The sequence below is a fragment of the Chiloscyllium plagiosum genome, unplaced genomic scaffold (genome assembly GCF_037043375.1).
Source record: "Chiloscyllium plagiosum isolate Xiang-an unplaced genomic scaffold, Cpla_swu_hap1 HiC_scaffold_9, whole genome shotgun sequence".
Classification (NCBI taxonomy): Eukaryota; Metazoa; Chordata; class Chondrichthyes; order Orectolobiformes; family Hemiscylliidae; genus Chiloscyllium; species Chiloscyllium plagiosum.
The window spans coordinates 6,392,820-6,456,264 of NW_028270147.1; the positions used below are offsets into that span (position 1 = coordinate 6,392,820).

A 63,445-nucleotide genomic window follows, 5' to 3' on the forward strand; every position below is an offset into this window, starting at 1 on the left:
CGCTACTCTCCAGTCCACTGGTACCACACCCGTTGCCAGTGAAGACGAGAAGATCATTGCCAACGGTACTGCAATTTCCTCTCTTGCTTCCCACATAATCCTAGGATATATCCCGTCAGGCCCGGGGGACTTGTCTATCCTCAAGTTGTTCAAAATGTCCAACACAACTTCCTTCCTAACAGGTATCTCTTCTAGCTTACCAGTCCATTTCACACTCTCCTCTTCTACAATACGGTCCCTCTCGTTCGTAAATACTGAAGAGAAGTACTTGTTCAAGACCTCTCCTATCTCTTCCGACTCAATACACAGTCTCCCACTACTGTCCTTGATCGGACCTACCCTCGTTCTCGTCATTCTCAGGTTTCTCACATACGCATAAAAGGCCTTGGGGTTATCCTTGATCCTATCCGCCAACGATTTTTCATGCCCTCTCTTAGCTCTCCTAATCCCTTTCTTCAGGTCCCTTCTGGCTATCCTGTATCCCTCCACTGCTCTGTCTGAATCCTGTTTCCTCAACCTTATGTAAGCCTCCTTCTTCCTCTTTACCAGACATTCAACCTCTCTCGTCAACCAAGGCTCCCTCACACGACCATTTCTTTCCTGCCTGATAGGTACATACATATCATGGACACGTCGTATCTGCTCTTTGAAAAAGTTCCACATTTCCACCACATCCTTCCCTGACAGCCTATGCTCCCAACGTATGCTCCTCAAATCCTGCCTTACAGCATCGTAATTTCCCTTCCCCCAATTATAAAATCTACCTTGTTGTGCGCACCTATCTCTCTCCATAACCAAGGTGAAAGTCACAGAATTGTGGTCACCATCACCAAAATGTTCACCCACTAACAAGCCCACCACTTGTCCCGGTTCATTACCGAGTACCAAATCCAATATGGCCTCCCCTCTGGTTGGACAATCTACATACTGCGTTAGAAAAGCTTCCTGGACACACTGCACAAACACCGCCCCATTCAATCTACTTGATCTAAAGAGCTTCCAATCAATATTTGGGAAGTTGAAGTCGCCCATGACTACGACCCTGTGGCTTCTGCACCTTTCCAAAATCTGTTTCCCAATCTGTTTCTCCACATCTCTGCTGCTATTGGGGGGCCTATAGTAAACACCCAACAAGGTGACTGCACCTTTCCTATTTCTGACTTCAGCCCATACTACCTCCAGAGGCAGATCCCCCTCAAACTTCCTTTCTGCAGCTGTTATACCATTTCTAATTAGCAATGCCACCCCCCCCTCCTTTTTTCCCACCCTCCCTAATCTTACTGAAACACCTGTAACCAGGAACCTCCAACAGCCATTCCTGTCCCACATCTATCCACGTTTCCGTGATGGCCACAACATCGTAGTCCCAGGTACCGATCCACGCCTTAAGTTCACCCACCTTATTTCTGATACTCCTTGCGTTGAAGTATACGCACTTGAGCCCATCTCTGTGTCCGCAAGTAGTCCCTGTCAGTGCTACCTTCTCCACAGCCTCCCTACAGTCTTGGGCATCCTGACAAACAGCTAACCTACTTGCTGGACTACAAGTCCGGATCCCATCCCCCTGCCAAATTAGTTTAAACCCCCCCGAAGAGTGCTAGCAAACCTACCCCCCAGGATATTGGTGCCCTTCTGGTTCAGGTGCAACCCGTCCTGTTTGTACAGGTCCCACCTTCCCCAGAATGCAGTCCAATTGTCCAAATATCTGAAGCCCTCCCTCCTACGCCATCTTTGCAGCCACGTGTTCAACTGCACTCTCTCCCTATTCTTTGCCTCACTGCTTTCTCAAACATGAACAACAGGAGTGAGGAATATACGATGGTGAATGTTTCCTGAAAGACAGGAGAATGAATGAGGGATATATAAGAATTGATACACCTGCTTTATAAAGACAGGAGGGAATAAGGAGAAAGATAAAAACAAGATGAATGTTGACTGAGGCATGGAATTAAATAGTGGAGTAAAGTCTCAGATAGATTTTGAACAAGTTGAAGAGAAAAAGATGAAATAGATTGAGGTGATTAATAACTGAGACAAGGGTGAGAGTATGCGGCTAAGGGGCAAATGTTTGCAAAGATGTGAAGGAGGGTGGGAGAGAGAGAGATAGAGTCAAAGAGTCACAGAGATGTACAACACAGAAACTTCGGTCCAACTCGTCCATGCCGACCAGATATCCTAAATTAATCTAGTCCCATTTGCCAGCACTTGGCCCATATTCATGCAGGAGAAAGTGAGGTCTGCAGATGCTGGAGATCAGAGCGGAAAATGTGTTGCTGGAAAAGCGCAGCAGGTCAGGCAGCATCCAGAGAACAGGAAAATCGACGTTTCGGGCATAAGCCCTTCTTCAGGAATGAGGAAAGCGTGTCCAGCAGGCTAAGATAAAAGGTAGGGAGGAGGGGGAGGGGCGTCGGAAATGCGATAGGTGGAAAGAGGTCAAGGTGAGGGTGATAGGTCAGACTGGGGTGGGGGCGGAGAGGTCAAGAAGAAGATTGCAGGTTAGGAAGGCGGTGCTGAGTTCGATGAATTTGACTGAGACAAGGTGGGGGGAGGGGAAATGAGGAAACTGGTGAAATCCGAGTTCATCCCTTGTGGTTGGAGGGTTCCTAGGCGGAAGATGAGGCGCTCTTCCTCCAACCGTCGTGTTGTTGTGGTCTGGCGATGGAGGAGTCCAAAGACCTGCATATCCTTGGTGGAGTGGGAGGGGAAGTTGAAGTATTGAGCCACAGGGTAGTTGGGTTGGTTGGTCCGGGTGTCCCAGAGGTGTTCTCTGAAACGCTCCGCAAGTAGGCGGCCTGTCTCCCCAATATAGAGGAGGCCACATCGGGTGCAGCGGATGCAATAGATGATGTGTGTGGAGGTGCAGGTGAATTTGTGGCGGATATGGAAGTTTCCTTTGGGGCCTTGGAGGGGAGGTGTGGGCGCAAGTCTTGCACCTCCTGCGGTTGCAGGGGAAGGTGCCGGGAGTGGAGGTTGGGTTGGTGGGGGGTGTGGATCTGACGAGGGAGTCACGGAGGGAGTGGTCTTTACGGAATGCTGATAGGGGAGGGGAGGGAAATATATCCTTGGTGGTGGGGTCCGTTTGGAGGTGGCGGAAATGACGGCGGATGATGCGCTGTACATGGAGGTTAGTGAGGTGGTAGGTGAGGACCAGTGGGGTTCTGTCCTGGTGGCGGTTGGAGGGGGCACCCGCATGGGCCCCAGCTATGCCTGCCTCTTCGTCGGATATGTGGAACAGTCCATCTTCCGCAACTACACTGGCCCCATCCCCCACCTTTTCCTCCGCTGCATCGATGACTGTATCGGCGCCGCCTCGTGCTCCCACGAGGAGGTTGAACAGTTCATCCACTTCACCAACACCTTCCACCCCATCCTCAAATTCACCTGGACAGTCTCAGATTCCTCCCTCCCCTTCCTCGACCTTTCTATTTCTATCTCAGGCGACCGAATCAACACGGACATCTACTACAAACCGACCGACTCCCACAGCTACCTGGACTACACCTCCTCCCATCCTGCCCCCTGTAAAAACGCCATCCCATTCTCCCAATTCCTTCGTCTCCGCCGCATCTGCTCCCAGGAGGACCAGTTCCAAAAACGTACAACCCAGATGGCCTCCTTCTTCAAGGACTGCAATTTCCCCCCCAACATAGTCGAAGATGCCCTCCACCGCATCTCCTCCACTTCCCGATCCTCCGCCCTTGAGCCCCACCCATCCAACCGCCACCAGGACAGAACCCCACTGGTCCTCACCTACCACCCCACCAACCTCCATGTACAGCGCATCATCCGCCGTCATTTCCGCCACCTCCAAACGGACCCCACCACCAAGGATATAATTCCCTCCCCTCCCCTATCAGCATTCCGTAAAGACCACTCCCTCCGTGACTCCCTCATCAGATCCACACCCCCACCAACCCAACCTCCACTCCCGGCACCTTTCCCTGCAACCGCAGGAGGTGCAAGACTTGCGCCCACACCTCCCCTCCACCTCCCTCCAAGGCCCCAAAGGAAACTTCCATATCCGCCACAAATTCACCTGCAACTCCACACATATCATCTATTGCATCCTCTGCACCCGATGTGGCCTCCTCTATATTGGGGAGACAGGCAGCCCACTTGCGGAGCATTTCAGAGAACACCTCTGCGACACCCGAACCAACCAACCCAACTACCCTGTGGCTCAACACTTCAACTCCCCCTCCCACTCCACCAAGGATATGCAGGTCTTTGGACTTCTCCATTGCCAGACCACAACAACACGACGGTTGGAGGAAGAGCGCCTTATCTTCCGCCTAGGAACCCTCCAACCACAAGGGATGAACTCGGATTTCACCAGTTTCCTCATTTCCCCTCCCCCCACCTTGTCTCAGTCAAATCCATCGAACTCAGCACCGCCTTCCTAACCTGCAATCTTCTTCCTGACCTCTCCGCCCCCACCCCAGTCTGACCTATCACCTTCACCTTGACGTCTTTCCACCTATCGCATTTCCGACGCCCCTCCCCCAAGTCCCTCCTCCCTACCTTTTATCTTAGCCTGCTGGACACACTTTCCTCATTCCTGAAGTAGGGCTTATGCCCGAAACGTCGATTCTCCTGTTCCCTGGATGCTGCCTGACCTGCTGCGCTTTTCCAGCAACACATTTTCAGCCATATTCATGCACCCATCCAGATGTCTTTTAAATGTTGTAATTGTACCAACCTCCACCACTTCTTCTGGCAGCTCATTCCACATGCACCACCCTCTGCATGGAAAAGTTGCCCCTTAGTTTAGATTACTTACATTGTGGAAACAGGCCCTTCGGCCCAACAAGTCCACACCAACCCTCCGAAGATCAACCCACCCGGACACATTCCCCTACATTTACCCCTTCACCTGACACTACGGGCAATTTAGCATGGCCAATTCACCTAACCTGCACATCTTTGGACTGTGGGAGGAAACCGGAGCACCTGGAGGAAACCCACACAGACACGGGGAGAATGTGCAAACTCCACACAGACAGTTGCCTGAGGTGCGAATTGAACCCAGGTTCTGGCGCTGTGAGGCAGTAGTGCTAACCACTGTGCCACTGGGCCACCCAAGGGCCTTAGGTCCCTTTTAAATCACTCACCCTAAACTCATGCCCTTTATTTCTGAACACCCCTACCCCAGAAAAAAAAACGCGTCTACTTACCCTACCCATGCCCCTCATGATTCTATAAACCTCTATAAGGTCACCCCTCAGCCTCCGATGCTCTAGGGAAAACAGCCCCAGCCAATTCAGCCTCACCCTCTAGCTCAAACCCTCCAACCCTGGCAACATCCTTGTAAATCCTTTCAAGATTGAGCAATGAATTTCTGCTGAATGGAAGCAGTGCAAACCATATTGAAAGTTAACATGGACCAGAATTTTGAAGGAATATGTCCAAGATTTGACATGAAGTGTTGGGGGAGAGGGTTTTTAGAATTAGGTTTAGGGATGAATGGTCACTAAGACATGGAAAAGGGATGATGGAGACAGGAGCATCGAGAAAGGAAAGTGAGAGAAGAGGAGGACTGTTAGTCAAGGAGGAGAGGTTGGTGGAGCGAAGTTTTGGGAATATTATTGGTCAGGACAAAGGCATGAGCCAAAAAAACTGCAGATGCTAGAATCCAAGATGGACAAGCAGGAGGCTGGAAGAACACAGCAAGGCAGACAAAGGCATGGCCATCCATGACCATGTAGTCAGAGATGACTATGATTCAGTGTTGAATGTTGTCCACGAGGGAATGAAGGGAGGAAGCAAAGTTCTTTACAAAGTTACATTTGCCAGGATGGCGTTTGCGTCAACATTTTTCTGTTATCACACAAACCGAGATAGAGATAGAGAGAGCCAGGAGGCGGCATCATCACTCACATGACACTCGGTATAAATGAAGCAGCTCACTGTGTCTGATGGATCTTCATCTCCGGCCGAGAGGATGCGCTGGAGTTTGGTTTTGGTGCAGTTTCTGGCGGTGCTGGCGCTGGGGATCCGCCCAAGCTCCGGGGCTGGTTCCTTGACCAGGTGTCCGTGTCCATCCCTGAATCTGTGCCAGCCTCTGCCCGCCGACCATCAGTACCAAGTCGAGGTGGGTATTTGCAAACCATTCAATTCTCTGGTTGCCTGGAAGTTGTCTTTTGAAGGCCATTGAGCAGCAACACTTGGAATGGAGTATTGGGATGGGAGCTCCTGTCTCTCCCCGTGTGCTGCTGCTCCTCTCCCCAGCCCCCGCTCTGTTGTGTGAGTTGGGAGAGATTCTCCTCTGGAGGATGTTCTTTCCCTCCCCGGGGCTGGCCTGGCTTCGGCTGGGGAACAGAGTATCCCTCCCAGTCAGGCTCCAGCTCCACTCTGGGCCCTGGGGGATCCAGACGGAGAAGGCTCCTTGACACAAACCAAGGGTCAGGTCCAGGCTGAGGGGCTGAGTCCTGCTCAGGGACAGGGGGAGCTGGACCCTTGTTGGGATGCAGAGAGGATCAAATTCTCTCCAATCCTGATGGGAAAGTGTGCAACTTGCTCTAGTTCCAGCCTGTGTGAAACAGGAGCCTCGGGAGAACTGAGCAGTGCAAAGATATTTTAACAAGGGCAGCAGCAGCAGGAAAAGATTTCTGTTAAACGGTGTCCCTGATGTACAGCCTCTGGAATGAAGTGTGATCCATTCTGGCAGTTTAATCCCATGGATCAGGATTACCGTTTGCTCAGAATATTGACCCTGAGAGAAAACACCAGGGCAAAGTCCTGGGGTCATATTGAAGTACATTGTGATTTGAGCTCAATCTCTGTAAAACTGAGGTTCTGGTTCAGATTAAGGTGAATACAATGTACCAGATCCTGGAAACAATCCTTGGTGTAAAATGACAATGTAACTGTTCAGTAGCTGCTCTGGTTTGTATTCATCTCAGTGTTGCTAAATGGACAGTGTGGTCACAGGAGATTCAGCAAATAACCAGTAGACTTAATGTGTTCATGATCCCATTCCTGATCTCATAGCCTGAGAACAGCTCTATTAATTGGAAATGCAGATATTTTAATGTCAATTGTTTCTCGTCAATTACAGCAGCTTGATTTACTCCCTCCTTCCTCTGACCCCTCTATATCCCAGCTCTCCCTGTTTGCTGTATAAATCAATAATAACCAAAATAACCAGTTAAACCGCTCTCTTTCTTTACCAGGCTGTTGTCTTTGATAATGGAGGATCTGCATGGATGTATTATGACTGGTCAAAGGTCACCACAATTGTGACGACACAACCTGTCAACCCATCACTTCTGTGTCAAGCTCATGAGCACAGTGTTCGGCTTGTCTTGAAAGGTCGGTAATGAGCTTTCTCGTTGAAAGATATGTCTTTCTGCCCCCTGATTCAAGAGATGTTATTCATGTGTTGGGATATGGGGAAAAGGCAGGAGATTGGCATTAGGGAATAGAACTGGTGCAAAAAGCTGAATAGCCTTCTTCTGATCAGTGCAGGATCTGGGGAGTCAGGAGGTGAGTTACTTGCTGCAAAATTCTAAGACTCTGACCTGCTCTTTAGATTAGAATTCCAACAGTATGGAAACAGGCCTTTCAGCCCAACAAGTCCACACCGACCATTTGAAGAGTAACCCACTCTGACCAATTCCCCTATATTTTACCCTGACTAATGCATCGAACACTATGGGCAATTTAGCATGGCCAGTTCACCTGACCTGCACATCTTTGGATTGTGGGAGGAAACCAGAGCACCCGGAGGAAACCCACACAGACAGTCACTCAAGGCCGGAATCAAACCCAGGTCCCTGGCACTGTGAGGCAGCAGTGCTAACCACCGAGCCATTGTACTGCCCCAAAGTCAATGATGAACCGAAAGGACCCTATACCAACAACCAGCAAACGAATATCATTGACAAAATACCATGCAAGGACTGTAGCAAACACTACATCAGACAGAAATCTAGCCACCAGGATACACAAACACCAACTCTTGTATCCACTGGATTTATATGGCAAGCCCAATTGAGTTCTGGTCAGGGTAACCTCCAGAATGATGATAATGGGGGACTCAGTGATGGCAACACCAATGAATATCAAGGGGTGGTGGTTAAATTGTCTCTTATTGGTGATGATCATAGCTTGGCACTTGTGTGGCATGAATGTTACTTGCCACTTGTCAGCCCAAGCCTGGATATTGTCTAGATCTTGTGTCATTTGAACATGGACTGCTTCAGTATCTGGGGAGTTGTGAATGGTGTAGAATATCGTGCAATAATTGGTGAACATCCCCACTTCTGACCTTATAATGGAGGGCAGGTCATTGACAAAGCAGCTGAAGATGAATATAGGCAACAAAATATTTGTAAAGGAAATTGAGCTGGTGTGTTCAAATGGGTGCTTCGTGTATTTGCCCCATCAGTGTCCTTAACTCCAGCGGACATGGGTTTCACCATCAAACTGGCACTGAGCGTGGCCTGTCTGGTCACTGTCCCAGCAAGTTTTCACTTGTCCAGAGAGCTGTCTGTACCAGGCTCCACCTGGTGGGCAGGTATATACAAACAGAGTAAATCAGAGCAGGAGTAGGCCATTCAGTCCTTCATGCGTGCACCATCATTCAATATGATCATCCAACTCAGTCCCTTGTTCCCTTTTATTTCCCCCAGACACATTGATCCCTTTAGTCCTAAGAACTATATCTAACTCTTTCTTGAAAACATTCAATGTTTTGGCCTCAACCACTTCCTGTGGCAGCAAGTGCCACAGGCTCCCCACGTTCTGGGTGAAGACATTTCTCCATATCTCAGGTTTAACTGGCCGACCCCGGATCCTTAGGTTGTGAGCTACCTGGTTGTGGACTTCTGGGAACACCCTTCCTGTGTTTACCTTGTCTAGTCCGATCAGAATTTCATTGGTTCCTGTGAAATCCTCACCCGCCCCACCACCATTCTTCTCAGCCCCAGTGAATATCGTGCTGACCTATCCAGTCTCACCTCATACCTGCCATTTCCAGGAATTGGCCTGGAAAATCCTTGCTGCATTCCCTCCGTAGCCATAAAATCCTCAGATAAGGAGACCCCAATTTCCCAGTATCTCCCCAGAACATGCCTGTCTCTTTACCTTGCCTGACAGTCCATTCCCATCCATCTGCATAATGTGAGACCCACCACATTGAACCACGCCTCCAACTGTCCTCCTCAGCCCCAGTATTGCCTTGTAATAATACCCAGTCTGCTTGCTCATTTTTTCTACCCCACCCCCCCTCACCCTGGGAAGCCATGGTGGAGGTCACTGCCAATGACCCCCTTGCCAATAGCCTTACACCCCCATATATCTTGAGCCTCCAGCTGCGTCTGACTTTTATTCCCATCTCTGCAAATGTCTCTGGTCCCTCCATCCCTTCCCTAAGCCATGACTCTCCCACTTCTTTTGGTATTGATCATGCACCCCCCACCCCCCCAAACAACTTTAACATTCAATAGATGCACCCCTAAGACCAGATTCATCTGAGACCTCAGACCTCCTTTGAGAAGCAGCCCCTGGACATGAGGGTCTGGACCACTGACCGCTCTCTCTGCAGCTCCCCAACTCATGGGACACGGTTCCTTCAACTGCTGGGCACCAGCTCTATGGGACTCAGTATTGCCCACTAACCTGGCTGCTGTCTGACATAGCCCCTGACAGTGAGTGTCCCAGGCTGATTATTGAGAATGACCAAACCCCTGGGCTATATCCTGTTGGCACCCCTGACACCACAACTTCCTGACTGTCAGCTGCCTCCTCTTTGATGGGATTGAGGACCAGACCGCCACCTCCTGGCCATTTGGTTGAATGGCTGTGGAGTATGTTGGCTGCGCAGGTAGCTGGCATGTGCTGCAGGTGTTAAATTGGCATCTCAGTGTACCCTACAGGCAAGGAGTCTACCCCTTCACCAACCCCATCCTGGACACATCCCTAATTGGAAAGCAGACTGTCAGTGCGTCCACATGAAAGGGCACCTCAAAGCACCAGTACTGAAGGCTGAATTGTCAATGCACCAACTGGTGTGGCACAGCAAGGACGGTGCAAGAATGTGCGCATCAGTGAGTGAGTGCTGAGAGAGCAAGCGAGCGGTCCTAAGAAAAAGCTGGATCTAACTGTGAGCTGGGGGTCTGCCCCTCCAGTATCCCTTCAATGCTGGTTATCACTCTGTCCTGTACAGGCTTGTGCTTGACCAGCAACCTGAAGTAGAGGAGAGAAGTGCCACAACAGTCACAGAGGACTGACATTTCCCAGATGCCAGTTCCGGCTGGTGCCTGTGGATAATGCCCTGAGATGCTGCTTGGTCCTAAGTGTCATGGACCAGGCCAGACCCCTCAAAACATTTCAAGAAAGTAGATCAGACCCTAACTTTGCAGTGGATATTCCAGGAATGATGCAGCTGGCCCAACCACTTAGTTTGAAACAAAACAGAATTTATTTACAAGTTTATTGAATTAAGCACAAACATCAGAGAACAGGATAACATAACCTATCCGAAAACCCAAAGATTATCTCCACTTAATGATGCGGTTCCAATACTTGCAACAATCCCCTTAAACACCTCTTGGCACAAAATGTAAAATCAACCCCAGGGTCTTACAGGAGACAAGTCAGAAAGAGAGAGGACCAGCCCGGACCTGCTTTTGTGGGTCCAGCAGTTTCACAACAATACTGTTAAAAACCAAACTAGAGAAAGGCTGACCTGGGAGAACTGACCACTGCCCTTTCATTGGACAAGTGTTTTATTTTCGCAAACCTGAAAGCCTGGTGTCTGAGGCAGTATCTCTTAGCTACAATCAAACTGGCCCTAAAACCCTTCAATTTAGACTTCTGGGCCACCCAGACGAACCAACCCAACCACCCTGTAGCACAGCATTTCAACTCCCCCTCCCACTCCACCGAGGATATGCAGGTCATTGGACTCATCCACCGCCAAACCACAACAACGCGACGGTCGGAGGAGGAGCGTCTTATCTTCCGACTGGGAACCCTCCAACCACAGGGGATGAACTTGGACTTCACCAGTTTCTTCATCCCCCCTCCCCCCATCTTGTCTCAGCCGAATCCCTCCAGCCCGGCACCGCCTTCCTGACCTGCAGTCTTCTTCTTGACCTATCCGCCTCCATCCTACTCCGACCTATCACCCTCACCTTGACCTCTTTCCACCTATCACATTTCCAACGCCCCTCCTCCAAGTCCCTCCTCCCTACCTTTTATCTTCTCCTGCTGAACACTCTCTGCTCATTCCTGAAGAAGGGCCTGTGCCCGAAACGTCGAATCTCCTGTTCCCTGGATGCTGCCTGACCTGCTGTGCTGTTCCAGCAATAAAGTTTCAACTACCTTTTCAATAGTCTTCCAAATGTGGGATCGGATATGCATCAGTCTTTATAATTGCATTGACTTTGTGTTAGTCCACACATAACCGTTGGTTACCATCTGGTTTTGGCACCATCGGTGAGCTCCAGTCACTGTAACTCACTTTGATTATGTCAGCTTGGAACACGTGTTCAATCTCATTTTGAACCTATGCCAACTTCACAGGGTTATGTATATAAGGATGTTGCTTAATCAGTACAGCATCTCCTATATCTACATCATGCATAATTAGGTTAGTACTCCACAGCTTATTCCCCCATATTTCCCCATATGATAGTGATAACTCTTTCAGGCCATTTTAATTTTCCTTGGGAAGGTAACTCCATAATTTATTCCAATGTTTGACAATTTCCTCATTGTCCAATTTAATTTGAGGAATGTCCAATTCAGAAACCTCTGAATGTGGTTCTTCTCTCTGGGTTGTAATCAATAACACAGTCTCCTTTGGCTTTCCTTCCTTGTCAAAATACCTCTATAAGGTCACCCCGCAGCCTCTGACGCTTCAGGGTAAACAGGCCCAACCTATTCAACCTCTTCCTATAGCTCAAACCCTCCAACCCTGGGAACATCCTTGTAAACCTTTTCTGAACCCTGTCATTAGTCCTTCAGAAGTGCATATCTCCTCATCTTTCAACATCACAGGTTGAGAAGATCCTGTATCTTTTAGTATTGTAACCTCTTTACCTGTTGCTCCTGGCCTGTGTGAGTAAACTTTACCTTTGCAGGTTATGTTTTAAGAAGATCTGGCACCTCCTCCTTAACCAACCTCTGACCAGCTTATACATTCCGGTGCAGCTTTCTAACTTCCACTGTGCTTTCCTTTACTTCTCCAACAAAATTCACTGGCTTATTCTGTTTTTCCTACATCTGGCTCCCCAGTGCTTTTCCTAACCCCCCAACACTGTGATTTCAGATGGCCTACTCTATTGAAAACACTAGAGATTTTTTACTTCTCTGTCCCCCTCAAGGCTTTCCTCTTTACCTTGTGGTAAGTTATCCTTATGACCTTTACCGAGATCTACCTTTCCTTTTCCACGCGAGGATTTCTCTTTTCCCCAATTTCTATCCCTCATGGATTGAAATTGATTTTGGAAGCCACACTTTGATTTATGGAACAATTCATAGTCACCGGCCATTTCAGCTGCCATCCTTGCTGTTTTAACTCTCTGCTGTTCCACATGAGTTCTCATTACTTCGAAAAGTGAATTTTGGAACTCCTCTATAAGTGCCACTTTCTGAAATTCAAGCTCCCTCTCTTTCTTTCCTGTCTCTCCTTTTCTCTCTCTTCTCTCTTTTTCTCGTTCCTGTGCTTTTAATTGCAATTCCTTGTCTTTTGCCTCTAACTCAAGCTGCTTCATCTTTAATTGAATTTTAGCCATCTCTAAAGATTCTGATGGTGGTTCCAGTAAGTTTAGATGCTGACCTACTGCTGTAATTATCTCTCCTTTCCTCATGGAAGGAGGTAGCACCAACCCCAGCTTGTCTGCTCATTCGAGCAGCTTGGCCTTAATCACCTTTTGTAAAACCCCCAAGGTCATTTCTTCCACCTCCAGAAAACCTTTGGTGACTGAAAGAGCCATTGCTATCCCAAGCACTGTTTAAACTAACTGTCATCAACACCCAGAACAAAAGACACTAACACCTACCACTCGCTACCTTTGAGTCCAACAACCCTCATCCCAAATCAGAACTATAGAACAAATTCTGCAGAGACCCCTTCCAACCTGTTATGGACCAGGCCAGACCCCCTCAAAGCATTTCGAGTAAGTAACCCAGACCCTGAACCTTGCTAGTTGTTTGAAGCAGGTGTATGGTGGATATTCCAGGAGTGATGCAGTTGGTCAAACCATTGAATTTTAACCAAAACAGATTTTATTTACAAGATTACCGATTGAAACGCAAATAAAAGCGAACAGAATACAGAATAATGTAGCCTATCCGAAAACCCAAAGGTTATCTCCACTTATTGATGTGTTTCCAAATACTTGCAAAACTCCCCTTAAACACCCCTTGGCACAAAACGTAAAATCAAACCCAGGGTTTTACAGGAGAGAGAGGACCAGCCCGGAACTGCTTCTAGCAGCTTCACAACTCTGCTTGCTAACCAAAGTTGCAATCTCTGTTTGTATTTGGATGAATAATAAGGTGTTTAACAAACTGATTGACAGCTCACTGCTCCCTTGTGTGAAATCCCCTTCACCACTTGGTAAGAGTTGCTCCTGGGCCTCACTGAATCTCTGGCATGATTAGCTGCAAATCTCAGACTAGTCCCCACATCGCTCAGATCCCTATAACATTCCACCCCATAGAATTTTACAGCATGGAATGCAGCCCTTTGGACGATCGTGTCCGTGCTGGTTGTCAAGTACCTCTAGCCCTGTAATCTGACTTTCTAGCACATTTTCTAGTATGCTATGGCATTTCCAGTGCTCACCTGAATTATACAATTTATACAATACAATACAATACAATTCAATACAGCACAGGAACAAGTCCTTCAGCCCACCAGCCAATTCCTACCTCTTATTTAGACCCACTATCTATTGTCCATGCACGATTTCTATTTCTCTGTTCACCTCTTGTTCATGCGTCTATTGACATACCTCTTAAATAATGCTAATGTGCCCGCTATCACCACTTCCACTGGCAGTGTGTTCCAGGCAACCACCACCCTCCAGGTGCAAGAATTTCCCTGCACTTCTCCCCAAAATTTTCCCCATCTCATCTTGAACCTGTGCCCTTTTGTAGTTGACCTTTCCGCCCTGGAAAAAAACTTCTGACTCCACACCCTATCTATGCCTCTCATAATTTCCTAGACCTCTATCTGATTGCTCCTCAGCCTCCCTCTTTCCAGTGCAAACAATCCACGTTTATCTAACCGCTCCTCAAAATTAAAACCCTCTAGACCAGGCAACATCCTGGTAAACCTTCTCTCCAAAGCATCCACTTCCTTCTGATAATGTGGTGACCAGAACTGTACACAATATTCTAAATGTTGCCTCACTAATGTTTTGTGCATTGGCAGTAACATAACTTGTCAACTTTTGTATTTAAGATCTTTACAAATGCTTTGGGGGCTTCTGTCGATATCACCCTTTTAGTCAGTAAATTCCAATTGCCCACCACCACCTAAGTTAAAATAAGATTCCTCAAAACACCTCCAAGCCTCATGCCCCATACTTTAATTCTGTGCCCCCTGGTTTTGGATCCCTTTACTAAGGGGAAAGGCTTCTTTCTACCGAGGAGGAGAAAGTGAGGGCTGCAGATGCTGGAGATCAGAGCTGAAAATGTGTTGCTGGAAAAGCGCAGCTGGTCAGGCAGCATCCAAGGAATAGGAGAATAGACGTTTCGGGCATAAGCCCTTCTTCTTCCTACCTACCCTCCCTCTACCCCTCATAACTTTGCACACTTCAATGGTATCCCCTTCAGCCTTCTCTACTCTAACGAAAGTAACCGAGCCGAATCACTTCATCTTCGGCAACATCCTGGTAATCTGCTGTGCACTCCCTCCAATGCGATCACACCCTTCCTATAGTGTGGTACAGAACTGCACATAATACTCCAGCAGGTGTTGTGCACATCTCCATCATAATCTTCCTGCTTTTGTATCCCATTACTTGACTAATAAAGGCAACTATTCCATCTGCCTCTTAACCACCTTATCTACTTATCCTTCAATGATCTATGGGCATTTACAACTGGATCCCACTGATCTGCTGTATTCCCTTGGGCCGTACTGTTCAATGGGTACTCCCTGGTCTTGTTAGTCCTCCCAAAGTCCATCAACTCACATTTTTCAGTATTAAAACCATTTGCCACAGTGCTGCCCATCTGAGCATGATTCTGAGGAGACAATCAACAACGATTGACCTGCCTGTACAGATGGGTATAGAAGCTCCCCCCTCCCCCTCCAAGAGAACAACTTAAAGAAGAACACAGAGTTCTCATAATGCATCAGGCAGTGTTAAACTCACAACTAGTACCATCAGGATAGCAAATTGGTCAAGTATCTCATGCATCATTGAGGGATCTTGATGGAGACCTACTCGCCATTACATTAACTTAGAAGAATACAGTGATCATTCTTTGAAAAATAATTCATTGGATATGAAGAACATAAGAGGAAATGAAAGCTATCCAAATGCAAATTCCAATTAACTGTCCCTTTTCCTCTTGTTGAAGTTGGCAGATTTGTTTGGTAATGTGCCATGAGATTGTCTGTTCGATGATTGAAGCTACAACAATGTTAGTTTGCATTTCTTCACATTTCACCAGAGAAAATACGTCAGACGCACTTGATGAATAAAAAGGACCAGGACATTTGGATCAGAGATATGGCATATTTCGTAAGCACTCAATTCATGGATGGAATCTACCTGGAGCTGTCACACCTTGTTACAAATTTTAAAGCATTACCCAAGCTGCTTATGGCGATAAAAGAAATCTTCCATCACAAACTACCTGGATCTCAGGTGAAAGAGTCACTTTTTACAAATGGAGCCAAACCATTTGTTGAACTAAATAGGAGTTGGGAGATCATGTTGCTGCTGTACAGGACATTGGTTAGGCCACTGTTGGAATATTGCGTGCAATTCTGGTCTCCTTCCTATCGGAAAGATGTGAAACTTGAAAGGGTTCAGAAAAGATTTACAAGGATGTTGCCAGGCTTGGAGGATTTAAGATATAGGGAGAGGTTAAATAGGTTAGGGCTGTTTTCCCTGGACCGTCAGAGGTTGAGGAGTGACCTTATAGAGGTTTACAAAATCATGAGGAGCATGGATAGGATAAATAGACAAAGTCTTTTCCCTGGGATGGGGGAGTCCAGAACTAGAGGGCATAGGATTAGGGTGAGAGGGGGAAGATATAAAAGAGACCTAAGGGGCAACTTTTTCACACAGAGGGTGATATGTGTATGGAATGAGCTGCCAGAAGAAGTGATGGAGGATAGTACAATTGCATCATTTAAAAGGCATTTGGATGTGGGTATATGAATAGGAAGGTTTTGGGGGGATATGGGCCGGGTGCTGGCAGGTGGAACTAGATTGGTTTGCGATATCTGGTTGGCATGGACGGGTTGGACCGAAGGGTTTGTTTCCATGCTGTACATCTCTATGACTCTATAACTGCAGATGCTGGAAATCAAAGACAAAAACAGAAACTTCTAGAAAAGCTCAGCTGGTCTAGCAGCATCTGTGCAGAGAGAAAGCAGAGTTAACATTTCAGGTCACGTGACCCTTCCTCAAAACAGCTCTGCTGAAACCTGCTGAGCTTTTCCAGCAATTTCTATTTGTCATTTAACTAATTACATATTTATAAATAAACATGTATCCTATTTTCATGGAGACGTGATTTCCAGTTGCTGTTTTTCAGTTCATCGTCTTGTTACAAAGTGGTTACAGGATATTTTATGTTGAATCAATTTCAGCTGAAGATGCAGCTGACCCTGATAATGCAGCAACTGGAGCCTTGAAGGAGATCGCTGGATAGAGGCACAGCTTCCACCAATGGCAAGATTTGAGCTGTAACTTTCACATGTGTTTAAGAATGATACTGCACATAAGGAGGCCATTTGACCCAACAGCCCTGTGCCTGCTCTTCAAAAGAGGCACCAAGTGACTCCCATTTCCCTGCTCTCTCCCTGTAGCTCTCATGTGTTTAGCCAGTTCTCTTTTGGATGTTACTGTTGAATCAACTTCCATGCTGCATTTCAACTCCATGCGCAAAATATTCTTCTCACCTGGTGTCTGGCTCTTGGGGCAATTCTCTGAAATCTGTGAAGCCTGTTTATTGACTCTCCTGCCACATTGACTTGTTCTATTTACTCCATGACGACTGGTAAAGGAGAGGAAATTGTCTATTTCTGTGTTCCCCACATGATCCTTCCAAAATTTCATACAACCATAAGACAAGTTCAGCTGGGACAGGCCAAACAGAGACATAGGCGGGAACTCCTATAGGCCTGGCATTTAAACCAGAACTCCATTAATAAACATATAGATCTGGAGTCAAGGTTAGACTGGTGCTGGAAAAGCACAGCAGGTCAGGCAGCATCCGAGGAGCAGGAAAATCAACGTTTCGGCTAAAGCCCTTTATCAGGAAGCTGTACTTTTCCAACACCACTCTAATCTAGACTCTCATCTCCAGCATCTGCAGTCCTCACTTTCTTCATATAGATCTGGACCCCAATTACCAACCTCTCAGAACTGGAAGCGATATCACCTACCACGACAAACCAAGACACATAAATAGCAAGCGGGATAGAACCCCAGCACTACACCTGAGGCTCACTGGTGATGTTACCTAGTACGATGATGAAACAAACCTACCAGCTCAGCAACCAAACTTGCAACTGATTCTCAACCAGAACTACACATCTCCAAAATCTCAAACCAGAAGGCCATAAGAAACAGAAGTAGGCCATTCAGCCCATTGAGTCTGCTCTGCTATTGAATAAAATCATAGCTGATTTGATAACCCTCGTCTCTTTAGAGAGAAAGGGAGACTCTAGGACACCTTATAGAGAACATTTAACAAAATAGTTCCAAGGTGCAGAGTTTAAGCCATAAGGTTTGTTTGGAGCTACCATCACTGTTCTTGTTGGACCAAGGGAGATTGAAGAGAGATTTTGGCAGGTTTAGATGAAAGTAAATAAGTATAAAGTGTAAAGCTTTCCTCATTAGTTAATGGTACAAGGACTAAGGGAAAAAGAGGCATGGGGTGACATGGGAAAGAACTGTGAGATTGTTGACCTGAAAGTTGCTGCTTACCAAGACAATAGAAGTGAAGATGATCAAAAGAAATTTGAATAGACACAAAAAAACAATAAACTGCTTCGCTCCAAAGGTATAGCAGGAGACTGGGACTGGCTGGGTTGCTTCACAGAGCACTGGTTGAGATATGATGGACCAAGTGACCTCCTCCTGTGCTGTAATGTCAATAGCAGTTGTGTACTTTGACCCTGTTAATTTCACAGGTCCCCATCAGCCATCCACAATGGGAGTGCTTCAAAGGATCATGCAATGTTAGTTTTACATGATATAAGTTGTGAGATAAGATTAACTTTCTCCTGCTTGTTCCTTAGGTCTCAATTAGTGTCCCTTGGTCTCCAGACTGTCCAGATGGCAAGTGCTATGATTACACATCAATGGCACAGTCCTGTGACTTTTTATATGTGAAGGCCTATGACATGCAGCTTGAAATGTGGGATGAGTGCTTTGCAAAAGCAAATGCTCCCTATGACCAGACATTCTCAGGTATGAACAGTATGATCTACTGGTGGAGGGTGTGGATGCTCCATATCAATGCTAACGTAAGACCATTATATTTCTGCTCATATAGGTCTGTCTCATTATATCCAGCTGGGTGTCAATCCCAAGAAACTCATACTAGGACTGCCATGGTATGGTAATGATTTTCCTTGTCAGCATTTCTATGAGGTAAGGAGAAATGGTTAGTTGGCATTACACAAGAAAAGATATTATATTTTGATGAAACAAAAATTGGCAGGCCTTAAACAATTAAAAGTCGGGCCCTGGGTAGTATTATAGAACAGAGAGTCCTATGGGTTCAAGTACATATTTCTTTGAAGTTTGAGTCACACCTGGAGAGGGTGGTTAAGAAGGCATTTAGCACACTTGCCTTCATTGCTCAGACTTTTGAGTGTAGGAATTGGGATGTTATGTTGAGATAGAGTCAGAGTCATAGAGATGTACAGCACGGAAACAGACCCTTTGATCCAACTCGTCCATGCCGACCAGATATCCTAACCCAATCTAGTCCCACCTGCCAGCACCTGGCCCATATCCTTCCAAACCCTTCCTATTCATATACCCATCCAAATGCCTTTTAAATGTTGCTATTGTACTAACCTCCACCACTTCCTCTCGCAGCTCTTTCCATACACGTACCACCCTCTGCGTGAAAACATTGCCCCTTAGGTCTCTATTACACCTTTCCCCTCTCACCCTAAACCTATGCCCTCTAGTTCTGGACTCCCCCACCCCAGGATAAAAGACTTTGTCTATTTACTCTATACATACCCCTCATGATTTTATAAACCTCTAAAAGTCACCCCTCAGCCTTCAACACTCCAGGGAAAACAGCCCCAGCCTATTCAACTTCTCCCCATAGCTCAAATCTTCCAACCCTGGCAACATCCTTGTAAATCTTTTCTGAACCCTTTCAAGTTTTACAACATCTTTCCGATAGGAAGGAGACCAGAATTGCACGCAATATTCCAACAGTGGCCTAACCAATGTCCTGTACAGCCGCAACATGACCTCCCAACTCCTGTACTCAATACTCTGACCAATAAAGAAAAGCATACCAAACGCCTTCTTCACTATCCTATCTACCTGCGACTCCACTTTCAAGGAGCTATAAACCTGTACTCCAAGGTTTCTTTGTTCAGCAACACTTCCTAGGACTTTACCATTAAGTGTATTAGTCCTGCTAAGATTTGCTTTCCCAAAATGCAGCACCTCGCATTTATCTAAACTCCATCTGCCACTTCTCAGCCCAATGGCCCATCTGATCAAGATGAAGCTTCTTCTAGGGCATTGTGTCCAGTTCTGGTCTCCCTGATATAGGAAAGATATTATTAAGCTGGAGAAGATTCAGAAGAGAATTACCAGGTTTAGAGGGGGGTGGAGAGTTTGAGTTAAAAGATAAGGTTGGATTGCCTGGGACTTTTTTCACTGGAGTGTAGGAATGACTCTGTAGAAATTTATAAAATCATGACAGCCATGAATAAGGTAAATGGCCAATGTCTTTTCCCAAGAGATTTCAAGACAAGGGAGCCTATTCTTTAAGGTGAGAAGGGAATGATTTAAAAAAGACATGAGGGGCAATTATTTTACACAGAGAGTGATTCAAACGCGGAATGAACTTCCAGAGGATATGATGGATGCAGATATAATTACAATGTTTAATAAACATTTCAGTAAGTCCATGTTCCTCCAAAAAAGTGTTTGGAGGAACATAGGACAAATGTAGGCATGTGGAATTAGTTTAGTTTGGCATTATGATCGGCACGGAGTGGTTGGGCCAAAGGCCTGTATCTGTACTGTATGATTCTGTGACTGCAAGAAACAGGAGTAAAGTCAGTTTGTTGGAAACTAATTCCTCTGGCATACTCATTGCTCCATCAGAGCATCTAATTGTAATTTGGGAGAATGTGTTATTTGGAAATTAGCTTCCTTCGAAAATTTTTCAAAAACTTTATAAGTTCATGTTGATATTTTTGATATTTGCCCTCCACTCACTTCTGTCTAATTTACATTTGCATCCATTGACATGCTGTCTGTCTCCACCTGACTCGTGCTATTTAATCATCGGGATACTCTAAGAACTGTTCCTGTAGATTCCAAATTATAAATTTATATTAATTGTACAATAGATTATACATTGCACAGAATCAAAGAAACATTCAGAACCAGGAGCAGGAGTAGGCCATCTGGCCTATTGTATTTGCTCTGCCATTCAACAAAATCATGGCTGTTTTTTTGTGGACTCAGTTCCACTTACCCGCCCGCTCACCATAACCCTTAATTCCCTTACTGTTCAAAAACCTATCTATCTTTCCCTTAAAAACATTCAACAAAGTAGCCTTTACTGCGCAAGGAATTCCACAGATTCACGATCCTTTAGGTGAAGAAGTTCTTCCTCAGCTCAGTCCTAAATTAGCTTCCCCTTATTTTGAGGCCACATCCCCTAGTTCCAGTTTCACCTGCCAGTGGAAACAACCTCCCTGCTTCCATCTTATCTATTCCCTTCATAATTTTATATGTTTCTTCAAGATCCTCCCTCATCCCAATGAGTGTAGTCCAGTCTACTTAACATCGGAAATGTAGCAGAGGATCCAATCCTTTGAACCTCTCAATCATTCTGTTCAATATGTACTAATCTGTACTTAGACTTCCAAACTTTTATAAAGGTTTATATAACATTATTTATGGTTGAGAATGGATTTTAGATATCTGTTCTGTGAAAATCTGACCTATTTCTTTTAAAGGTCAGAAAGCGATTTTAAACAGAGAATTTAAAATGGTATTTGCAAGAAATTGTGGGGTTTCTGCGAAATAACCCCAAACCTAACACAATGCTATCCCTAATCTTAACTTAACTTTGTCACAGATAATTACTAAAGTCTTTTCTGACTTCAGTTTTAATGAGCTGCAGAGATGGTACCAGGAACAGGTTCGTGGAGAGAGAGAAGAGGGTAATAACAGCCGAGGTGCTGTTAATAGCACTCTCTAAGCAGTCAGGACAAGGAAAAGTTCTGGGTTACTTAGAATTCTGTAAGACTAAAGTTCCAGATGCAAAAGGCTATGGAGGTGTCAGAGAGGAAAACATCCTGCAAGACTGTTGAAGATACGAGTTTAGAAAATGCATTCTAAGTAATGCATGAGCTAAGTTTGCAGTTTACTGTTTAGTGATCTGGGAAAAAGACATTAATTCAAGAAAATAGGTATTACATACTCTGAATACTTAAGCACAGACAGCAAGTCAAAAGATACCAATGTAAATTTGTAAAAGGTAAAAATAGAGGAGAAATGCCAAAAATATTATATTAGATATGCAAAGATTTTGAAAACAAGGCAAGGAGAAAAGAAGACTAAAATTATGAGCTGTTCCAAATTGCAATTACAATCTAAGTTATCTCAATTGAACAGGCAATGTACTAGAGGGATTTGAATGAGGAGAATTTGGCCTGAAGGAATCTAATTAAAGCTGTGGCAACTAAACAGAGTACTTTAGCAAAGATAAAGGTAACTCTTCACTGAGCTTTAAGTATCTGTAAGTGTATTGCTGAGATAAAAGTAGTGATTTTTTTTCTGATAATTGTCATGGGATTGTTACGATAGTTCGCATATAAGAGAATAGCATTCATGATTTTGTTGTTTAATGAATCATCATGTTCTCTTGTGAAAACGACATTGACAGGATGTTGACAGGGAGAGGATGCTTCCTCATGTGGGGGGAATCCATTATAAAAGCTCATAATTTTAGGATAAGGGATGGCACATTTAGTACATAGAACATTACAGCTCAATACAGGTCCTTTGTCCCTTGATGGTGCACTGACCTGTGAAACAATCTGAAACCCATCTCTTCTACACTATTCCATTCTCATCCAAATCCCTATCCAATGACCATTTAAATGTCGTTAAAGTTGGCGAGTCTACTAATGTTGCAGGCAGGGCGTCCCACGCCCCTACTACTCTCTGAGTAAAGATTTAAAATGGAGATAAGAAGAAATTATTTCTCTCAAATGGTATGATATCTGTGGAATTAAGAATCCCAGAGGTGGTGAATGCTGGGACATTGAATAAATTTAAGGAGGAGATGGACAGATTTTTACTTAGTATGGGCTACCATGGCCCTTTGTTGCAATTTATCTCTCTTAGCCTGTAAACTTAGAGATCAAGTGGTTAATTTCTATATTTTTGATGTTAACAATCTACAACTGCATCCAGAACAAAGAACAAAGAACATTACAGCACAGGAACAGGCCCTTTGGCTCTCCAAGCCTGCGCTGATCCAGAATCCTCTATCTAAAGCTGTCACCTATTTTCTAAGGATCTGTACTCTTTGCTCCCTGCCCATTCTTGTATCTCTCTAGATACATCTTAAAAGATGCTATTGTGCCTGGCTCTACTACCTCCACTGGCAATGCATTCCAGGCACCTACCACCCTCTGTTTAAAGAACTGTCCATGCATATCCCCCTTAAACTTTTCCCCTCTCACTTTCAACTTGTGACCCCTAGTAATTGAGTCCTCCACTCTGGGAAAACGTTTCTTGCTATCCACCCTGTCTATGTCTCCCATGATTTTGTAGATCTCAATTAGGTCACCCCCTCAACCTCCTTATTTCTAATGAAAATAATCCTAATCTACTCAACCTCTCCTCATAGCTAGCGCCCTCCATACCAGGCAACATCCAGGTGAACCTCCTCTGCACTCTCTCCAAAGCATCCACATCCGCTTGGTAATGTGGCGACCAGAACCTTACGCAGTATTCCAAATGTGGCCAAACCAAAGTCTTATAAAACTGTACATGACCTGCCAACTCTTGTACTCAATACCCTGTCCGATGAAGGAAAGCATGCTGTATGCCCTCTTGACCACTCTACTGATCTGCGTCGCCACCTTCAGGGAACAATGGACCTGAACACCCAGATCTCTCTGTACATCAATTTTCCCCAGGACTTTTCCATTTATTGCATAGTTCACTCTTGAATTGCATCTTCCAAAATGCATTATTTCGTATTTGTCTGGATTGAACTCCATCTGCCATTTCCCTGCCCAACTCTCCAATCTATCTATATTCTGCTGTATTCTGCTACTCCAACAACCTTAGTGACATCTGCAAACTTGCTAATGAGGCAATCTATACCTTCCTCCAAATCATTTATATATATCACAAACAACAGTGGTCCCAGCATATATCCCTGTGGGACACCACTGGTCACAGGTCTCCATTTTGAGAAACACCCTTCCACTACTACTCTCTGTCTCCTGTTGCCCTGCCAGTTCTCTATCCATCTAGCTAGAACAACCTGGGACCCCACTGCGATTTCACCCACTTCGTCAGCCTACCATGGGGAACCTTATCAAAAGCCTTACTAAAGTCCATGTACATGACAGCTACATCACTCCCCTCAATCAACCTTGTCACCTCTTCAAAGAATTCTATTAGGTTTGTAAGACATGTCCTTCCCTGCACAAAACCATGCTGCCTATCACTGATAAGCCCATTTTCTTCCAATTTGGTATATATCCTATCCCTAAATATCTTCTCCAGTAGCTTCCCTACCACCAACGTCAGGCTCACCGATCTATAATTACCTAAATTATCCCAGCTAACCTTCTTAAACAAGGGGACAACATTAGCAATTCTCCAGTCCTCCGGGACCTCCTGCATGTTTAAGGATGCTGCAAAGATATCCTGTTAAAGCCCCAGCTATTTCCTCTCTCACTTCCCTCACGAACCTGGGAGAGATCCCATTTTCTGGATTAGTGGTGCTGGAAGAGCACAGCAGTTCAGGCAGCAGCCGAGGAGCAGTAAAATCAACATTTTGGACAAAAGCCCTTCATCAGGAATAAAGGCAGAGAGCCTGAAGTGTGGAGAGATAAGCGAGAGGAGGGTGGGGGTGGGGAGAAAGTAGCATAGAGTACAATAGATGAGTGGGGGAGGGGATGAAGGTGATAGGTCAGGGAGGAGGGTGGAGTGGATAGGTGGAAAAGAAGATAGGCAGGTAGGACAAGTCCGGACAAGTCATGGGGACAGTGCTGAGCTGGAAGTTTGGAACTAGGGTGAGGTGGGGGAAGGGGAAATGAGGAAACTGGTGAAGTCCACATTGATGCCCTGGGGTTGAAGTGTTCCGAGGCGAAAGATGAGGCGTTCTTCCTCCAGGCGTCTGGTAGTGAGGGAGCGGTGGTGAAGGAGGCCCAGGACCTCCATGTCCTCGGCAGAGTGGGAGGAGGAGTTGAAATGTTGGGTCACAGGGCGGTGGGGTTGATTGGTGCGGGTGTCCCGGAGATGTTCCCTAAAGCGTTCTGCTCGAAGGCTCTGCTCAGAGTCTCCAATCTGGAGGAGACTGCATCGGGAGCAACGGATACAATAAATGATATTAGTGGATGTGCAGGTAAAACTTTGATGGATGTGGAAGGCTCCTTTAGGGCCTTGGATGGAGGTGAGGGAGGAGGTGTGGGCGCAGGTTTTGCAGTTCCTGTGGTGGCAGGGGAAGGTGCCAGGATGGGAGGGTGGGTTGTAGGGGGGCATGGACCTGACCAGGTAGTCACGGAGGGAATGGTCTTTGCGGAAGGCGGAAAGGGGTGGGGAGGGAAATATATCCCTGGTGGTGGGGTCTGTTTGGAGGTGGCGGAAATGTCGGCGGATGATTTGGTTTCTGCAAAGGTTGGTAGGGTGGAAGGTGAGCACCAGGGGCGTTCTGTCCTTGTTATGGTTGGAGGGGTGGGGTCTGAGGGCGGAGGTGCAGGATGTGGATGAGATGCGTTGGAGGACATCTTTAACCATGTGGGAAGGGAAATTGCGGTCTCTAAAGAAGGAGGCCATCTGGTGTGTTCTGTGGTGGAACTGGTCCTCCTGGGAGCAGATACGGCGGAGGCGGAGGAATTGGGAATACGGTATGGCATTTTTGCAAGAGGTAGGGTGGGAAGAGGTGTAATCCAGGTAGCTGTGGGAGTCGGTGGGTTTGTAAAAAATGTCAGTGTCAAGTCGGCTGTCATTAATGGAGATGGAGAGGTCCAGGAAGGGTAGGGAGGTGTCAGAGATGGTCCAGGTAAATTTAAGGTCAGGGTGGAATGTGTTGGTGAAGTTGATGAATTGCTCAACCTCCTCGCGGGAGCACGAGGTGGCGCCAATGCAGTCATCAATGTAGCGGAGAAAGAGGTGGGGAGTGGTGCCGGTGTAATTATGGAAGATGGACTGTTCTATGTAGCCAACAAAGAGACAGGCATAGCTGGGGCCCATACGGGTGCCCATGGCTACCCCTTTGGTCTGGAGGAAGTGGGAGGATTCGAAGGAGAAATTGTTAAGAGTGAGGACCAGTTCGGCCAAATTAATGAGAGTGTCGGTGGAAGGGTACTGTTGGGGACGTCGGGAGAGGAAAAAAACGGAGGGCTTGGAGGCCGTGGTCATGGTGGATGGACCTTCATCCCCTCCCCCACTCACCTATTGTACTCTATGCTACTTTCTCCCCACCCCCACCCTCCTCTAACTTATCTCTCCACGCTTCAGGCTCTCTGCCTTTATTCTTGACGAAGGGCTTTTGTCCGAAACGTCGATTTTACTGCTCCTCGGATGCTGCCTGAACTGCTGTGCTCTTCCAGCACCACTAATCCAGAATCTGGTTTCCAGCATCTGCAGTCATTGTTTTTATCTGGGATAGATCCCAGCCAGACCTGGGGATTTGTCCACCTTAATGCCTTTTAGAATACACAATACTTCTTCTCTCCTTATGCCAACCTGACCTAGAGTAATCAAAGATCTATCTCTCACCTTAACATCCACCATGTCCTTCTCCTCGGTGAATATCGAAACTAAGTACTCATTAAGAATCCCACCCATTTTCTCTGACTTCACACATATCTTTCCACCTTTGTCCTTGAGTGGGCCAACCCTTTCCCTAGTTACCCTCTTGCTCCTTATATATGAATAAAAGGCTTTGGGATTGTCCTTAACTCTGCTTGCTAAAGATACTTCATGACCCCCTTTAGCCCTCCTTATTGAAATAAGGAAATAATTCCTTATTTCAGATTGGTCCTACATTCCTGATATTCTTCCAAAGCTTTGTCTATTTTCAGTTACCTAGACCTTATGTACGCATCCTTTTTCCTCTGAGCTAGTCTCACAATTGCGCCTGTCATCAATGATTCCCTAACCTTGCCATTTCTATCCCTCATTTTCACAGGAACATAACTCTCCTGAGCTCTAAATCAACCTCTATTTACAAGCCTCTTTAAAATCCATCTCATTCCTTTTGTATTTTACAGCCTGGAAGATGCAAATTGTCAAAGTATGTTTTTAATGGTGCTCCATGCAGTTCCCAAATTGCAAAGAGGATTGCCTATAAAGATATCATGCAGTTGATACCCAGGTCATTCACTGGAAGATATTGGGATGATAACTACAAATCTCCATATTTTGTGTACATGGTAAGACTATTAGACAAAACACAGTGGAGATTAATTTATTGATTGATTTATTGTCATGTGTACCTGAGTACAGTGAAGAGCTTTGCTTACAGCAGTACAGGCAGATCGTAATAAACAAGGACATACTGAGCATAGGGTGAATGAAAATCTTGGCCAGAGGCATACACATTACGTTGCTCAGGGTGTCCCCTCGATGAGATTAGGGTTAGCAAGATCAGCATTATTGTAGCTTAGGAATCCATTCATCAATCTCATAACATCCAGGAAGAAGCTGTTCCTGAACATGCTGGTGCATGTGTTCAATCTTCTGTATCTTCTGTGTGATGGAAGAAGTTGTAAGAGAGCATTATCAGGGTGGGAGGGGACTTTGATGATGTTAGCAGCCTTTCCGTGGCAATGAGCCATGTAAATGGAGACCGTGAATTGAAGGTTGGCTCCCATGTTGATCTGGGCTGTGCACACCACCTTCTATAATATCTTACAGTCCTGGGCAGAGCACTCGCCATGCCAGGCTGTTATGCACCCAGACGCTATGCTTTCTATGGTGCATCTGTAAACGCTGGTGAGGGTCCTGATGGACATACAAATTTTCCTGAGCTGCCCAGGGAAGAAGTAGGCATTGTGCCTTCTTGACCGTCACATCTACATGGGAAGTCCAGGACAGGTTGTCAGTTAGTGTCAATCCTGGGAACTTGACGCTCTCCACCCTCTGTGCACTACAACATGCCTTGTCAAGTGAGAACATTGCAGTGTTTCATGATTCAGTATTTGTTGTGTACAGAGTTTAGCAAAATTCAGAAGATCCAGTTTGTGCAACAAAAAAAATGTCAATATGGAGAATTGACAAGGAAGTGGGAGCAAGCTGCAGAAGCAGGGCATTGGCCAAATATTTGTTGTGTGACCAGTTGCAGACTCAGCCAGATGTACTGTTTTGCAGAAAGGTTAAAATGAGATTCTACTTGCCTTTGTGGGTGAACATGAAACATCCCTCAGCATTACTCTGCAGAGCAGCCAGTCTCTTTCCCCTGATATCCTGAGCCATACTTACTTCTCAAAAAGCATCTCTGAAAGATTGTCTGATCGTTGTTACAAGCAATTTGGTATCTTGTTTTCTACATTTTAACAGCAAGGTATGGTGCTTTGCAATGTGCTCCAGGTTGCTATATAAATGCAAGGTTTTAAAGAGGATGTAATTATGCCAACTTGCCAATCAGGGTAAGCAGTCACTGCCTATAGGGTGGAATGTTCATGGGTTTTGTTGAGTCAGATTGATGGTGCCCAGTCCACCAGGGCTCAGAGTGACCTTTCCCATGTGACATTCAGTTCAACACTTCATTAGTTATGCAGGCACATTCTTTGGCATCTTTCGTGGGGATTTGCTAGGCAAGAGAGTTGAAGGTGCTTCGCACAACTAATGCCAAACTAGTTTAAAGCCCAGCTACATGTCAATGAGATGCTGTGAACCAGGGACTGCTGTCCATGCAGGTGGCACTGTGAGAATGTGACCCAGAGAGGCAGTAGATGTCTGCCCCCCCTTGTCGACAGGGACCTGGAGGTCTTGCTGGATGAGCTGGTGGGGAGAAGGGCTACCCATTCTCTTGCACACTATAATGGAGACTGAAATAATTCCACAGAGGCCGGTATCCTGTCACCAAGTCACCCTTTATTTACACATGGAGAATCATTGGCACTGATTCTGCTCCCTCAGAGCCAGCTCTCGGAGTGAACAGAACCTCTGACACTCCTGGTGCTTTTTTTAAAAATGTATTAAATAATACAAAATATAGTTGACATAAACAGAAAGCAGCTGATCACAAAAAACCCACTATATACAAGGCAAAGAGCAGCAAAGCCAAACCCCAAACCCCACCGTTCAACCAGTTTCCAGGGAGATGAGGACAAACGTCAGGTCCCACTTTCAGTCAAAGATAACAATAACCAGCACAGGCAAGACAGTACAATCAAATCGGAAACAGTGCATAGAGCACAGACCCAATATAGCTATAAAAGACTGCTGACTCCCATCCGCACCACATATTGATCAGACCGTCCTTGGCTAGCCTTCCTGTAGGACAGTCATTGGCCTTCCGGTCTCTCCCACCCTGCGTACTGACTGACCCTCCCCAGGCCCATTTTCCACCAGGCTCCCAGTCGCCCCAAGGACTGACCGGACTACCCCAGGCCACTTTCCTACGAGCTGGTTGTTGGCCTTCTGGTCTCCAGCTGTCCTGCGTACTGACTGACCCTGCCCATGCCTGCTTTCCTCCGGGACGGACATCAGCCACTGGCTCCCGGTCACACCGCATTCTAACCAAACCAGCCCTGACCTGCTTTCCTACAGTCGGCCTACCAGCCATCCAGTACCTGGCCTCCTCGTGTACTGACTGACCCGTTCTCCTGGCCAGTGTTCCTATGGACCGGCCATCGTCTGTCCGGCTCCCAGCATCCCCAGTACTGACTGGTCCTCCCCCGGTCAGCCTTCCTACGGGCTGCCGTCAGCTGCCTGACCCAGCCTCCCCGTATACTGACCAGCCTGCCCTACACTGCCTTTCCTGTGAGGACGCTATCAGTTGCCTGGCCCCACCCATCCCGCATACTGACAGGCTCCTCCCAGCCCACTTTCCTCCAGGCCAGTCGATAACCCTCTGGACCCCAGCCACAGAGGCTGGTATCCTGTCACCAAGTCCCCCTTTACTTACACGTGGAGAGTCCTTGGCACTGATCCAGCTCCCTCAGAGCCAGCTCTCAGAGTGAACAGAACCTCATAGAGTCATGAAGATGTATAGCATGGAAACAGACCCTTCGGTCCAACCCATCCATGCCGACCAGATATCCCAACCCAACCTAGTCCCACCTCCCAGCACCAAGCCCATATTCCTCCAAACCCTTCCTATTCATATACCCATCCAAATGCCTCTTAAATGTTGCAATTGTACCAGCCTCCACCACTTCCTCTGGCAGCTCATTCCATACATGTACCACCCTCTGTGTGAAAAAGTTGCCCCTTAGGTCTCTTTTATATCTTAAATGTTGCAATTGTATCAGCCTCCACCACTTCCTCTGGCAGCTCATTCCATACACGTACCACCCTCTGTGTGAAAAAGTTGCCCCTTAGGTCTCTTTTATATCTTTCAAGTTTCACAACATCTTTCCCATAGGAAGGAGACCAGAATTGCATGCAATATTCCAACAGTCGCCTAACCAATGTCTTGTACAGCTGCAATATGACCTCCCAACCCCTGTACTCAATACTCTGTTGGTATTTTGTTGGCATTCAGGGCACTGCCACCTCCCCCCCACCCCCAATGCGGCTATGTCTGCACCCAATCCTGGCCACCAGACATAACTTCTCAACAACATCTTCATTTTAGAAACCCTGGAACTCTGGGAGAGTTCAGACAGTATCTGGGTGTGACATTTGCTCGGGACAATCACTCTTGCTCCCCACAGTAATATCCCGTCCTCCACGGTGATCTGGTCTCTCCGGGTCCAAAATACATTCTGGTTGTGACAGCCCTTTGGTTTCTCCCATCACCACCAGCTGCCTCAGGTTTGAAAGGACGGAATCTTTTTGTGTCCAAAGTCTGATATTAGAACATGGAACATTCCAACGCAGTACAGCCCCTTTGGCCCTCGATATTGTGTCAACCTGGGAAACCAATCTGAAGCCCATCTAACCTACACTATTCCATTTTCATCTATATGTTTATCCAATGACCATTTAAATGCCCTAATGTTGCCGAGTCTCCTACTGTTGCAGGCAGGGCGTTCCACGCCCCTACTACTCTCTGAGTAAAGAAACTACCTCTGACATCTGTCGTTTATCTATCACCCCTCATTTTAAGCTCTGTCCCCTCGTGCTAGCCATCATCATCTGAGGAAAAAGGCTCTCACTGTCCATCCTATTTAACCCTCTGATTATCCTATATGTCTCAATTAAGTCACCTCTTTAACCTTCTTTTATTTAATGAAAACAGCCTCAAGGCCCTCAGCTTTTACCCATAACACCTTCCCTCCATACCAGGCAACGTCCTAGGAAATTGCCCCTGAACCCTTTACAAAGCTAGAATGCGGCAACCAGAACTGTATGCAATATTCGAAGTGCAGCCACACCAGAGTTTTGTACAGCTGCAGCATGACGTCATGGCTCTGAACCTCAATCCCTCTACCAATAAAAACTAACACAGTGCTTGCCTTCTTAACAACTCTATCAATCTGGGTGGCAGCTTTCAGGAATATATGTACATGGACACTGAGATCTCTCTACTCATCTACACTACCAAGAATTTTACCATGAGCCAGTACTCGTATTCCTGTTGCTCTATCCAAAATGAATCGCCTCACAATTTCCACATTATACTCCATTTGCCACCTCTCAGCCCAGCTCTGCAGCTTATCTGTGTCCCTCTGTAACCTGCAACATCCTTCGACACTGTCCACAACTCCACCGACCTTAGTGTCATCTGCAAATTTACTAACCCATCCTTCAATGCCCTCATCCAGGTCATTTATAAAAATAACAAACAGCAATGGCCCCAAAACAGATCCTTGCGTTACCACTAGTAACTGAAATCCAGGATGAACATTTTCCATCAACCAGCTCCCTTTGTCTTCTTTCAGCTAGCTAATTTCTGATCCAAACTGCCAAATCACCTTCAATCCCATGCCTCCGTATTTTGTGCATTAGCCTACCGTGGGGAACCTTATCAAACACCTTACTGAAATCCATATACACCACATCAACTGCTTTGTCTTCATCCACCTGTTTGGTCACCTGCTCAAAGAACTCAATAAGGTTTGTGTGGTCATCCCTATTATTAGCACATCATCCACGGTGTATACGTTGTAATATGTTCTTCATCATCCACTGAAAATTGTACAAATTGACATTAGCCCAGGTGGCAAGTATGCAAGGTTCATGCCCAGATTCATGGAGGACAGCCCCCTGCCAACTCTGTGTATCAATCCTCTATGCAAGGGATTTATCCAGCTGTGAGAAGCAGTTTGTTTACAAGCCCCACAAAGGTGAACCGACCCATCAGGTTTCACAATCATGTCTGGTGCTGCCCATTCTGCAAACTGGACTGGTTTGATGGTTCCCTCACTTTACAGCCTTCAGATTTCTGCCCTGACTTTTATCTGTAATGCAATGGCACTGGACAGGCCTTGCAGGATCAGGGAATTGCTTCCTGGTCAAAATGCAAAATGGCCTTGGCTCCTTTGACAGTCCCTAAACCTTCCTGAAAAACTTGCAGGTATTTAAATAGGACTTCACTCTGGCAGCCATTTTCTAATCAAAAAACATTGAGCCAATCAAAGGTTAATCATTCTCAACCAATTTCACCCCATCAGGCTTGAGCCCAAGCCTTTTGCCATAATCAGTGGGAACTGCAGCAGCTGCTTCTCATAAGAGACTGGAACAAAAGTTGTCCCCTTAACCTGTAAAGGTTCCTTGGTATAGGTCCTCAGTCTGACCGAATGTAAGGGTTGGAGTCCAGAGTGAATCTTGCTAAAGACCGGTTTGGCAATCACTGATTCAGCTGAACTAGTATTGACCTCCATTAGAACCGGATGACCATTTAACCAGGCGTTTATTTGGATTGGTTGTGATTTGGATGTTGTGAAACAGTTTAACTGTTCCAAACCAGACTTTCCAGAGCGTGCACTCTCCTGGGTACTGGCTTGTGAGTTCTCTTACTCAGTTTAGATCTAATGGAACTCTTTTGCCGTCTCAAGTCCATATACTGGCTGCAACTACAATGGTTTGCCGATCCAGATCCTCAAGGGAATTTTAACTGTTTCGCTGAGTCTTGGCTTTCTTTTGGGGTTCAGATGTAGGCTGACCTCAAGTCTCTCTATTCAGGATATTTTCTGAGCGAAACTGTGCAAGTGATGTTCCCCCAGCTCAATTGGACTGGTGAGGGTATCCACTTCCATCGGAATACCAAGCCACTCATAAGCACCATTTGTCCCATTTTCTCATGACAAAATCACTTCAAGTCCATCTGGGCTTCAGCTAGTAGGCGCTTTTGTGTGGTCACATCATTAATTCCACACAGCAAGTGGGTCACTCAGCATCTCACTTAGGGTTAAGATAAAATTACATATCTCTGCCAGCCATTTTAAACTCATCAAAAATTCAGATACAGATTCTCCTCGAACTGCTGAGTAAAACCGATAGCGTTTCAGAATTAGAGAAGGCTTGGGCCATAATATTCCTTAGCTTCAACTCTGGAAAGGTTTTAGCATCTGGTGCCTCAGGGAAAGTTAGTCTTCTAATAACTGAAAAGGCTGCGGGGCCACAAGCTGTCAGGACAATCACTCGTTGCTTTTCATCTGCCCAATCGTCAGTTGGAAAGAATAATGAAGTCTTTCCAGATCCTGGACCCAGTTTTTGACAATCTTCACTTGAATCAGTCAAGCGTCCGAAATAACGGAATGATGGTTGAGGTATTAATGCCATGCAAATACATGGAAATAAAGTAGTCACCAAAGATTATGATGATTCAGATGTTGCTTTTTTAAGTTGAGAGAGAAACTGCAGAGTTTTCCCAACATCAAGCTCCTGATTTTCTTTTCCTTCTTGCCATGCTTTCTGAATTTTTTTCCCATTGTCCACATGACACCAGGAAGGGGAACATTTCAGCCAGAACCACAATTTTGGTGAAGACATTTGATATGTAAGCCTTTTATTCATTTCGTGAGAATGTCCAGAAAAGGTTAAATGTTCCAGAAGTTGGAATAAAAAAGGTGGAAATTACCTTGAGAGTGCTTCTCCAAGAAGCTAAAGAACGACCATCGTGCACATCATCTCAGCTCCAGCACATCTCAGTAGGGGGTCCTCAGGGCAGTGTCTTAGGCTCAACCATCTCCAGTCACTTCATCAATGACCTTCCCTCCATTATACAGTTAGAATGGGGATATTCACACAATGTCTAGCACCAAATATTCCTCAGCTACTGTTCAAATATTGGGGTGGCATGGTGGCTCAGTGATTAACACTGTTGCCTCACAGATCCAGGGACTCAGATTAGCTTCCACCCTTTGGTAACTGTGTGGACAAAATCAGAAGTCACATGACATCATGTTATAGTCCAACAAGTTTATTTGAAGTCACCTCTCCACCTGATGAATGGTCAGCGCTCCAAAAACTTGTATTTCAAATAAACCTGTCGGACTGTAACCTGGTGTTTTGTGACTTCTGACTTTGTCCAACCCAGTTCAACGCCAGCAGCTCCACATCACATCACATCTGTGTGGAGTTTGCACATTCTCCCCGTGTCTGCGTGGGTTTCCTCCGCGTGCTCCGGTTTCCTCCCACAGTCCAAAGATGTGCAGGTCAGGTGGATTGGTTGTGTTAAGTTGCCCCATAGTGTGCAGGGATACTAGGTGGATTAACCATGGGGAATACAGAGTTACAGGGATAGAGTCGGTCTGGGTGAGGTGCTCTTCGGAGGGTCAATTTGGATTTGCTGGGCTGATTAGCCTGCCTCCACACTGCAGGGATTCTGTGATTGTCTCCTTACCCTTTGAACTGCACCTAACTCTTGTATGTTCTTCTGGCAGGATAAAGATGTTTACCATGAGGTGTGGTATGATGATCCACAGAGCCTTTCACTAAAGTCGTCTATTGTGAAGAAGTTAAAACTTGGTGGTATTGGTGTCCAGTTTGGAAATAACCTCAACTACAGCGCGAATCCAACAGCAGCAATGCAAACTGAAGACATGTGGAATGCTCTCTGCCCGACCAGGTTAAAATGGAGAACCTGAACCATTAATCTCCACACAATGTGAAATCTTTGATTTTCCAATTAAAAAATGAAATAAAATAATCTAGATGTAGGAAACATAATTTCACATCTAATGTAAAAGGTCCTTAATTCGGGAAAGGTGTCATGTGCTGGCAGAGACTTGGGAAAGGGGCCTGTTCCTGTGCTGTGCTGTTCTTTGCAATCATTGCAACTGCTATTCTGTGGGATGCAAACCTACTGGTGTGATTTGTACTGCAAGGTCTGGTCACGTTGGACTCCTGCTTAAATTGTTTATATTTGCAACAAATCTGTATCAATTATCATGTTGACTCATAAGACACAGGAGCAGAAATTTAGGCCATTTGACCCATTGCATCTCCTTCACGATTCAATCGTGGCTGATGAGTTTTTCAACCCCATTTTCCTGTTTTCTCCCTGTAACCTTTGATCCCCTTGGCAATCAAGAACTTACCTATCTCTGTTTTAAATATACTCAGATGACCCGGCCTCCACAGTCTTCTGTGGCAATGAATTGCACAGATTCACTCTCTGGCTGAAGAAGTTTCTCCTGATCTCCATTCTAAAAGGTCCTCCCTTTACTCTAAGGCTGTACCCTCGGGTCCTGGTCTCTCCTCCTCATGGAAACATCTTCCCAACATCCACTCTGTCCAGGCCATTCAGTATTCTGTATGTTTCAGTTAGATCCCCCCCTCATCCTTCCTAACTCCATCGAGTGTACTCCTAGAGTCCTCAAACATTCCTGATATGTTAAGCTTTTCATTCCTGGGGATCACTCTTGTGAACCTGCTCTGGACTCGCTCCAGGGCCAATATATCTTGGCTGAGGTATGGGGCCCAAAATTGCTCACAATACTCTAAATGTGGTCTGACCAGAGCCTTATAAAGCCTCAGAAGTACATCCCTGATTTTATATTCTAGTCCTGTGGAGATGAATGACAACATTGTATTTGCCTTCCTAACTACCAACTCAACCTGCAACTCAACTCAAATTTAACAGAAACCTGGACGAGGACTCCCAAGTCCCTTTCCACTTCAGATTTCTGAATTTTCTCCCCATCTAGAAAATGGTCTATTCCTCCTACCAAAGTGCATGATCTCAACTTTCCCACATTGTATCTCATCTGCTACTTCTTTGCCCATTCCCCTCACCTATCTAAATCCTTCTGCAGCCTCCCTGCCTCCTCAATACTGCCTGTCCATCCACTTATCTTTGCACCATCTGCAAACTCAATCAGAATGCCCTCAGTTCCTTCATCCAGATCATTTATACATGAAGTGAAAATTTGTGGTCCCAACACTGATCTTTGTGAACCGCCACAAGTGAGGGGCTTCCATCCTGAGAAGGACCCTTTTATCCCCAGTGAAGATTACAGATTTGTACAATGTAGATTTCCTGCTGGTAATTTAACTATGACTCTTCTTCAGTCAAGAGACCCTCATTCAGATGATGCCAGACTTGCTGAGTCTCTTCAGTCATTTCTGTTTTAGTTTAACAATTATGCTGTCCATTTTATCTGTACCTTAATTCTCGGTGGTGATTCTTTTAGATTTTGATCTGCTTTAGATTATCATTTTGTCCTCAGGTCTTTATGTTTTCTGCTTCCATGAGTACCGAGTGTGAATAGACCATTGAAGATTAATCTTCACTGTTTGCTAATTTGAGTGTAATAAAATAAATCACTAATCATGACTATTTACCATTTGTTTCTTATGATGGTTTTCCAACTGTCTGTTTCTAGAAAGCAACGTGTATTTTGCACAAATACACTTAGAGAGTCATATCATGAAAACAAATCCTTTGGTCCAACTCATCCGTGCTAACTAGACACCCTCATCTGACCTAGACCCATTTATCATCATTTCACCCTATGCCTCTAAACCCTTCCTATTCATGTCCTCATCCAGATGTGTTTTAACTGTTGTAATGGTACCAGCCTCCACCACTTCCACTGGCAGCTCATTCCATACACGCACCACCCTCGGCATGAAAATGTTACCCCTCGGGTCCTTTTCAAATCTTTCCCCTCCCACATTAAAGCTATGTCCCCACTCCAGGAAATTCACCACATCCATGTTTCTCATGATTTTATAAACCTCAATACGGTCATCTGTCAGTCTCTAATGCTCCAGGGAAAACAGCCCCAGCCTCTCCGTACAGCTCAAACTGTTCAATCCTGGCAAATCCTTGTAAATCTTTTCCGCACCCTCTCAAGAGTTGTTGTGGGCTGTTGTTTTTAACTGATAAGTCAGAGACTTTACTCAGTGTTTCCTTCAAGCAAGTGAAAGTCCGTGGAGAACAGAGAGACTGACAAACAGCAAGTTCTGAAAATTCCAAAGGTGTAAGCTCAGCACTGTGGGGCACCGCCTTCCCAAGCAGACACTAATATGAGATTGAAAATGGTTTCCAGGCTTTTATTATGTGACAAGGTGGCTGCATTGGTTATAACAAATCAGCTACACAAATAATCGTCCATTTTACTGTTATTTTTACCAAATGGATGACCTCACATTTACCAACATTGTGCTCCATCTGCCAGTCAAGGTAAACAACTCGGAGAAAGTGAGGAGTGCAAATGCTGGAGATCAGAGTCAAAGAGTGTGGTGCTGGAAAAGCACAGCAGCTCAGGCAGCATCGAGGAGCAGGAGAATCGATGTATCAGGCATAAGCCCTTCATCAGGAATGAGGCTTGTGGGCCAAGGGGGCTGAGAGGTAAATGGGAGGCGGTGGGGCTGAGGGGGAGGGCAGCTGAGAATGGAATAGGTAGGTGAAGGTGGAGGTGAAAGTGATAGGTCAGAGAGGAGGATGGAGCTGCCCAAGGACAGAACACCCTGGTCCTCACCAACTACTCCACCAACCTCTAGATACATTGCATCATCCTCCAACGTTTCCACCACCTACAAATGGACCCAACCATCAGGAATATATTTCCCTCCCCACCCCATCTGCGTGGGAATGGAGAGACCATTCCCTCTGCAACTCCCTTGTTAGGTTCACGACTCCCACCATCCCACCGTCCCCTCCCGGCACCTTCCCCTGCCACAACAAGAAGTGCAAACCCTGCACCCACACCTCCCTCCCTCACCTCCGTCCAAGGCCCCAAAGGATCCTTCCACATCCGACAGAAATTTACCTGTACTTCCATACATGTCACCTACAGTATCTGTTCCACCAGTGGTTTACTCTACATTGGGGAGACAGGACACCAACTTGTGGATCATTTCAGAGGACATCTCTGGGACACCCGCACTAACCAACCCCACTATCCTGTGACTGAACACTTTAATTTCCCCTCCCACTCCACCAAGGACATGGAAGTCCTGGGCCTCCTCTATTGCCAAACCTAACCACCCAGCACCTGGAGGAAGAACGCCTCATCTTCCACCTTGGGGCCCTCCAACCACACGGAATCAATGTGGATTTCACCAGATTCCCCATTTCCCCTCCCCCCCCACCTTATCCCCCCCCCAACCTTATCCCAGACCCAACCGCACTCTTGAATGGTCCTATCTGTCCATCTTCGTTCCCACCTAGCTGCTCCACCCTCCTCTCTGACCTATCACTTTCACCCTCACCTTCATCTCCCTATCGTACTCATCTACCATGCCCCCAGCCCCAACCCCCCTCCCATTTATCTCGCAGCCTCCTTGTCCCACAAGCCTCATTCCTGATGAATAGCTTATGCCTGAAATGTCGATTCTCCTGCTCCTCGAATGCTGCCTGACCTGCTGTGCTTTACCAGCACCACGCTCTTCGATGAAGGTAAACAACTATTTACGAATAATAAAATGTGTATTAAAAACAATAACTTATTGCTTTCAAAGTGAATTGCTTGAAGAATGTTGAAATCCTGGAAATAGTTTTTTTATTAATTCAAGGGGTGTAGATGTTATTTCCAAAAGCAGTATTTCTTACCCATCTCTAACTCTGCTGGAGAAAGTGGTGGGAGTTGGTGTCTTGAACAACTGCAGTCCTGTACATATGCCCACTATGTCATTAATTAGGGAATTCCAGGATTCCCTGGACATCCATGAATTTAGTGTCACTGAAGGAATGGCAATAAATTTCCAAGTTAGGATCGTGAGTGTTTTGACAAATTTCCTAAACAATGGGCTTACATTTGTCAACATCCAAGACACCTTCAATGCATTGGACTATCTACATTTATATCTGGTTCAACACTCTATAGAGTGAATGTCACAGATTCCTTTCAGTTCCACATTATGAATGGACTCTTCTACTGCTCTGAAGGAAATAGTTTGATTTTGATGACTTAATTTATTTGATTAGACTCCCTCCAGTATGGAAACAGGCACTTTGGCCCAACAAGTCCACACAAACCCTCCGAAGAGTAACCCAATGAGACCCATTCCCCTACTCTATATTTACCCCTGACTAATGCAGCTAACACTATGGGCAATTTAGCATGGCCAATCCACCTAAGCTGCACATCTTTGGATTGTGGGAATAAACTCACGCAGACACAGGGAGAATGTGCAAACTCCACACAGACAGTCACCTGAGGCGGGAATCAAAGCTGGGTCCCTGGTACTGTGAGGCAGCAGTGCTAACCACTGAGCCACCGTGCTGCCATGCTTGTCACATGTAATGAGAGATAGTGAAAAGTATTGTTTTGAATGCTAACTAGACAAATCATACCTTACGTACGTGCTTCAGGGTAATAGAACAGAATGCAGAATGTAGTGTTACAGCTAAATGGGTGAGAAATCTGGGAGAATCAGCTGAGAGATTCAGCAAGGCTTTTGTCAACATCAGGAACAAGAAGTCACATTTCCCAACACAGTTCCAGGCACTGAAACTCGATTCTTGCTGAGATCAAAAGTTTGCAATGTGTGCAACAAAGTTTAACTCATGGCACTGTGGGCAGTTCTGGTTAGGCCAGTATTTACTATCCATCCTTAATTGCTCTTGAGAAGCTGGTGGTGAGCCTTGCGTTACATGATCCCTGCATACCTCCTTTTAACCAAGTCAACCTTCTCTGGATTGCCTTCAATGACAGTCAATCTTTCCTTAGCTAAGGGACCCAAAACTCCTCACACCATTCCAACTTTCTTTTAATCATTGGACTAAGGTGTTGCTGACTTTATCAGCATTGATTGCCCATCCCTAATTGCCCAGAGGGTAGTTAAGAGTCAGCCACATTGCTGCGGGTCTGGAATCACACAGAGTCTAGACCAGATCTTCTGCCTTGCCATCACATTCGTGACCCAGATGGGTGTTTTACTCATCACTCCAGGTATTTATTGATTTCAAATTCCACTACCTATTGTAGCAAGATTGGAACCCAGGTCCCGACAGCATTACCCAGGTCTCCTGGTAAATAGTCTAGTGATAATGTCACTCAGCAACCATCTCCTCAGTTTATTGGACTGATTCCTGGGATGGCAGAACAGATGTGTAAAAAGAGACTGGATAGAGTAGAGCTAAACTCACTGGCATTTAGCAGATTGAGGGTGTACCCTACAGGAGCACTGGGGGCTAGTTAGCTCAGTTGGCCAGATGGATGGTTTGTAATGTAGACTGACGCTAACAGTATGGGTTCAATCGCCATAGCAGCTGAAGGACTGCCTTCTCAAATTTTCTCTTTGTCCAAGGTGACCCCCAGTTTAAACCACTACCAGTCACCTCTCTCTGTCATGAGAGAGGAACCCTATGTTGAGTAGGAACTTAGTAGCTTTACCTTTGCTGCCATTAAAAGCCTATAAGGTTCTGACAGAGTTAGACAGAGTGAAATCAGGAAGGGTGTTCCCGATGACTGGGGAGTCCAGAACCATCCTGACTTAGAAAAATATCGCTGTTCCTTCACTGGATCAAATCCTGGAATTTATTCCTAAGGGTGTTGTGGATCGACCTACAGCAAGGTAATGCAGCAGTTGAAGCAGGCAGCTCATCACCACCTTCTCAAGGGATGGACAATAAATAGGGCCCAGACTTCAACCAGAAACTCCAAGGGACCTGGCTGATGTGTTTCTCAATCCCATCCTCCTGCCTTCTCCCTGTAAGCCTTGATCCCCTTACTCATCAAGAACCTATCGATCACTGTCTTAAATACTCTCAATGATTTGGCCCCCACAGCCCTCTGTGGCAATGAGTTCCACAGGTTCACTACCCTCTGGCTGAAGAAATTCCTCCTCCTCATCTCAATGCGAACGGGTTGTCCCTTTACTTTGAGGCTGTAATCTCAGGTCCTCATCTCCCCTTTGAGTGGAAACACCTTCTTGATGTCCACTCTATCCAGGCCTCTCAGTATTCTGTAAGTTTCAGTCAGATCCCCTCTCATCCTTCTGAACTCTATCAAGTACAGACTTCTCAACCGTTCCTCCTATGAGAAGCCCTTCTTCCCCAGATTATTCTTGTAAACCTCCTCTGGATCCCCTGCATAGCCAGAACATCCTTCCTGGCATACAGCATGCACAAATATTCCAAACCACAATATTCAAATGCAATGTAACCAGAGTCTGAGATAGCCTCAGCAGTACACCTCCGCTCTTGTATTCTAACCCTCTCGAGATTAATGCTAACATTGCAATTGCCTTCCGAACTGCCAACTGAATCTGCAGGGTAACCTTAAGAGAATCCTGAACTAGTACTCCGAAGTCCCTTTGTGCTTCAGATTTCTGAGGCCTTTCCCCATTTAGAAAATAGTTTTTGCCTCTCTTCTTCACTTGCATTTCATCTGCTACTTCTTTGTCCATTCTCCTGGCCTGATTGAGTTCTTCATTAGAGATTATATGCCTTTTAATATCTTAAATTGTCTCGCATTTTTTAAAACAATCATGCTGTTTCTGCATTTTTGAAGGAACCACAGGAACTCTATTCACAAGTGTTGTTGCTCTTTTTGTACTTTTCAGGCTGGTAGATGTGATTTGACAGTGTTCCATTTCAGAGCTGAAAATGTGTTGCTGGCAAAGCGCAGCAGGTCAGGCAGCATCCAGGGAACAGGAGAATCGACGTTTCGGGCATAAGCCCTTCTTCAGCCCTTCCAGCAACACATTTTCAGCTCTGATCTCCAGCAGACCTCACTTTCTCCTCAAAGTGTTCCATTTCAGTAAATCCAGTTGTAGCTTTCGAGCCAGCCGTTGGATACCGTACAAGGAGATCATGAGACACCAGCCGAAATCACTTAGTAGCAGATACTGGGATGATGACCATAAAGCCCCCTACTATATCTACATGGTAAGACTATCCATCAAAGCGATGTGGAGGCTGTGTATTTCAATGTGACTTGTAGAATGTGAACATTGCAGTGTTTCATTTCCTTTATATACTCATGTACGTGGACAATGGCTGGCTGGAACAATATTTATTGTCCCTAATTGTCCCCGAAGAAGGTGGTGTCTTTCTGAATTGCTGCAATCCAGGGAATGGAAGGAGACCTAGAGAGCTGTTAGTGACAGAGTTCCAAAATATTGAGCCAGGCACAGCAAAGTAACAGAGATATTGAGTGGCTGAGGAAAGATTGTTGTTATTGGTAACATATAGTCATAGAGGTCGACAGCACAGAAAAAAGCCCTTCAGCCCATCATATCTGTGCCTGTCAAAACAACCACCTGACTATTCTAATCCCTTTTACATCACTTGGCCTATAGCCTTGCATAGCTTGGCTTCCTAGACTTTAGGGTCTAGAAATCCCTTTTTTAATCCTATTTTCCTTTCCATCTTCAATGCATTATTTCATACATCAGTCTTTGATCAAGCAGTTAGTCATTATCCTAACATTTCCTTAAGGTGTCTCGATGTCAGGTTTTTATGGATAGTGTTCTAAGAAATACTACAGGAGAAAGTGAGGTCTGCAGATGCTGGAGATCAGAGCTGAAAATGTGTTGCTGGTAAAGCACAGCAGGTCAGGCAGCATCCAAGGAACAGGAGAATCGACGTTTCGGGCATAAGAGAATCGACGTTTCGGGCATTCCTGATGAAGGGCTTATGCCCGAAACATCGATTCTCCTGTTCCTTGGATGCTGCCTGACCTGCTGTGCTTTACCAGCAACACATTTTCAGCTAAGAAATACTACACTATATTACTAAATAAAGGCACTATATGAATGCAGATTGTTTTGTTCTTAAATCAAGACCAAAGAATGTCGTTGTATTGAGCTGGATTTTCATACTTGAGCTAAGAATGCTGGGCACCATGAATCCTTGAAAAGGTGATCAGACTCTCTCCTCAAAAACCTAGGGGTGAGGGGGACACAAGAGTATACCTGAGAGTGAGGGGTTCGCACAGCGGGGAGAAGAGAGCACTGGGGGACCAGGATGGCACGCTATAGGCTTATGATCCGCATTGATATTCACCCCTTATCCCAGTGCCAGGAATCTTGAATCATGTGGGCCTAACTCTGTTGGACACATCTGTTTAAGACAATTGAAAATGTGTCGCTCAGTAACCATCATTGTTATCTAATTAGTTGAAATTTGTCAAACTTGTAGCTAATTCAGTTAGATGAAAATTATTTTACCAGCATTAGCTACTTATTCAGTTATTTGTACTCTACCCCAATCTTCAGGCAAATACTTTCATTACTTTTGCCAATTTTAGTAATTTGAAGAATTAAAGGAGTTGACATTTATTCTCATTCAAAATCCTGTGATCTCAATGAAGAATTAGTGACTATCATTTTTGAGTATTACTTTCTGATTTTATTTCTAAAAATGTAAATGTGCAAAAAGCACATTGCAGAGTATACAGTACTAGGTATTTTTAATTAAGCGGTTCAGAAATGTTATGACACACCTCAGTAGCAAACCTTGTCTTCTGGCTTAGAGGCAGGGACACTACTGTTGGACTGTGCTTCACCACAGTATAAGTAAGAGTGCAGTGGTTTTCATAAGCTGTTACAATCGAGGGTGTTTTATGCACTCATGGGATGTGAGTGTCACTGGCTAGGCCAGTATTTGTTGCCTAAACCTCCCCTGTGTAACTCTCGTTGGCTTTGTTTTTTGCAGGTTAATAATACACACCACGAGGTTTGGTATGACGATCCAGATAGCATTTCATTGAAATCATCTATCGTGAAGAAATTAAAACTTCGTGGCATTGGTGTTTGGATTGGAAATTTCCTAAACTACGGTGCAAACCCCACAACAGCAGCACAGACAAAAGAGATGTGGGATGCCCTAATTTCCGAATGAGTGAAGTGTCAAACTGAAATCATCTACGATCCACGTAAGATGAATCTTTTATTTTACAAGTGAACACAGCTTTTTAAAAAAAGGCAAAATAGTCATAGAATGCCGACAGTGTGGAAGCAGGTAATTCAGCACATCGAGTCACACCAACCCTCTGAACAGCATCCCACCCAAACCTACCCGCATACACTATCCCTGTAACCCTGCATTTCCCGTAGCTAATCCATTTAGCCTACACATTCCTGGACACTATGGGATATTTAGCATGGCCTATGCACTTAATCTGCACATCTTTGAATTATGAGTGGAAACCAGAGCACCTGGAGGATGATCCAGGAATAAGCATTAACATTTCCACTTATCAATGGTATTGTTAGCCAGTGGAAGCAAATTTAGGACTGCAGCTTTGGTTGCAAGATTAAATCACTTCAGTCAAAATCTGTAGAAATTTTTATTGGAGCAGGTGATGGCCTGGCAGTATTACTGCTGGACCAGAGACCCAGGCTAATGATCCAAGGGAGCTAGGTTCAAATCCTACCACGGCAGATGGTGGAATTTGAATTCAATTTAAAAAGAAATCTGGCACTATGACTCTAATGATGACCGTGAATCCATTGGGAGAAAAAACCCACCTGGTTCACTAATGTCCTTTAGGGCAGAAAACTGCTGTCCTTACCTGGTCTGGCCTACACATGATTCCAGACCCACAGCAATGTGGTTGACTCTTAACTGCCCTCTGGGCTATTAGGAATGGGTAATAAATGCTGCCTGGGCAGTGATGCCCTCATCTATGAATGGAGGAAAAACACCTTTTTATTGTAATTACTAACAGTGTAGGTTAAAACTTGAAGTCATGAGCTACTTCAAACTCAGTAAACAATTCACCCTTTTCATTGGTGTTCTATTCCAGTGCGGCCTACTTTATTCACAACTTAAATTTTGACTTTTCCATTTTATGATTTTACTTTGCGGACGGTCATCATTTTGAACATTGACAACATTGAACTTTTAGTTTCTTCACCAAGCAATGTAAATAACCTTCTTTCTTAATTATCAAACCCCAAATGCTGTAATTATTTGAATTTTAAATCTCTTGTGTGCCATACAGTTGTCTATTCCTAAAAGTCAACTTGGGGAGGTGGTGGTGTAGTGGTATTGTCACTGCGCTAGCAAACCTACAATCGGGAGGTTTCAAACCCACCGTGGCAGGTGGTGAAATTGGAATTCAGTAAAATGCCAATCTAATAGTATCCATGTAACCGTGCAGCTCAGTGGTTAGCACTGCTACCTCACAGCGCCAGGGACCAAGTTCAGTTCCAGCCTTGGGCTTCTGTGTGGAGTTTGCACATTCTGTGTGGGTTTTCCCCAGGTGCTCCAGTTTCGTCCCACAGCACAAAGCTGTGCAGGTTAGGTGGATTGGCCATGTTCAATTGCCTATAGTGTGCAAGGGATGTGTAGGTTAGGTAGGTCAGCCAAGGGAAATGCAGAGTTATGGGGATAAGCTGGAGATCTGAGTGTGATTCTGTTTGGAACGTCAGTGCAGACCCAATGGGTTGAATGGCATGTTTCTGCATGGAAGGATTCTGTATAACTATTGTTATTAAAAGAAAAACACTCGGAGAATGTCAAATATTACCCTTGGTCTGACTTCAATGTGACTGCAGGCTCAAAGCAAGTTCTTAACTACCCTCTGGGCAATTAGGGGTAGGCAATAAATGCTGGCCTCATGAGTGATGTCACCACCTTGTGAGTAAATATATTTATATTTTTTAAATTACATAAACATGTCTCACAAATAAAATGCTATTTCCGAAGTAAGAGTTTAATTGTGTTTCTCAGAGGGAATTGTGTAAATGTAAAATATTCTGATCTTAAGATTTCTCATTGATTTAATCTTTGCACTATTAAAGTTACCATTGTCCTCCAAGCTCATTGGGCTACTTTCTCAGTAGAGGAAGAGAACTGGTTATGGTATAAGCTGAGGGTCACCCGCACCTCAGGTGAGGGAGAGGTTGAGAAGGAGAGGAGATCCACAAAGTAAGATCAACATTAGTTAAAAAAGAATTGGAAATTGAGCTAGAGTTTAAGGCTCAGAAAAACTCAACATTTGGAACAGTGCCAAAGAAGTCATACTGGAATGGAAGCGTTAACTCTATTGCACTCTCTGCAGATATCTGCCAGACTTGTTGAGTTTCCCCAGCACTTTGTGTTTTTGTTTCTGATCTCCAGCATCTGCAGTTGTTTGCCTTTGAACTTAAAAACCATGAGAAAGGGTTCAAGCTCAGACTGGACTAGCCAACAAGGAGATAGAGAAGGATAGGGATTTCTAACAGGGGAGGTTGAGGTTGGGGTTCCAAGCACAGAGACACAGAACCCTCAGGCAGACTGAAGCTGCTCAGATAAATCTGACTCTGCCTAATAACAGTAACTGGGAGAAAGTGAGGACTGCAGATGCTGGAGATCACATCAAAGTGTGTGGTGCTGGAAAAACACAGCAGGCCAGGCAGTATCCGAAGACTAAGGAGAGTTGATGTTGTGGGAATAAGCCCTTTATCAGGAATGAGGCTTGTGTGGGCCGGGGGAGTTGAGAGATAAATGGGATGGGGGTGGGGCTGGGGGGAAGGTAGCTTAGAATATGATAGGTAGATGAAAGTGGGAAAGAAGGTGATAGGTCAGAAAGGAGGGTGGAGCAGATAGATGCGAAAGACAATGGACAGGTCAAGAGGGTGGTGCCAAGTTGGAGGCTTGGGAGTGGGATAAGGTGGGGGGAGGGGAAATAAGGAAACTGGTGATATCCACGTTGATCCCGTGTGGTTGCAGGGTCCCAAGGCAGAAGATGAGGTGCTGTTCCTCCAGGCATCGGGTGGTAACGGTTTGGTGACGAAGGAGGCCCAGGACCTGTTTGTCCTTGATGGAGTGGGAGGGGCAGCTGAAGTGTTCAGTCACGGGGCGGTGGGGTTGGTGGGTGCGGGTATCCCAGAGATGTTCTCTGAAATGATCCGCAAGAAGGCGTCCTGTCTCCCCCATGTAGAGGGGACAACACCGGGTGCAACGGATACAGCAGATGGCATTGGTAGAGGTACAGGTAAATTTCTGTCAGATGTGGAAGGTTCCCTTGGGGCCTTGGGCGGAGGGGAAGTGTGGATGCAGTTTTTTCACTTCTTGTGGTGGCAGAGGAAGTTGCCAGGAGTGAGGTATGGTTTGGTTGGTGTTGGGGGGAGGGTGGTGAGTTCTGACAATGGAGTTTCAGATGGAATGGTCTCTCTGAAATACTGATAAGGGTTGGGAGGGAAATATATCCCTAATGGTGGGGTCTGTTTGTAGGTGGTGGAGGATGATGTGATGTATACGGAGGTTTGAGGTATGGAAGGTGAGGATCAGGATTTACTGTCCTAGTGGCATTGGGAAGGGTTTAAGGGTGGAAGTGCGGGAAATGGAGGAGATATGCTGGAGGGCATCATCGCCCATATGGGATGGGAAATTGCAGTCTTTGAAAAAGGAGTCCATCTGAGATTTTTTATGGTGTAATTGGTCATTGTGGGAACAGATGTGGTGGGGGCTGAAAAATTGGTAATAAGGGATGGCGTTTTTATTGGATTTGGGGTGGGAGGAGGTGTAGTCTAGGTAGCTGTGGGAGGCGGTGGGTTTGTAGTAGCTGTCTGTGGTTAGTCAGTCGCTGAAGATGAAAATGGAGAGGTTCAGGAAGGAGAGGGAGATGTCCGAGATGGTCCAGGTGAATTTGGGGATGGGGTGAAAAGCTTTATTGAAGTTGATGAACTATTCGAACGCCTTGTGGGAGCACATGGTAGCGCCGATACAGTCATTGATGTAGCGGAGGAAGAAGTGGGGAATTATCTTCACAGTTACACCATCCCCACCTCCATATACATTGCATCATCCTCCGCCACTTCCGCCACCTACAAACAGACCATGAGGGATGTATTTCCCTCTCCACCCCGATCAGCATTTCGGAGAGCCCATTCCCTCCGTGACTGTCTTGACAGATCCACCAGTCCACACCACAATCCTGGCACCTTCCCCTGCCACCACAAAAAGCACAAAACCTGTGCCCACACATCCTCCCTCACCTCCATTCAAGGCCGCAAAGGATTCTTCCACATCCGACAGAAATTTACCTGTATTTCCACAAATGTCATCCACTATATCCGTTGCACCTGATGTGGTGTCCTCTACATCAGGAAGACAGGATGCCAACTTGCGGATCATTTCAGAGAACATCTTTGGGACATACGCACCAACCAACCCCACCACCCCGAGGCTGAACACTTCAACTCCCCCTCCCACTCCATCAAGGCATGCAGAGCCTGGGCCTCCTCCATCTAACCACCCGACGACTGGAGGAAGAGCACCTCATATTCCGCCTTACGACCCTCAACCACATGGGATTAATGAGGAATTCACCAGTTTCCCCATTTCCCCCCCCCCCCCCCACCTTATCCCAGTCCCAAGCCTCCAACTCGGCACTGCCTTCTTGGCCTGTCCATCATCTTTCCCACCTGTCCGCTTCACCCTCCTCTCTGACTGATCACCTTCTCCCCACCTCCATCCACCTGTTACATTCTCAGCTACTTTCCCATCTGCCCCACCCCCACCCATTTATCTCGCAGTGCCCCCCGGCCCACATTCCTGGTGAAGGGCTCAGGCCCAAAACGTCAATTCTCCTGCTCCTTGGACGTTGCCTGACCTGCTGTGCTTTTCCAGCACCACACCCTTGACCCTAAAAACAATAAATGACAGCATAACACGAAACCATAAACATCCCCAGATTTGTTGACAACTTCAAAAAAGAATATGTAAATTCCAAAAAGTGGCCAATCAGCCACATCCAGCACAGAAGCTGTGGTCACTAATGATCCAGGGTTGATGAAAGCCCTAGACATCTCAAAATGTGGCTGCTGATTACAAACAAACTAAAATGGACTCTTTCTCATTAGTGCCAGCATTGTCAGCACTTCCAATCTTCACATAAGCAATGCATACAATATATCTAGAGATTCAAACATATGAATGAGGAGCAAGGGGAGGCCACTCAGTCATTTGACCCTGTTCTGGCATTAAAAAGAGCCTGGCTGATTTGATTACTCCACATTGCTATCCATCTCGAATAACCTTTTACTCCTCACTTTCCTTATCAAGACTCAACCTACCTCTGCCATTTAAATAATCAAGAACTTTGGTTCCAACACCTTTCAAAGCAAGAGTTCCAACACCCACAACCTCACCTCTTCTCTCTGAGGTGGCTCAGGACATTTGGCATGTCTTAATGGTCCTAACCAACTTCTAGAGATAATACCATAAAACATAGGAGCCGAAATTAGGCCATTCAGCCAATTGAGACTGCTCCATGATTCAAACATGGCTAATTGGTTTTTCAGGAACCTATCTATCTCAGTCTTCAATACGCACAATGACCTGCCTCCACAGCCTTCTGTGGAAATGAATTCCACAGCTTCATCACTCTCTGGCTAAAGAGGTTTCTCCTTAGCTCCGTTGTAAAAGATCTTCCCTTTAATCTCAGGCTCTACCCTCAGGTTCGCATTTCTCCTGCGAATGGAAACATCTTCCCACTCTGTCCAGGCTGTTCTGTAAGTTTCAATCAGATCCCTCCTCATCCTTCTAAACCCCATCAAGTATAGTCCCAGAGTGCTCAAACGCTCGTCATATGTTAGGCTTTTCATCCCTGGGATCATTTTCATGAACTTTCTGTGAAGTTGCTCCATGGCCAAAATATCTTTCCTGAGGAAGGGGACCCAAAATTGGTCACAATACTGTAAACGTGGTCTGACCAGAGCCTTATAAAGCCTCAGAAGTACATCCCTACTTTTATATTCCAATCCTTTGGGGATGAATGACAACATTGTATTTGTCTTCCTAACGACTAACACAACCTGCAAATGTATCTTCAGAAAAACCTGGACTAGGACTCCCAAATCTCTCTGCACTTCAGATTTCTGAATTTTCTCACCATTTTGAAAGTAATCCATGCCTCTATTCTTCCTACCAAAGTGTGTGACCTTGCACTTCTGCACATTGTATTCCATTTGCCACTTCTTTGCTCTCACTTTCCTAACCTACCTAAGTATTTCTGCAGCCTCCCCACCTCCTCAATACTATCTGCCTCTCCATTTATCTTTGTATTATCTGCACCATTTTCACCATTGAAAGCGTAACATCTGGGTGCATAATGACCTGGTATGGCAACTGCTCTGCCCAGGACCATAAGAAACTCCAAAGTTGCTCTGCACAGCCCAGACCATCATGGAAGCCAACCTTCTATCCATGGTCTCCATTTACATGGCTTGCTGCTGTGGAAAGGCTGCCAACATCTTCAAAGATTCCTCTTACCCCAATAATGCTCTCCCACAACCTCTTCTGTCAGGCAGGAGATACTTGAACACACACTGCAGCAGGTTCAGGAACAGCTTTTTCCCAGTCTTTATTAGACTGCTGACTGGACTGTCTAGCCTCAAATAATGCTGATCTTGCTAATGTTGATGTCACCTAGCACATGCCTTTCACAACTTATGTTGTATGCCTTTGTCTACGTTTTTTTCACAACCTTTGTTCTGTACCTCCCTGCTTACTATGATCTGCCTGTGCTGCTCAGAAGCAAAGCTTTTCACTGTATTGCAGTACACGCGACAATTAGAGGTTCCTTTCAGACAGGAAGTTCCCTCTGTGAAATTCTCCTTACTTCTTACGTAGTCAGACCCTTCATTTGAAATAGTGACTCCTACATTCTCCCTCTGGAGGGAACTTCCTGTCTGCACCAAACCCATGCTTCAATGAACAGGCCAAATGTGAGAAGAATGTTCCTAATTTTGAGCAAATCCAGAACTAGGCATCACAGTCTAATAATAAGGGGTAAGCCATTCGGGACTGAAATGAGGAAGAATTTCTTGACTCAGAGAGCTGTGAACCCGTGGAATTCTCTCCCACAGGAAGCTGTTGGGGCCAGTTTATTAGATGTATTCAAGAGGGAGCTAGATGTGGCCCTTGTGGCTAAAAGGATCAAAGGGTTTTGGGGAAAAAGTGCGAGTGGGATACTGAGATTGCATGATCATCCATGATCATACTGAATGGTGATGCAGGCTTGAAGGGCTGAATGGCCTACTCCTGTACTGATTTTCTCTGTTTCTATCTGATATATTCCACCCAAGTCACCTCTTACTTCCATAAACTCCAGTGGACGCAAGGCCTGTCTGTCCAACCTTTCCTCATAAAATAATCTGCGGGAGAATATCAACACAATGGTCAGCTGGGAAGCACACAGACAACTCAAATTCAACCCGGGAAAGTTTGAGGTAATGCACTGGGGCAGGACTAACAATGCAAAGGATTACACTGTGAACGGTAAGACCCTGGAAAGATCAGAGGGGCCTTAGTGAGTATATCCACAAATTCCTGAAGATAGCAGGGCAAATAGATAAGGTGGTGAAGAAGTCATATGGGTCACTTCCTTTAGTTGAAGAGGCACAGAATACAAGAGCAGGGAGGTTCTGCTGGAACGATAATAAACACTGGTTAGGCCATAATTGGAGTACAGCATGCAGTTCTGGTCACCAACCTTATAGGAAGGATCTGATTGCACTGTCGATGGTGAAGAGGAAAGGAGAAGTCACCCTGTTGGGATGCTGTCAGGGCTGGAGAGATTGAGATATGAGGAAACACTGGATAGATTGGGTTTGTTTTCCCTGGAACAGCAAAGATTGAGAGGGTCCATGATAGAGGTGTATATGATAATGAGAGGCAAAAATAGGGTGTTTGGGAAGCCTTTTTTTTCCAATAACAGAAGAGTCAATAACCTGGATGCAATAAATTTAGTATAAGAGGTAAAAGATGAACAGGGGAGTTCAGCAGAGTCATTTTCACAGAGGGTGGTGGAAGGCTGGTACCCACTGCCTGACAAGGTGATTCAGTCAGAAACTCTCACAGCATTTTAACAATGATTAGATGTTGGCTTCCATTGTCATGGCCTCCAGGAACCTTTCAAGAGCGAGAAAATACGATTGTCTCGTTGCCGTGCAGAAATAAAGGGCTGAATGGCCTCCTTCTGTATTCTAAATGTCTGTGAGTTCCAACCTGTTTATTCCTGATCTTAGTCTTGCAAACGTTCTGTGAACTGCTTCCAATGTGTTTACAATCTTCCTTCAGTGAAAAGTGTGCACATCTTCACGGACATCGTCTCGCCAATGTTCTGCATAACTGGAACTTAAGAGAATCAAACCGATCTTGTCTGATTCGAAGCAGCAAGAGGCGGGAGCTGGAAGGAGGTGACGTTGGTGCGAGGTGATTGTCGGGAAGGCTAGTATGTATATTTAAACTTCTTACCTTCAGGCCAGTGAGGGAGGAGCGGGCAAAGGACTTCTGGGAAGGGTAAGTAGAACAGTTTATATTTGCATGGGTGACAGTTAGGGGACCGAAAGGAAACCGGCAGGCAGTGCAGAGATCCCCTGTGGCCATTCCCCTCAACAATAAGTATACCATTTTGGATACTGTTGGGGGGGATGACTTACTAGGGGAAAGTAGTGGGGCACCTGCTGCTCAGAAGGGAAGGGGGAAGAGGAGCACAGCAGTAGTCATTGGGGACTCGATAGTTAGGGGGACAGATAGGAGGTTCTGTGGGGACGAGAGAGACTCACGGTTGGTGTGTTGCCTCCCAGGTGCCAGTGTCCGTGATGTCTCTGATCGTGTTTTTGGGATCCTTTGGGGGGAGGGAGAGCAACCCCAAGTCGTGGTCCACATTGGCACCAACGACATAGGTAGGAAGAGAGATGGGGATTTAAGGCAGAAGTTCAAGGAGCTAGGATGGAAGCTTAGAGCTAGGACGAACAGAGTTGTTTTCTCTGGTTTGCTGCCCGTGCCACGTGCTAGTGAGGTGAGGAATAGGGAGAGAAAGGAGTTGAACACGTGGCTACAGGGATGGTGCAGCAGGGTGTTTGGATAATTGGAGCTCTTTCTGGGTTGGTGGGTCCTCTACAAGCAGGATGGTCTTCATCTGAACCAGAGGGGTACTAATATCCTGGGGGGGAAATTTGCTAAAGCTATTAGGGTGGATTTAAACTAATACAGCAGGGGGATGGGAACCAGAATTGTAGGACAGGTACAGAAGAGGCTGAGAGTAGGGAGTTCCAAAATCAAGTATCTGACACTGGCAAGCGAGAACCTGGTTTGAAGTGTGTGTACTTCAACGTGAGAAGCATCCGAAATAAAGTGGGTGAACTGGCAGCGTGGGTTGGTACCTGGGACTTTGAGGTTGTGGCCATTACAGAGACATGGATAGAGCAGGGACAGGAATGGCTGTTGCAGGTTCCAGGATTCAGATGTTTCAGTAAGAACAGAGAAGATGGTAAAAGAGGGGGAGGTGTGGCATTGTTGATCAGGGACAATATTACAGTTGTAGAAAGGATGTTTGGGGACTCGTTAACTGAGGTAGTATGGGCTGAGGTTAGAAACAGGAAAGGAGAAGTCACCATGCTGGGAGTTTTCTATAGGCCTCCGAATAGTCCCAGAGATGTAGAGGAAAGGAGAGCAAAGATGATTCTCGATAGGAGTGAGAGAGGCATGCTAGTTGTCATGGGGGACTATCCAAATACTGACTGGGAACACTATAGTACGAGTACCATAGATGGGTCAGTTTTTGTCCAGGAGGGCTTCCTGACACAGTATGTAGACAGGCCTACAAGGGGCGAAGCCACTTTAGATTTAGTACGGGTAATGAGCCCGGCCAGGTGTTAGATTTGGAAGTAGGTGAGCACTTTGGAGACAGCAATCACAATTCTGTCAGGTTTATTTTAGTGATGGAAAGGGATAGGTGTACTTCACTGAGCAAGAGTTACAGCTGGGGGAAGGGAAATTACGATGCAATTAGGAAAGATTTAGGAAGCGTAGAATGGGGAAGGAAACTGCAGGGGATGAGCACATTAAAAATGTGGAGCTTATTCAAGGAAAAGCTCCTGTGTGTCCTAGATAAGTATATACCTGTCAGGCAGAGAGGAAGATATAGAATGCGTGAGCTGTGGTTTACTAAGGAAGTGGAATCCCTGGTCAAGAAGAAGATGGACAAAATGTGAAATCTAAGTTGAGGGTTACAAGGAAGTCAGGAAAGACCTAAAAAGAGAGCTCAGAAGAGCCAGGAGGAGACATGAGAAGTTGTTGGTGGATAGGATCAGGATTAACCCTAAGGCTTTCCATAGGTATGTCAGGAATAAAAGAATGACAAGAGTTAAATTAGGGCCAATCAAGGATAATAGTGGGAAGTTGTGTGTGGAGTCAGAGGAGATAGGGGAAGCACTAAATAAATATTTTTCGATAGTGTTCACTATAGAAAATGACAATGTTGGTGAGGAAGATACAGAGATACTTGCATCTAGACTAGAAGAGATTGAGGTTCACAAGGAAGAGGTATTAGAAATACTGTAGAGTGTGAAAATAGACAAGTCCCCTGGGCCGGATGGGATCTATCCTAGGATCCTCTGGGAAGCAAGGGAAGAGATTGCCAAGCCTTTTGGCATTGATCTTCAAATCATCATTGTCTACAGGAATAGTGCCTGAGGACTGGAGGATAGCAAATGTGGTTTCCTTGTTCAAAAAGGGTAGTAGAGACAACCCTGGTAATTACAGACCAGTGAGTCTCACTTCAGTTGTTGGTAAAGTGTTGGAAAAGGTTATAAAAGATAGGATTTATAACCATCTAGAAAAGAATAATCTGATCAGGGACAGTCAGCACGGTTTTGTGAAGGGTAGCATGTGCCTAACGAATCTTATTGACTTTTTTGACAAAGTGACCAAACGGGTAGATGAGAGTAAACAGGTTGATGTGGTGTATATAGATTTCAGCAAGGCGTTCGATAAGGTTCCCCACAGTAGGCTATTGTACAAATGCGGAGGAATGGGATTGTGGGAGACATAGCAGTTTGGATCAGTAATTGGCTTGCTGAAAGAAAACAGAAGGTTGTAGTTGATGGAACATGTTCATCTTGGTGTCCAGTTACTAGGGGCGTACCGCAAGGGTGTTGGGTCCACTGCTGTTCGTCATTTTTATAAATGACCTGGATGAGGGTTTAGAAGGGTGGGTTAGTAAATTTGTGGAGGACACTAAGGTTGGAGTTGTGGATAGTGACGAATGATGTAGTAGGTTGCAGAGAGACATAGATAGGATGCAGAGCTGGGCTGAGAGGTGGCAAATGGAGTTTAATGTGGACAAGTGTGAGGTGATACACTTTGGACGGAGTAATCGGAATGCAAAGTACTGGGCTAATGGTAAGATTCTTGGGAGTGCAGATGAGCAGAGAGATCTCAGTGTCCATGTACACAGATCCCTGAAAGTTGCCACCCAGATTGACAGGGCTGTTAAGAAGGCATACAGTGTTTTGGCCTTTATAAATAGAGGGGTTGAGCTCCGGATCCATGAGGTTATGCTGCAGCTGTACAAAACTCTGGTGCGGCCGCACTTGGACTATTGTGTGCAGTTCTGGTCACCGCATTATAAGAAGGATGTGGAAGTTTTGGAAAGGGTGCAGAGGAGATTTACTAGGATGTTGCCTGGTATGGAGGGAATGTTTTACGAGGAAAGGCTGAGGGCCTTGACGCTGTTCTCGTTAGAGAGAAGAAGGTTGAGAGGTGACTTAATAGAGACATACAAGATAATCAGAGGGTTAGATAGGGTAGATAGGGAGAGCCTTATTCCAAGTATGGGGACGGCAAACATGAGGGGACACAACTTTAAAGTGAGGGGAGATAGGTATAAAACAGATGTCAGAGGTAGTTTCTTTACTCAAAGAGTAGTAAGGGTATGGAATGCTTTGCTTGCAAAGGTAGTAGATTCGCCAAGTTTAAGTGCATTTAAGTCGTCATTGGACAGGCATATGGACATACATGGAATAGTGTAGGTGGGATGGGCTTCAGATTAGTATGACAGGGCGGCGCAACATCGAGGGCCGAAGGGCCTGTACTGCGCTGTAATGTTCTATGTTCTAATAAGTAGATGTTTTAAGAATAGCATATACCCTTGAAGGAGTAAGAGGAATGGATATATATGGTGGAGGAATTCAAACATTGTCCACTTTGAAATGAACTTTGACGTTTAGAAACTGAGACTTCTCTTTCTTTAATTCACTAGTGGAATATGGGTATTGCTGGCCAGCATTTATTGCCAGACTCCAGCTGTTCCTTGAGATGGTGGGAGTTTGCTGCCTTCTTGAAACACTGCAGTCCATGTGCTGTAGGTAGACCCACAATGAGGGGATTCCAGAATTTCGACCCAGCAACACAGAAGGAATGGCAATATATTTCCAAGTCAGGATGGTGAGTGGTTTGGAGGGGAACTTGCAGATGGTGGTGTTCCTATCTATCTGCTGCCCTTAGCCTTCTAGATTGAAATGATTGTGGGTTTGTAAGGTGCTTTCTAAGAATCTTTGGTGAATGCAACTTGTGAATGGTACAGGAGAAAGTGAGGTCTGCAGATGCTGGAGATCCGAGCTGAACATGTGTTGCTGGAACAGCGCAGCAGGTCAGGCAGCATCCAGGGAACAGGAGAATTGATGTTTCGGGCATAAGCCCGAACTTTCTGTTTTAACTTTCTTCAGGCATATTCCTGAAGAAGGGCTTATGCCCGAAACGTCGATTCTCCTGTTCCCTGGATGCTGCCTGACCTGCTGCGCTGTTCCAGCAACACATGTTCAGTTGTGAATGGTACACATTGCTGATCTGAGAGACAGTGGTGGAGGTCGTGGATGTTTGTGGATGTGATGCCAATCAACTAGGCTGCTTCATCCTGGATGGTATCAAGCTTCTTGAGTGTTGTTGGAGGTGGACCCATCCAGGCAAATGGGGAGTATTCCATCACACTCCTGACTGGTGCCTTGTGGGTGGTGGACAGTCTTTGGGGAGTCAGGAGGTGAGTTACTTGCTGTAGTATTCCTAGCCTCTGACCTTTCTTGGAGTCCATTAGTGAGTAACCTTGATTTAATCTAATATGGCGTTGTTAGTCAAGGATAGTATTATGATGGCAGAAAGGACGTTTGAGGCCTCATCTACTGAGGTAGTTTGGGCTGAGGTTAGAAACAGGATAGGAGAGGTCACCCTGTTGGGAGTTTTCTGTCAGCCTCGAAAGGTTCCAGAGATGTAGAGGAAAGGATAGCAAAGACGTTTCTCGTTAGGAGTGAGAGTAACAGAGTAGCTGTTGCAGGATACTTTAACTTTCCAAATATTGACTGGAAATGCTATAGTTTGAGTACTTTAGATGGGTCAGTTTTTGTCCAATGTGTGCAGGAGGGTTTCCTGACACAGTGTGTTGACAGGCCAATAAGGGATGAGGCCCCATTAGATTTGGTACTAGGTCATGAACCTGGCCAGGTGTTAGATTTGGAGGTAGGTGAGCACTTTGGTGATAGTGACGATGATTCAGTTATGTTTTCTTTAGCAATGGAAAGGGATGGTATATGCCGCAGGACAAGAGTTACAGCTGGGGAAAAACAATTATGATGCGATTCAGCAAGATTTAGGATGCATAGGACGGGGAAGGAAACTGCAGGGGATGGGCATAATTGAAGTGTGTAGCTTGTTCAAGGAACAACTACTGCAGGTCCTCGATAAGTATGCACCTGTCAGACAGGGAGGAAGTGGTCGAGTGAGGGAGCATTGGTTTACTAATGAAGTTGAATCGCTTGTCAAGAGGAAGAAGGAGGCTTTTTTGAGAAGGTGACCAAGCATGTAGATGAGGGTAGGGCAGTTGACGTGGTAAACATGGACTTCAGTAAAGGCTTTGATAAGGTTCCACACGGTAGGCTGATGGAGAAAATGCAGAGGCATGGGATTGATGGTGATTTAGCAGTTTGGATTAGACACTGGCTTTCTAAAAGAAGGCAGTGAGTGGTAGTTGATGGAAAATATTTAGTCTGGAGTCAGGTTACTAGTAGTGTGCCACAAGGATCTGTTTTAGGACCACTGCTGTTTGTCATTTTTATAAATGACTTAGACGCAGGCATAGGTGGATGGATTAGTAAATTTGCAGATGACACTGAAGTTGGTGGAGTCGTGGACAGTTTGAAAGAATGTTACAAGTTGCAGGGGACTTGGATAAACTGCAGAATTGGGCTGAGAGGTGGCAAATGGAGTTCAATGCAGTTAAATATGAGATGATGCACTTTGGGAAGAATAACAGGAAGGCAGATACTTGGTCAATGGAAAGATTCTTGGTAGTGTGGATGTGCAGAGGGATCTTGGAGTCCATGTGCATAAATCCCGGAAAGTTGCTACCCAGGTTGATAGTGCTGTTAAGAAGGCATACAGTGTGTTAGGTTTCATTGGCAGAGGGATTGAGTTCCGGTGCCACAATATCATGCTGCAACTATACAAAACGCTGGTGCGGCCATACTTGGAATATTGTGTACAGTTCTGGTCGCCCCATTACCGAAAGGATGTGGAAGCATTGGAAAAGGTGCAGAGGAGATTTACCAGGATGTTGCCTGGTCTGGAGGGATGGTCTTATGAGGAAAGGCTGAGAAACTTGAGTCTGTTCTCATTGGAAAGAAGAGGGCTTGGGGGTGATTTGATAGAGACACACAAGATGATCAGAGGATGAGATTGGGTAGTCAGTGAAAGTCTTTTTCCTAGGATGATGATGTCAGCATGTACGAGAGGGCACAATTACAAATTGAGAGGTGATAGATTTAAGACAGATATCAGAGGCAGGTTCTTTACTCAGAGGGTGGTAAGAGAGTGGAATGCCCTGCCTGCTAATGTAGTCAACTCAGCCATATTAGGGAGATTTAAAGAATCCTCAGATAAGTACATGGATGATTTTGGGATTGTGTAGGGGGACGAGCTGAGAATAGTTCACAGGTCAGTGCAACATCGAGGGGCAAAGGGCCTGTTCTGTGCTGTATTGTTCTATGTTCGATGTAAGAATGAGACATGAAGGCTCAGTTAGGGTGCTTGAGAGTTACACATTAGCCAGGAAAGACCTAAAGAGAGAACTAAGAAGAGCCAGGAGGGGACATGAGAATGCGTTGGCAGATAGGATCAAGGAAAACCCTAAAGCTTTCTATTGGTATGCCAGGAATAAAAGAATACTGAGATGCAGGCTGCTAGACTAGATGGGATTGAGGTTCACAAGGAGGAGGTGTTAGCAATTCTGGAAAGTGTGAAAATAGATAAGTCCCCTGGACCGGATGGGATTTATCCTAGGATTCTCAGGGAAGCCAGGGAGAAGATTTAAAAGCCTTTGGCTTTGATTTTTATGTTGTCATTGTCTACAGGAATAGTGCCAGAAGGGGAGGATAGCAAATGTTGTCCCCTTATTCAAGAAGGGGTATAGAGAAAACCCTGGTAACTATAGACATGTAAGCCTTACTTTGGTTGTGGGCAAAGTATTGGAAAGGATTGTAAGGGATAGGACTTACAATCATCTAGAATGGAATAATTGACTCGGGATAGTCAACACTGTTTTGTAAAGGATAGGTCGTGCCTCACAAACCTTTTTGAGTTCTTTGAGAAGGTGACCAAACAGGTGGATGAGGTTAAAGCAATTGATGTGGAGTATATGGATTTCAGAAAGGCATCTGATAAGATTCCCCACAGTAGACTATTGCAGAAAATACGGAGGCACGGGATTGAGGATGATTTCACGGTTTGGATCAGACATTGGCTCGCTGAAAGAAGACAGAGAGTGGTGGTTAATGGGAAATGTTCCTCCTGGAGTTCAGTTACTAGTGGTGTACCACAAAAATCTGTTTTGGGGTCACTGCTGTTTGTCATGTTTATACATGACTTGGATGAGGGCGTAGAAGGATTGGACGTCCAGTTGGTCATCATTAATGGAGATGGAGAGGTCAAGGAAGGGGAGGGAGTTGTCAGAGATGGTCCAGATGAATTCAAAGTCAGGGTGGAATAAGTTGGTGAAGTTGATGAACTGCTCATCCTCTTCGCGGGAGCATGAGGTGGTGCCGATGCAGTCATCAATGCAGCCGAGGGCATGCAGGTCCTGGGCCTCCTCCACCATCACTCCCTCACTACCCGACGCCTGGAGGAAGAATGCCTCATCTTCTGCCTCAGAACACTTCAACCCCATTGCCTCAATGTGGACTTCACCAGTTTCCTCATTTCCCCTCCCCCCACCTTTCCCCAGTTCCAAACTTCCAGCTCAGCACCATCCTCATGACTTGTCCTACCTGCTAATCTTCCTTCCTACCTATCCACTCCACCCTCCTCTCTGACCTATCACCTTCATCCCCACCTCCATCCATCCATTGTACTCTTTGCTACCTTCCCCCACCCTCCTCTCTGACCTATCAGCTCCATCCCCACCCCCATTCACCTATTATACTCTTTGCTACCTTCTCCCCATCCCACCTCCCTCCCATTTATCTCTCCACCTGGAAAGCTCCCTGCCTCCATTCCTGATGAAGGGCTTTTGCCTGAAATGTCGATGTTCCTGCTCCTCGGATGCTGCCTGACCTGCAGTGCTTTTCCAGCCCCACTCGGATCCAGCCCAAGACACATTTGGTTAGACTGGAGAGACAAGAGCTAAGGGGCTGAAAACAACAAATGCTGGTGATCACAGTGGGTCAGGAAGCTTCTATGGGGAGTGGGCCAGCTAATGTTTCAAGTCTAAATGGCTCTTCATTAAAGCTGATGTGAAGTGTCCTCTCTCCCATCTCCCATCCCAGTGGGACTGTCACATCTGTCAGTTAGATACACCATTGTTCTGTCATTCTCACATTTTGATCACTTTACCCTAAACTATCACCATCTTTTCACCATCAGCTCCCTACATTCACTAACTACATCCCCTGCCCCCTAATTATTCAATAAATCCTGTTCCCTCCACACTTCATTTCAGCTTTGGTGAAGAGTCATCGAGACTCAAAACGTTAGCTTGCTCTCTCTACATGGGTTCTGTCTAACCCATTGTGATCTCCAGCATTTAGATTACATTACAGTGTGGAAACAGGCCCTTCGGCCCAACAAGTCCACACCGACTCACCAAAGCGCAACCCACCCATACCCCTACATTTACCCTTTACCTAACACTACAGGCAATTTAGAAAGGCCAATTCACCTAACCTGCACATCTTTGGACTGTGAGAGGAAACCGGAGCACCCGGAGGCAATCCACACAGACACGGGGAGAATGTGCAAACTCCACACAGTCAGTCGCCTGAGGCGGGAAGTGAACCCGGGTCTCTGGCGCTGTGAGGCAGCAGTGCTAACCACTGTGCCGCCCACATTTCTAGTACAGATTCCAGCATCTGCAATAACTTGTTCCTAAGAACTAAGAGGCACTGTTTTAAAACTAAAATTAACAGATAGATGAGCAGAAAAGTTTTCTCTCTTTGGATTGTGTGACTGTGAAACTCTGTGTTGGAAGGCAGGGTGACTGAACATTTTCAAGTCACACATATTGACACATTCTTCCTAAGCAGGGGATCCAGGGTATCAGAATAGATGGGATTTTTTTTCATTCATGGGATGAGGGGGAAACACTGGCCAGTCCAGCATTTACTGCCCATCTCTAGTTGTTCAGAGGGCAGTTAAGAGTCAACCACATTGATTTGGATCTGGAGTCCTATATCAGCCAGACCAGGTAAAATTGTAGATTTCCTCCCTGAAGAACATTAGTGAAGCAGATGGATGTTTCCTGACAACTGACAATGATTACATGGTCACCATTAGACTTTTAATTCCAGATTTTTTAAACTGAATTCAAGTTCCACCCTCGGGCACGGCAGGATCTGAATCTTGGTCCCCAGGGTATTACATAGGTCTTTGGATGAACAGTCCAGCAACAATACCACTAGGCTATTGTGTTGATTGGAATTTGCTGCGAATCTGGAACTTGTACTACAAAGAAACCAGGAAGGATTGTAAAGGAGGGGCTGAATAGCCTGCTTCAGCTCCTAGTTCACATGTTCACAGGAGAGGAGGTGAAGTAAGTGAGAGATGAATGTCCAATCAGGATGTGTCCAGAATGTTTGGTGGCAAATTTTGACCAAACTTGGGAGGCCAACAGAGTGATTGTAAAGAAGGGATGAGGGTCGGGTCCTAGATGAAAAGGGTGGGGGAGGGAGGTGGTTGTTGCGATTGTGAGAGGGGTTGATATTGCTGCAGACAAAGGACTGTAGATGCTGGAAGGCAGAGTCAATAAAAGTGAGGCAGAAAAGCAAAGCAGGTCAAAAGCATCCGAGGAGAAGGCAAGTCAACATTTCTTTTGGGCTGAAACATTGACTTTCCTGCTCCTGGGATACTGTCTGGCCTGCTGCACTTTTCCAGCCTCACTTCTATTGATATTGCTGAGCGATGGAAGAAGTGATGGGAGTTGGTGTGGGGAAGTTAACTTTGGGGAAACAGAGGACTGGGGGCAGGTAGGATCATGAGGGAAAGTTTCTGCAGACAGTAGTTAGAGTTAGGTGCCATTAAATCAGACTTTCAAACATCAATTTCACATTAATTGCAGCAAAGTTGGGGCGAAAGATTCAGCGCACAAAGTCAGAGAGGAAATGCTACAGGAATGTTCAGGGCTAACTGTTAGACAAGGAGAGTGGAGGAGGGGGAGATGCGAACTTCTTTACAAAGTTACATTTGCCAGGATGGAGTTTGCGTCAACATTTTCCTGTTATCACACAAACCGAGATAGAGATAGAGAGAGCCAGGAGGCGGCATCATCAGTCACATGACACTCCGTATAAATGAAGCAGCTCACTGTGTCTGATGGATCTTCATCTCTGGCCGAGAGGATGCGCTGGAGTTTGGTTTCGGTGCAGTTTCTGGTGGTGCTGGCACTGGGGATCTGCCCAAGCTCCGGGCAAGTGCCCTGGCAATGGTGTCTGTGTCCATCCCGGAATCTGTGCCAGCTCATACCCGCCGACCACCAGTACCAAGTCGAGGTGGGTATTTACAAACCATTCAATTCTCTGGTTGCCTGGAAGTTGTCTTTTGAAGGCCATTGAACAGCAACACTTGGAATGGAGTATTGGGATGGGAGCTCCTGTCTCTCCCCGTGTGCTGCTGCTCCTCTCCCCAGCCCCCGCTCTGTTGTGTGAGTTGGGAGAGATTCTCCTCTGGAGGATGTTCTTTCCCTCCCCGGGGCTGGCCTGGCTTCGGCTGGGGAACAGTGTCCCTCCCAGTCAGGCTCCAGCTCCACTCCGGGCCCTGGGGGATCCAGACTGGAGAAGGCTCCTTGACACAAACCAAGGGTCAGGTCCAGGCTGAGGGGCTGAGTCCTGCTCAGGGACAGGGGGAGCTGGACCAGCTCAGATCCTTGTTGGGATGCAGAGAGGATCAAATTCTCTCTAATCCTGATGGGAAAGTGTGCAACTTGCTCTAGTTCCAGCCTGTGTGAAACAGGAGCCTCGGGAAAACTGAGCAGTGCAAAGATATTTTAACAAGGGCAGCAGCAGCAGGAAAAGATTTCTGATAAACGGTGTCCCTGATGTACAGCCTCTGGAATGAAGTGTGA

At 45.7% G+C, this 63,445-nt stretch overlaps 1 protein-coding gene across 1 annotated transcript; it reads left to right on the top strand.

Annotated features, from left to right (window-relative positions):
• The first annotated feature begins 5,941 nt into the window (after positions 1-5,941).
• On the top strand, positions 5,942-34,816 carry LOC122554696 (di-N-acetylchitobiase-like). Its single transcript, XM_043700074.2, has 7 exons — positions 5,942-6,091; positions 7,173-7,311; positions 15,640-15,836; positions 18,446-18,617; positions 18,703-18,800; positions 26,885-27,046; positions 34,613-34,816. Exons 1-7 carry the CDS (start codon positions 5,942-5,944, stop codon positions 34,814-34,816), a joined length of 1,122 nt encoding a protein of 373 aa, XP_043556009.2.
• The last annotated feature ends 28,629 nt before the right edge of the window (positions 34,817-63,445 follow it).

Bases quoted from the DNA above. Each gene is read 5' to 3' on its own strand.
- LOC122554696 (XM_043700074.2), top strand. From the start codon at position 5,942: ATGCGCTGGAGTTTGGTTTTGGTGCAGTTTCTGGCGGTGCTGGCGCTG. The intron at 18,801-26,884 runs GTAAGGAGAAAT...TGTATTTTACAG, and splicing joins CTTGTCAGCATTTCTATGAG to CCTGGAAGATGCAAATTGTC. The intron at 27,047-34,612 runs GTAAGACTATTA...TTCTTCTGGCAG, and splicing joins CTCCATATTTTGTGTACATG to GATAAAGATGTTTACCATGA.